Genomic DNA, 71,760 nt, shown 5'->3' with positions numbered 1-71,760 from the left:
ACATCAGTGTTCATAGCAGCACAATTCACAACTGCTAGACTGTGGAACCAACCCAGATGCCCTTCAATAGATGAATGGATAAAAAAATGTGGCATTTATACCCAATGGAGTATTATACAGCACTAAAAAATGACAAAATCATGGAATTTGCAGGGAAATGGATGGCACTAGAGCAGATTATGCTTTGTGAAGCTAGCCAATCCCTAAAAAACAAATACCAAATGTCTTCTTTGATATAATGAGAGCAACTAAGAACAAAGCAGGGAGGAAGAGCAGAAAGAAAAGATTAACATTAAACAGATACATGAGGTGGGAGGGAAAGGGTGAGAAAAGGGGAATTGCATGGTAATGGAGGGAGACCCTCATTGTTATACAAAATTACATATAAGAGGTTGTGAGGGGAATGGGAAAATAAACAAGGAGAGAAATGAATTACAGTAGATGGGGTATAGAGAGAAGATGGGAGGAGAGGGGAGGGGGGATAGTAGAGGATAGGAAAGGTAGCAGAATACAACAGTTACTAATAGGGCATTATGTAAAAATGTGGATGTGTAACCAATGTGATTCTGCAATCTGTATTTGGGGTAAAATTGGGAGTTCAAAACCCACTTGAATCTAATGTATGAAATATGATATGTCAAGAGCTTTGTAATGTTTTGAACAACCAATAAAAAAAATAAAAAAATAAAATAATCTTTGCCAGGTCTTTTCATCACAACAGTTATGGGGTTTGGATGTGAGACAATTCAAATTTAGAAGAGAGATTGATTATGAAAGACTTAGCCCAATCAGTGACTTAATTTCCTGATGGGTTAATTGAGAGGTAACTCAAGGTGGGTAGGGTGTGGGTCATTGGGGGCTTGCCTTTGAGGTATAAAATGGAGGAGGATGGGGTTGGCAGAGACAGGTTTGAGGTTGAATTGGGAATTGAGGATTCCTTTTTATCTTACAAATGGAGTCTCTCTTTACTTCCCAATCATCATAGGAGCATCTTCCTTCTTCCACAGTCTTCCACCACGTTGTTCTGACTCACCTCCAGCCCCAAAGTATGGAGCTGCCTGTACAGGACAGAGACCTCTGAAACAATGAGACCTGAAATCATTTTTTTCTCCTTAAAATTGTTCTTGTCAATTCTTTTAGTCACAATAGCAAAAAAGCTGAATTAAATAGCAGTAAAATCCTTGACTATAACGGTTTTCTTTGGATTAAAGGGGATCCTGGGGATGGGGTGTGAGTGAGAAAAATAGCAACGGTAGGTGTCTGGCAACATTAGAAGATGTAAGGTCTCTGAGATGTTGGTAAACAGGATTGAGGATGGGCTTGCTGTCCTGGACTTAAGTAGAGGCTATATACAGATTGGCTGTAAAGGGGGCAGAGACTGGGGAGAGATAGTGGGTCTTAGAGACAAGATAGACACAGGGCATTGAGGGAGCTGGAAGGGCGTGCATCGAGAGAACTAGGGAGGCCAGGAGAACCACGAATAGCAAAGACCACGTTCAAAGGCAGACTCTTCTAGAGTTCAAGGCTAAGTGTGAGGAGACTTTGCTCCACCCATGTGGCATAGCTGGAGGACAAGCAGAGACACCAGAGAAACCAAGGGTCGTGTCCTGACTGACCCCACACATATGTTGAACACAGAGCTCTGCCCCCAGGAGAAAAATGGAGGAGGATGGGGTTGGCAGATGTGGGTTTGAGGTTGAATTTGGAGGTGAGGTTTCCTGGGGTGAGTTCAGGATTAAGGAACTCTGCCCTTATTTTCTGCTGCAGTGACCTAACTTCAAGTCTCTCAACATCTCAGTGTTCAATGATGACAGTTAGAGCATTTACCCTGTCACCACCTCTCTGGTCAGCTGTTCCTTCACTGCCCTCTTTCTGGTCTGTGGCGGGTTCTGGGTCTGCCCTTCCATCTTCCTCCTTTGCCTCTATTTCTATCTTTGTCTCTATTTCTATCTTTGCCTCTATTTCTATCTTGTATATTAATGACTCAGGATATATCTACCCCTCCATTTAATACGTTGGAGTTTGAAAATTTTTTATCTTGACACAATCGGGAGGACCTGGCCAGAGGAAGGTCAGTTCCCATTCTTGATCAGCTGATTATGTACTTTTTCAAACCACATCTCTAACTACGACCTCACACACTACCTACTGGGCACCTGACCAAATTCCCCGAGGGCCAGGTCCAGACAGGGAGAGTCCCTGAATGCCAGAGCCCATGGAGTTGTTCAAATCAGTCAATGCCCAGAGCCCTGGGAGCCCTGGGATGCCCATCTTGGTTACCCGACTCAAGCCATCCCCATCTTACTGTTACCAGGTCTCTAGAAACAGCTCCTCTGTGGTCCCCCCGAACTCCTCTCCATGGCTGCAGTAAATAGAGAGGATTCGGTTATTCTTCCAGCCAGATGTCAGGGGCTTGCATCTTTCCTTCATCTTTGAATCAAATAGATGATAGGCACCTCCTCCTCTGTTCTTTAGTCCCTGGTGAACATTGGGTTTCCAGCACCTTTTCCTACCCCTGCCCATTGGTGACTTCAGCCCAAGGTCACCTTTCCCTTTTGTTCTCTGTTCCTGTGACCATTAACCTCCTTACCCCAGACCCAAATATCTCATTCACTCCATTTCTTTGCACATCCTTCTTCACTGTGCCCTCAAACACCCTGGAAATCTTAGGATAAAAATTACCTCTTAACCCCGTGTACACCACCCACCGCCATCTCTCTTTAAACCACTGTCTACACCACCTGACCCCACCGTCTGCACCTCAGGTGAGCCCATGACTTCCACTTCCTGCACTCTCCCATCTGTCACTCTCCAGGACACCACTCTCAGACATGACCCCACACTTCAAATTGCTCACCACACCCCCCACATTGATAGCAGTCATCGGTCTGGTAAATGCTGTGTATGTAAAATATTTCCCTGCTGTGGTGCCGTGGGTTGGGTGGAATATAAAGGAAGGACGTGACCACCCTTTCCCTGGCACTCACTGGCTGATATGCACACCGTTCTGCATGTGCAGAGTTACTGAGCTGCACACACACCAGCTGCCGTGGGAAATATCAACATGAGAGGGTCTGTGACACTTGTCTGCTGTTTGCTTGTGGGTTAACAGGGCTCCACTTCATGCTTTGAGTAGAACCCTGCTGCTCTTCCATTGAGGCTCATTTTATTAGTGACACCTCCCCTTCCTCTTCTCCCTGCCCCCCCCCCCAACCATGGGGGAAGCAAGGTGAACCTTGTGCACATCCTAAGAACAGTTATCTTCCCCAGCTCATGGTCACAGGAATGAGGGAATCCAGACTCTGGGGATACAGTGGAGAATTAAGCAATGGCTGTCCCTAAGGTCACAAATGACCATGACTCCTGACAGGGCACAACTGGATTGTAGCCTTTTTATCTCCACTTTAGAAGCCCAAAGTTTTCCTGGCAGTGAGACTCGCAGCCTCTGGGACAGAAGCATTCTGCATTTCTCTTTTACCTGCAAGGCATAAATTTTTTCTTGCTCTTGTCAAAACCTTGCCCTCATTATTGAATTGGCATCAGTGTTAAGGACTGAGGATAGGATCAAGGTCTTAGTATCAGTTGTGCATGAAAGTGAGATTGGGGAATGAGGGTGTGTAGGCATATAATTGAGTCCCTAGAGAATGTGAGAACATACTATGGTCTTACATATTGATCTGAGTGTGGAAATGGATTTTCTTTTGTGTTGTCATCCATATGGCTCTATTCCATGTATGTAAATGGAGTGCACACTGAAGAATTAGTCTAACGTGGTGATATTGGCAAGCCAAGGAGATAAATGTGCAATCCAGATGAAATGGAAATTAGCAAATGTGTGTAATGGACTCAAGGATAGGGTCACTGCTTTTTTAAATCTCCCTCTGCCCCTTTCTGGCTCCTCCAAGTGCTGTTCATACTCACATGAACCTTCTACTGCCTGAGTCCTGTCAGTGATGTACAAAAGGCAGATTTCCAGGCAAATATGCTCACTTAGCTGTAAGAGAGCCTTCAGGAGAGACAAGGAGGTGGACTGAAGTGGAGAATCAGCCTTACCCCAGTGAGGTCAGGCCTTTGCCTTTAAGCTACCAGGAGTGGTCTCCAGGCCCTGGAACTCTCATTCCTGAGGGGAGGGGCTGTGTTTGCTTGGTGCTTGGCCACCAGACACTCTCAGGATGTGGTCTGTGCTGAGTTTGTAGCCATGTGGTGAATGCCAGCCTCAGGAGTGGCTGAGGCTAAACACAGCCACGTGGACAGCGTGTGACAGGGCTCAGGAGCGGCTCTGGGCACCAAGGCCTGGGTGAGCTGTTCTGGTTGACAGAATCCAGAGGTGCTGGGAAGCAGAGCATCTGTGACCCACAGAGAGCAGGTCGGGAAGCTCCACAGGAGCCTCTCCTGGACTCTGCCTGTCAGCGTCTGCCCTGGGCTGGCTGAAACCTGCCTCCCTAACCTGCAATGAATGGTAATCATCGGCAAAAGAGTGTTCTGTGGATGTCATGAGTGCTTCTGGGGAGTTTTGGAGTCCAAGAGCGATTGAGGGAACCCCCCAGACTGACAGATGGGTCAGAGGTGATTGTTGTCTTTTGTTTCTTGTGTCCCTCAACGTCTCCTTCAGCATAAAACCCTCATGGACAAATGGACTGTGGACATGGTTCAACTTTTCATAAATCAAAGGATTGTTTTTGACCATGAAAATTCACAGTTCTTCCTTACTTCCTTAGTTACCTGTCAATGCTAATTTATTTAATTTGCTTGCAAAAGTATGTTTCATGATTCTGAAAAACTTGTAGTGCTGTTGGATTGAGGTGGTAGCATCTGCTTGTATGAGATTCAATATGCTGGTGAGTTTGTGACAGAGTGTCATAAACATCTATCTTCTAGTGATACTGTTCTGATTGGACTTCCTACCGCTGCTGGGGTAATATTCATAAAGTAATTTTCCTACAATATTTTATATCATAATATTCAAATTAAGTCACTCAATTATACAAATATGTCCAGGGCATTCTAAATCATGACATTATATTTTTGCTTTTCCTTTTATCTCATTAGACATCCTTCTCAGATTTCTCCCTTTATATTTATGTATATATGTATTTACTTATTTTGTCTCTTCTTTTCTTTCCTTCTTTTTTTGAGAATCAGAAACTCAACTATCTGAATATTAAGAATTAACAATAATTAGGGTGGAAGAACTCAGGCAAGTCTGGATTCCAGTGAGACACACAAATTCTTGGCACGTCCCTCATAGGTCACCCCTGAAAATGTTCTGAACCTTCCATATGAGATCCTGTGAGCCTCTAGGGATCATGGAAAAGCAGAATCCTCTCTCAAACTCCTCAACACTTATTTTGAAGTTACTAACAAGGAACTCATGATTGATTTAGTAATTAGCAAGTGAGAAAAAAGTTTTTCAACAGTGTCCCCAGGCCTGCACTGTCATTGCTTCTACAGGTGAAGTGACAATTGCAGTCCTGAGGGGAAGGGTGGTCACAGGAGCACAGACCTTTATCTCAGGACCCATCTCCCTCCCTCCCACCATACTGGCTGTGAGGACTTCACACTGAACTTACCACCTTGCACACAAGAAGCACAGTGAGTGTTTTTTGTTTCTGTCTCTGAGGCAGAGTGTGTAAGGAGGGATATTTGAGGAAGAGAATTTGGGGTAGAAATAGATTTGGAGCCTGTGTACACAGGGAGAGGAAGAGTTTTTGGGTTATGAGCCGAGTTAGTAACAGGGGCCGTGTGTCTGACCTGTGGAAACCCAGGATGGCTCCAAAGGGAATGTAATAAAGTCCTCACTGAGGTTGACTATTGTTAATAATCCCAGATGTTGATATAAAAGTCTGGTTGTGTAGATGCTGAAGCACTGTGGTAGTCAAAGCACCCTGCTGTCCACAGTACATCATGGACTAAATCATTGGTATCATTGTAGCTGTGTTTACCTTGTCTTCATGCCTACAGTAAAGATGAGGATAAAACCATGAGGATGTCCTAATCCTGAACAGAAATCCAGACCAGCATCCATTTCTGATCCACTCGGTGGAGATAGAAATTGTGTCTCCACTGTATCACCTATAGTGTGAGGCTCGTGGTGAGAATTCTTCCCGTGATGAACTTGGAACGCACCAGGTAAGGGATGTATCTTTATGAGTGTTGTCAGTGGTTGTCAGGACCAAAGGTACTTTGTGTTGTTTCCTCTGGTTTCTTAATGTTCTTACCTTAACCCAAGTCCCTGGCATGTATTGATTTGTATTTCAATCCACCCAGTGCCCAGGAGTTCCTGGTCTTCATTTTCCATATAAAACTTTCTTTTGTCTTTTAAAACTTGAATTTTTAATCAGAATTTTAATAGGTGTTGGTAAATATAAGCTTTTAACATGGAATTTCTAGGGACTTAATTTTATCCTGTTTTATCAGCTATTATTATTTCATGTGTCATGGTTTAGGAAAAAAGTATTTCTCAATAATTATTTATTTAGTATTCTACTATACTTTTGTTCTACTATAACTTTTGCTTTTATTGGTGCATTATGGTTTTGCAGTACAGTTGGTTCGTTTTGACTTAACCATACATGCATGGGGTTTAATCAGGTTTGTATCAGTCCCCAGTGCTTCCTCTTTCTCTCCCCTTCTCCTTCTTTCCATTTCTCTTTGCCAACTGTACTGGTTTTCCTTTTATTTATCAATTTTAATTGGCCCTTTAGATATGCATACAGGTGGAATTCATTGTGGCCTACGTATCATGGACATAGTGTGATATTGTCAAATTCGTTCCCCATTTCCTCCCTTCTCTGTCCCTTCTCCCTCCCCCTTAATCTGATTCTCCTGGCCCATCAGTCTTCCCTCGTAAGACCCCTTCCCCTGATCCCCTTACTTCACACTAGCTTCCACCTATGAGAGAAACCATTCACCCCTTGAGTTTCTGAGTCTCTTATTTCACTTAGCATGATGCTCTCCAGTTCCATCCACCTACTGGAAATGCCATAATTTTATTTACTTTTATGGCTGAGTAAAACTGCAGTGTGAATATACCCCACATTTTTTTAACTCCTTCATCTCCTGGTGGGAATCAGGTCTGGTCCATATCCTGGCTATGATGAATAGCTGTCCACTAAATATTGATGTGCCTGCAGCATATAGTATGGTCAGTTTTGTTCTTGTGGATAAATACCAAGGAGTGGGATAGCTGGGTCATATGGTTGTGCCATCTCTGATCTTTTGAGAAATCTCCATACTGCTTTCCAAAGTGGTTGTACTAATTTACAGTCACACTAACAGTGAGTGAACCTCCTTCCCCACTTACCTTCCAGCATTTATTATTGTGTTCTTATGATTGCCGTTCTAACTGGAGTGAGATGGAATGTTAGTGTATTTTGATTTTTATTTCCCTAATTTCCAGGTTGTTTAACAATTTTTAATTATATTTGTGGGCCATTTATATTTCGTTTTTTTGGGGGAAATGCCTCTTCATTAACCCATTCATTGATTTGATTATTTGAGTGGGTTTTTTGTTGTTTTAATAGGAATTGAACCTAGGGGCACTTAGTCTCCAACCTACAAACTCAGCCCATTTTTATTATTTATTTTAAAACAGGGTCTCTCTAAGTTGCTTAGGACCTTGTCAAATTGCAAAGTCTGGAATTGAACTCTCAATCCTATTGATTAACCTTCCAAACTGCTGGGATTATGGACTTGCATCATTGCACCCGGGGATATTTGTTTTTCTTTATTGTGTTGTTTTTACTTTTGATTTTACACATTTTGAATTCTTTATATATTCTGAATGTTACCCCTCTGTCAGAAGAGAATCTAGCAAAGGTTCTCTGTTATTCTGCAGAATCTCTCTTCATGATCTCCACTGATATTAAGAAGCTTTTTAATTTGATGTCATCTCTCTTGGTTTTATTTCTTGAGTTATGGGGTCTTGTTAAGACAGTTGGTGTCTGCACGAATATGTTGCTATGTTGAGTCTATTTCTTGTTCTAGCAGTAGCAAAGTTTTTCCAGACTTTGCAGTTTGGCAAGGTCCTAAGCAACTTAGAGAGACCCTGTTTCAAAATAAATAATAAAAATGGGCTGGGGATGTAGCTTGAAGACTAAGTGCCCCTGGTCTTAATTCCTACTAAAACAACAAAAAACTCTCCCAAATAATCTAATTACTAAGTCTTTCATCCACTTATTTGACTTTTGATCAGGTTAGGAGATGAGGATCTAATTTTATTCTTCTACACATGGTTATCCAGTTTTCCCAGTTCCATGTGTTAACTGGAAGAAAAGACTCTCTTTTCTCCAACATATATTTTTGGCAGTCTTGTCAAGTATCAGTTGGCTGTGACTCTCTGTCTTCTATTTCATTGGACTTCATATCTTTTTGATGTCAATAATCTGTTCTTTTTCTCCTATAACTCTGTGGTATAATTTGAGGTACAGTATTATGATTTCTCTAGCACTAGTCTTGCTCCTGATTGCTTTGGCTATTCTGGGTCTTTTATTATTTCAAGAGAATTTTAGGACTGTTTTCCTAGTTCCATGGAGAAAGTTATTTGGTATTTTGATGAAGATTTCAAGGAATCTGTATAGCGTTTTTAAAAATGCAAACATTTTAACAAAATTAATTCTGCCTATCCAAGTATATGGGAGGTCTTTCCATTTTTTAAGGTTCTTTTAAATTTCTTTCTTCAGAGTTCTGAACTTTTATTTATAGAAATCATTCAACTCCATGGTTAGATTTATTCCTAGTTATTTTTTTCTTGAGGTTACAGTGAATGAGATTGTTTTCCTGATTTCTTTCCCAGCAGTGTAACTGTTAATATAGGGGAAAACTATTTATTTCTGAACATTGATCTTGTATCCTCCTACTTTGGTGAATTAAGGGTCTTGATGTTTAGCATTAGATTAGCATTAGATTATTTATTGGGGATATTTCTAATTGTTTTAGTGTAGGCATTCAATGCTATGAATTTTCCTCTTAGTACTGCTTTTATACTGTCCCAAGAATTTTAATATGTTTTATCTCTGTTCTCATTTATTTCTAAAAAACTTTTTATTTTTTCTCTCATTTATTCTATTATTCATCCCTCACTTAAAAATGTATTCTTCAATTTCTATGTATTTTTATGATTTCTATATATCATGCTGTTGACTTATAGTTTCATTGCCTTCTGATTGGATTCACAGGAAAATATCATTTTTTTTTGTATTTGTAACACTTACATAGTAACATAGAATATGATCTATTTAAAAAACCAAAAGTGTCCTAGAGAGATCTGTATTGAGAACTTCTCATGGGTGTGCTGTCTTTGGGTTACTTCTCTCTGTTTCAACTACAGCAATGGATGTCCATAGGTGGGACCTGGGGGCCCATCCGTAGCTGTTTCTACTTGGGGCCTGGTCATTCTGCTTTTTGTCTCTTTTATTTTTTGTATTAAGGTATAGCTGATGATTGAGTATCATTAACTTGTGTATCATTGACTGAGTTTATTTCAGCAGCAGAGTTTCTACCCTGTGAACTCATTGGGTCATTATAGATTCCAGCACTTCACAGAAAAGGGGCACACAAACAATAAACAACAACCTATGTAAACATTATACAGCATTAAGCTAAATACTTGGCTCCTACTATGCCATTTACATTGTTAATTGCAATAAAAAACATAAATGGTAGGGTCAGCAATTTACAGCAGCAAAAAAACAATAAGTAACCATGAACTGTATCTGCAATTAAAGCAAACAAGAGGTGTCAAGAGTGGCACCCACAGCAGTAATAATGCAACAGCATTAATGGTGGGGTCAGGAGTTATATAAACAATTAGTGCTAAAAGACGATAAAAACAGAGTTAACTAAGAGAAAAGGACATGTGATAAGAAGGTAGAAAAGAGTTCATGCTTTGAAAGATTGAACAGAGAGAATGCAGAGGAGATGTAGCATGTGATGGTTTAAGGAAGTAGGGGAAGGGCTGGGGGTTTAGTCAGTGGAGGGGCACTTGCTTATCATGTGTGAGACCCTGGGTTCGAATCTCAGCATCACATACAAATAAGTAAAATAAATGTCCATCAACAACTAAAAATATTTTTTAAAAGAAGAATGGAAAGTTAAAAGTAACAAAGTAAAGGGAGAATGCAAGAGAAAATAGTAGAATTTGGCTAACACAGAAGAAAAGAGAGAAAATAAACCAAAGAAACAAAAAAAAATGAAAACAATAGAAAATAAAACCAAATTACTCATCAAAACGCTAACCCTCAATAGACAAGGCAAGGAAAAATTTTTAAAAAATGATAGACATTTGAAAATGCTACAAGTGAGGGAAAAATAAACAAATATGTGTATGTATATGTGTGTGTGAACCAGTGAGCACATCAAAGCACATAAAAGAGGAGGAAAACAAAACAAACAAACAAAAAAACGATAATGAAAAAGTAAGGACTCATTTCCACTGAGGGGATCAAATTAATTCTCTTTTTTCACAATGACTATCAAATATTAGTTTATGCTGCACATGTTGAATTATGCTTTCTCTCCACTGCTCTCATTTTCCATTGCTTCATCCAGGTTATCATCACCTGATTTGTAAAGTTGACTTCTCTAAGAAAACAATCTGGAACTCCCCCATTCATATGTACCTCTTGATATTTTCACAATGAAAGTTGTACTTGGTGTAAAATACACACCCACAGACAGGTACTGCAATATTTCCCAGGCTGAGTTTTAATGCCTAGTTCAAACCTCACTTCTGCCCCAGCCTCCTGAGGGGCTGGTGACTACAGGTATAAACCACTGGGCCTCACTACAAAATTTTTAATGAGTCATTTTGTTCACAGGAAGAACGGTTGCAATCACTTAAAGGAATATGTGCTTGGAGAGGGAATGGACTCCAGAGACGTGGCCATGGGACTGATGCTCTTATCACAGTCTGCAGTTGGAATTCTGGGAAATTTCTCTCTGCTTTATTATCATTTAGTCCTTTTCTGCAATGAGTACACATTAAGGTTCACAGATTTGATATTCAGGCACCTGGTCATAGCCAACTTTTGGTCATTCTTGGCAGAGGAATTCCCCAGACAATTGCAGCTTTTGGGTTGAGGTACTTCTTCAGTGATTTTGTATGCCAACTTATTTTGTACATGCAGCGAGTGGGCAGGAGTGTGTCCATTGTCATCACCTGCCTCTTGAGCATCTTCCAGAACATCACCATCAGCCCCATGAACTCCTGTTGGAAGGATCTCAAAGGAAGAGCTCCAAAGTACATTGGCTTCTCCATTTCCCTCTGCTGGATCCTGTACATGGTGGTGAATTCCATTTTTCCTCTCTATGTGCTTGGCAAATGGAATAGCAAAAACCTGACAGAGAAATCATATTTTAGGTATTGTCTTTACATTGGTCCTGACAAGATAACAAACTCATTATATGCAGCATTGTTTGTATTTCCTGAGGTTGTCTTTTCCGTGCTCATGATCTGGTCCAGTGGCTCCATGGTTCTCCTTCTGTACAGGCACAAGCAGAGGGTTCAGCACATTCACAGCATCAAAGGTTCCCCCAGATCCTGCCTTGAGTCCAGAGCCACTCAGAGAATCCTTGTCCTGGTGTGTACATTTGTGATATTCTATACCCTCTCTTCCTTATTAAATGTTTTTGTAACCCTTTATTTTAATCCCAGTTGGTGGCTGGTGAACACTAATGCCCTTATCTCCATGTGTTTTCCCACTCTCAGCCCCTTTCTTCTTATGAACTGGATAGAACTCCATTCTATCCAGGCTCTGCTCCTAAGGAATATAAAATTCTTAATTCTGAAATAAGTATGTGTATAGTATGTGTTGAGACAATGTGCAATTGTTTAGTCATTCGTCATGCTCAAAACACCAGTCCAGAAACTATGGAGGAGTCACTTGTCTTTCTATTGTAAACTCCAACGGACATTGGTGTACTCAGCTGCCTAAATGTGGGAGCTACATATTCATTGTGGAAGGAAGTAAAGCTGATTGTGTTTATGCTGTTCACAGTAACCTGTAGATTGTCATTTAAATTCATATAGCTGGAGACAGATCAAATAAATGAGTTCCCAGTCCTTGAAAGTTGGTTTAATCACAATGACTGAACAAGTGGTGTACTCCTGAAAACATTTGCCAGAAGAAAATACAGTGGAGAAATGAGTGGTGGATAAAGGAGTATGACAATTATCCGCATATTTATCTCAAATGTTCCTATAATATGGAGAGCATTTATTGAAGAGTGAAACCAGATCCAAAAGTTATATGGGTTAGATGTGGAATTAATAGATATGTTTCCAAAATTATATCATTAGTGTGATCAGAGGATGAAAATGAAAGATAGGCCCAGACAGGAGTAGGTTGATGGTGGTGGTCCTGCAGGTTGGAACCGAGTGCACCACACAGAGGAGCAGTGTCATGCAGGCATCCTGCCTTGTGCAGGGTAATGCAATCCAAGATCCCCAATGCATTTTGGAACCCATGTACACTACTGAACCCTATAGTAGTTTGGAGGCCCCAGTTAAAAACAATGTGGTTTGGAATCTAGAGCAGCCAATCAAGTCCACACCAGAAGGAACAAGAGGCGCCCATCATTTTATTTACCTTGATCCTATCTCCATTTCCTAAGCTCCCAGGGTGCTCTGAAAGCATCCACTGTTCAACTATAGCGTAACCGAAAATCAATACCCTAGCAGAGGCTGAAGGGATCAGATATGGTGCTAAAAACCAACAAAAAACATATCCAGAGAGAAGTTTCACTAACTTGTCTGAAACTCATTTCTCATAATTTTTCTCCGTTTGACCTGCCTCAGAATTTGATCACTGTACACACACTACAACTCTTGGGGCACATGTCAACAATAAGCAGCAGCAATTGTTTAATAGTGAAGCATTTAGAAGAGTGACAGTGCCTGACTGTGTGACAGATGAGAGTGACAGAGGACACAGAGAAATGGGATGACAGGGTTAAGACAGTGGAGCGGAGACCCTGAAGGGTGGGTTTATAAAGTGCTGGGGGAAGAGCAGAAGGTGGAGAGTGAGAAGACAGAAGGATACCACATGTTGCTCAGGGGCTCAAGTCAGTTCTGGGCTTAAGTTACAAAGACAGCGTGTGTGAGGACGTTAAGGATACTGGGTTCTGGAGAAGAGGAGGATGACAAGGTGTCCCATTAACAGAGGGTAAAATGACAATGCATGGTTCAAAGGCATAATAAGGTTATGATTTGTGGGAATGTGATGAAGTGTGTTTGGGGGAAAGGAGCTGAAGAGGGGGAGGTAGATCTTGGTGACCAATGGACTGAGACACATACAGGTGTAAATAAAGAAAGTGGAGCCAGGGGGACCTGATAGACATGGGGAGGGAGAAAAGACCTGCACAGGAAAGGTAGGGAGCCTGACAGAGGATGGGACCTCGGGCATGAGTGGGCAAAAGCACCCAGGAGCAAAGGGTAGGGCGTATGGAGTTATGGGTCGTGGGTCAAGGTCATGCATGCAGGATATGGAGGAGCTGAGGATGCCTGATATTTGATCACTGTGGGAGGCTGCCTGCCCATGGGCTAGCTTCCTGTCTCAACCTTGAGTAAAGGGGATGTTTGGTCTGGCATCACCTCACAGACACTGTGTGAAGCAAGTGGCCTCCACCTTCATTCGGCAAAGAAGTTTGTTTTAACCCTGGACTTGGTCATTACCCAATGGGTTTAGACAACCTTCTTTGGAAACCCTATCCCCTGCCTTATTTGGTGAAGAACATTCCAGCAAAGCTATTTTGTGTTTCTCCCCTATGAAATATATTCCTGTGCAGGCTGTCTTTCCAGCACTGTCCAGCATGGAAGCTGATCCTTATGGTCGCAGAGCCGTCCTACCTTCGACCTGAAAACCTCATGTCAGTGTGCGGTATGATTTTTTCCCAATGTTGCTCTTTTGAAACCAGCTCATCTCACCAACATGGGCAGGTGGCAAGAGATCACTGTGGCTTTCCACATCACACCCTGTGCATTCACAGCAAACACCAGAGCCTGTTTAAATGCTGCATGTGGACAATGCTGTCCTTTCTGTGTGTGGCAGGATGAAAGGAATGTAAAGAACACACAAGGCCACATTCTTTATGGAATTCACAGGCTTATGGATAAGCACAAACTTACATATCTGTACAAGGTACTGAGACACAGAATGAAGATGAATGTGTGAGTGATTATGTGACAGAGTGGGATATGACCATTGTGTTGGTGTCTGCATTGTGAGTGTGTGTGAGGTGAAAGCAAGAGTCTGGGAATGATGGTATGTATGTATATGCTCTAGTATGCCTGAGTATGGGTGTGTACACTCTGTGTTGAAACATACACATGAGCTGAAATATACATGTGGTGTTGATACGGGGCATAGCCGAAGATGCAGGGGAGTGGCAGTACTTTGAAATTTTCACAGCCTGGAGCAATTATCAGATAGAAGCTCACTCAATAGTACTTGCATAAAAGTGGAAGATGTAATCATCCCTTCATAGGTGTAGAAATACAAACAATATAAAAAAGCCAGGGAACAACCCCCGTTCTCCCTTAGTTTACAACACTGCAAAACCTGACCCCCATTTACAACACAGTGCAGAAAATATTAGATAAGTATTTAGAAAGTTTATACTTTAAAAAAAGGAAGGAACTAAGAGATAAAATATCAAAAATGAAAGATCATTTCAATAAATAGACAGATTCTGGGAAAAATACCCACAAAAGACTCAATAAATCAAAATAAAAATTTCATAGAAAGCATCACCAATATATGAGATCAAAAAGTAGAAAGATTTTTCTCTTCCCAAATATAATCTATACAATCTAGAAAATAAATTTGACAGTAAAGAAAGGATGCATAAAAATAATGACTAGAATATTCAAGGAATATAACATTAAGAGACCCATCTAAAAGTCATTGGCATAGATGAAGCCCAAGATGCATATGCTATTACCCAACAGGGTGGAGAGGTGACGAGTAGAGGTTCAGTGCATTAGACACAGGAGAATGAAGGAAGGGAGAGGGGATAGGAATAGAAAAGACAGTAGCATGAATCTGACAACTTTCCTATATCCATATATGAATACACTACCAATGAAACTCCACTTCAGTACAATCACAAGAATAGTATCCTAACTAGAACAAATTATACTCCATATATGTATAATATGTAAAATACACTCTACTGTCATGTATATCTAAAAAGAAAAAATTTAAAAAATACTACAAAGTTTGCACAACATCTTCAAAGAAATAGTATGAGGAAAGTTTTCAAATCTTAGGAATGATATGAAAATCCACATGTAAGAGGCATTTTAAAATCCAAATAGATAATATCCAAAATAAGGTCCTCTTTATAACACATCAAATTAAAATTCCTAACATAGAAAACATTGTTAGAATTTTCTAACCACGAAGATAAAAATGGCACATCTCATTTAGTAGCCCAAAACTTAAAAGCCAAAAGGATCTGAAAAAAATATATGAATCCTTGAAAGATAATAGGTGTCATAGTTTCTATGTCAATAGAATTCTATAGTTCAGAATTGGTGATGAACAGAAACTAAAAGAATTTATAGCCACTAAGCAAGCAGTACAAGTTACAAATAATGAAATATTACACACAGAAGAAATGAAATTAGAAATCACTAACAAGACAAAACAGAGCCCATCTAAACTGGAGATTAAATAATACACGTATGAATGAGTAACAAGTCACGAAATACATCAGAAATCAAAATGGCAGGAATAAAAATCATTTTCCTATAATAACATGAAATGCAAGTGATATAAATGATTCAGTCAAAAATGTACTGGCAGTTTGGATTTAAAAATCCTCCAACCATGTGCTGTGTACATAGACTCAAAATAAAACACCCACAGAATGAGGTGAATGCATGAGAAAGGATAGCTCATGAAAATGGAAACTGGAAACAAGCAGGGGTAGGTATTCTCATATCAAACAAAATAAACATCAAGCCAAAATCAATCAGAAGAGTTAAAGAAATTGATATACTGGGGCATAATCCAAAAATAACATATTGTAACTATTTATGCCTCAACAATGGTGCCTTTATGGACATAAAATAAACCCTTCTCAATATTAATAATCTAGTAGACCACAAGACAACAATTTTGGGTGATTTCAACACAGATTCTTCACAACTAAAAACTACTATTAATCAAACAATCATTTAGAAAATATTTCATCAATCAACAACTGAATTCCCTTTCTTCTCAGTGTTCCAAGGAACATACTCTAAAATAGATCACATTTTAGGGAACAAAGCAAATCATAACAATTACTAAAAATAGATATAATTTATGGGATCCTTAGAAAATGGAAAGAGTTCCCATGTTCTTGGGTTGGCAGAATTAATATTATAAAACTGCCCATACAACTAAAACCACTTTGAAGATCTCACACTGAGCTCACCACCCTGCTAATTAATGGCATTCTTCCTCAATGAGAGTGACAGAAAAATTTCTCTACAATAAATGACATGGACATCATCATATGGGAAATCACACAGGAGCCCAATAGATATGATCCGAAGAGAAACTTTCCACGACATATCATAATTAAAACAGAAAATAAAGAAAGAATATTAAAATCCATAAGAAAAAACATTCTAGGTCACAATGGATGTCTTAGCAAATAAAAAAAGATACAATCTCATGCATATTATCAGATCTAATAGAGGGAACCTAGGGATCGACCACAAGAAAAATGAAAAAAAAAAGATACATGAGATTGAACCATACTCCTTTAATAAACAATGGATCGTAGAATAAATGATAGGATAAAATCAAGAAATTCTTAGAAACAAGTGAGAACAGAGATACCATATATCAATCGCTGGGTCAGTATGAAAGGGATTCTAAGAGGAACATTTATAGCATTGAGTAAATACACTTAAAAAACAGAGAGTTCTCAAATATCTGAATATTATTAACAAGATTGGACGTAGAAGAACTCAGGGAATTCTGAAGTCCAGTAAGATGTACAAACACTTTGCCCCATGGTCACACCTTAGTATTTACTGAATCTTCCATGTAAGATCCTATCAGCCTGCAGGGATCAGGGAAAAGCAACCAACTCCTAAACACTCATTCTGAAGTTACTAACAAGGAATTCATAATTAACTTATTAATTAGCAAGTGTGGAGAATGTTTTTCAGCCTTGTCCTGGGCTCCCCAGGCCTGCACTGTCCTTGCCTCTCCAGGTGAAGTGATAATTGCAGCCCTGAGGGGAAGTGAGGTCACAGGAGCACAGACCTTTATCTCAGGGTGCAGCTGCCTCCCTCCCTCCGTGCTGGCTCTCAGGACCTCAAACTGAGCTCAGCACCCTGCACACAAGAAGCATGGTGAGTGTTTTCTGTTTTTGTCTCAGAGTGTAAGGAGGGAGGTTTGGGAAAGTGCTCATTTCTGGAAACAAATTTGGGATAGAAATATATCCAGTGCCTGTTTAGACAAGGGAGTGGAAAAATTATTTTGGTGTGACCTGAGTTAGTAAAGGAGTCGAGTCCCTGACCTGATGTCAATCCAGGGTGGCCTTAAGCAGCATGTAATAAAGTCCTCACTGAGGGCGACTATTGTCAATAATTCCAGATGTTGATACTGAAACATGGCTGTGTAGGTGCTGAAGCATCATCACAATTAAAGCACCCTGCTGTCCACATTACCTTACACGAATCAGAGAGTAAATCATCAGTATTGGCTGGGCGCAGTGGCATATGCCTGTACTCCCAGAAGCTTGGGAGTCTGAGACAGGAGCATCTCGAGTTCGTAGCCAGCCTCAGCAACTTAGCATGGATCTACAACTCAGGAGACCCTGTCACCAATTAGAATACAAAAAAATAAAAATAAATCTGGTGGTTACATGCCCCTGGCTTCAACCCCTAGTACCTCAAACACACAAAATTATCAGTATTATTTTAGCCACAATAAAGATGAGGATAAAATGATGAAAATCACCTCATGCTAAACAGAAACGCAGGTCAGCATCTATTTCTGATTCACTCAATGGAGACAGAATGCGGGTCTCCATTTAGTCACCTCTGGTATGATGATTGTGGTGAGAATTCTTCCCCTAATGAACTAAGAACACAGCAGTTGGGGGAAGTAACTTTATGAGTATTGGACGGTAGTCATCAGGACAAAGCTGTCTTGTGTGGTGTCTTCTGGTTTGTTAATATTCTCGCCTTAATTCCAAACCCAAGGCATGTTTTTCTTTGTGTTTCAATTCATATCAAACACAGGGATCCCTAGTGTGTAGACTCTATTTCAAAGTTTCTTATATTGTATTTCAAAACCTTGTATATTATCAATGGTTTCATAGGTGTTGGTAAGTGAGAAAGTAAGTCTCTATTCTACAATATACTAGTATCTCATTTCCATGGTTTAGGGACAAAGTAAAGTTATTCAATATTTTATGTATACATTCCACTATACTTTCGCTCTTGGAATAACAATCAGTTAATATTTCTTCTTCAAACATAAATATTGAGTGGATCTTGCATTCATTGAATCCAACAGGGCGGTTTCCTGAGGCTTAGCTTTCATTAATGCAAACCATTTTATGAGGATCTGTAAAGCTTCATTTGTAATTCATATTGGCCTACAAATTAAGACTTTAGATCAAATAAAGTTGTTACATCAAAAATATACCAAGAGAAACTAGCAAATTAGAATAAATGGTAAGTTATAAAAAAAAAAAAAAACTGAGCCCTCGTCTAAATTGGATGAGAACACAGCTAATTGTGACATTGTGCTAGTGTACTACAGAGCTTAGGTGACTCTGCACCTGGCCTAGCCACGTTCAAGTTTCTCACATCTCCACTCATTCACTAAGCACCTGTGACTTTAGGCACTCTCATAATCTGTTTGAGATCTCCTTGTTTTGACAATAAAAATAATGTCAGAGTACATACTGAGGACTTATAAAAGTTCAGGACAGGATGATATGTACAGGATTGTGACGGTGGTAACAAATTACAGGCACTATTTAGACATTTGCCTCTGAGAAGCCTCAAAACAAAACCTTAAGTATGCATTTGTCAGTGGGATTTTGGATTTCAACTGATACGGTTAAATGTGCTGGTGTGGCCTGTTCCTGTGCAAGACTCTGCTGCTCAGAATGAAAATAGCAGTTATTAGGAGAAATTGGAAGTGTCCCCTCCAGGGAAATAAAAATAAGAATGTCCCACACATCTCCGGCTGCAATTAGAATCCTGGGCATTTTCCATCTTTGTCACCGTGAACCTTTCAGAAGTGTGCTTAATGTGGTTGATTCTCAAACACCTGAGGACAGCCACTTCTCAGTCATTCTCTCCAAAGGTGTCTCTAAGAATATGGGGGCTTTATGTGGAAGCACAGATCCCAAAATTGTGATAACACATTTTGTTTGTGTCCTACAATTTCCGCAGAGTATGTTCATGGGCCGCATCTTTCTATTCAGTGTCTAATTTCTCAATAATTCCTGAGAACACTTTTATAATTCTGTACTATAAAAGTAGTCTCTTCCTGGATTTTCACAAATATATGATGTGGACTGTGGCATTCTTTTTATTGTCATCTATGTGGGCAGAACAGAAAATGAGACCCCCAATATATTGAGGTATTAAAAGTTCTCTGTCCATGTCTGTAGGCCGGTGATAGTAATTTCTCCTGTATATTTGGTTGTCAAATGCAATAGTAGAAACATCACAAAACTGTATTATTGCAGGTACTCTCAGTGATTCCTGCTTGAGTTCCCATCTAGGCCTCTGACTGAATATTTCACCCTGAGCAGACACCTGCAGCCGTCAAGTACATCCAATTAATGAATGACCTTTCCCCAGCTCACTTTTTTGGTGATTTTACTTTTGGAAGAAGTCAACATACAGGAGTCATAAGTGCAGAGCTCAGTGGAATTTCACAAATGAAACACTTCTCTGTGCAACTAGATCAAGAAACACAATATTGTTCGATTCTCAGAAGACCGTTTGTACCTCTTTAAACCAATAACCCCCAAGGAGAGGTATCCTGGGTTGTTTGTAGGAGTGGAATTGGGAAAGGGAGCTTTTAATCTGTTCTAACATTTCCAAGTTGAAGTTACTTTTACCTGTATCATACTTTAAACAAATGAATTCACACAGCTGAAGTATTTTATGTCTTGCTTTCTTTTCATTCGTTGTGATTTTTGTGACTGTGGTGTCTGCATTCAATGACATTGTGGTATGGGATTCCACTGTGTGAATGTTAGTTGATTGAGTCATTCTGCTGTTAATTGATACACCCGAGAGGCCTTCATGTTGAAGATATTATGACCATTCCTGGGACATAAATTCAGGAATTTGTACTCTATGATATAAATAGAAATTGGACTTGGGGAATACTCAGTCCAGTGGCATGGTGCCATGTTGGTTATATCAGTCTACCTTAGAAACCACCAAACACTTTTGTAAAATATCTGTACCAACTTCAGCATGCATTGCCATTGTATGAGATTCCTCGTTAACTTCCACAATGTCAAAACTTGGTATTCTTGACATTTTTATCCTAGTTTCTGTTCCTGTGTGGTGATACCAGGGAGTGGTCTTAAGAGAGGCACCAAACATATTCCACTTATGTTTATTCATTGAATAGTGTCTTTTCTTTTGTAGGTTTTGCTGGAATATGTTGCCTATTTTATTGTATTGTTTATTCTGTAAAGTCGCTGCCACTGGACTCTTCTCACGGGGTGTGTAGTATGGCAGTGATGAGAATAAGCTTGTAATTAATGTGACCTAATTTATTGTTTTAAATATATATGCTTTAAGGGTTTATGCTCTTCAATAAATATCATTATGCCTATGACCACAGAAATACTTTGAATCATGAGTACCATTTTGTTTAAAATTTATATAAAAAATACTTTGAGAACTTATTCATCCTATGATGTGGATGGGGATTGAATTTGCCTGTTCTTCAATGTGACTAGCAACCATTGGTTTATTCTGTTAATGTTGAATCATGCTTTCTGTCCACTGCTCTCACTTCTCATTGCTTCTCCCAGGTTATCACCTCGTTATTTCTCATGCTGAGTTTTCCATGAAAAATCTGGGAAATCCCCCTCTCCGTATGTGCATCTTGATATCTTTGCAATCTGACAGCTGCACACAGGGAAAGTTACTCTTGCTGTAAAATATACATAATATTCTGTGATGGGTGTCACTGTGTTTTCTAGGCCAGTCTCAAACTCTGACTGGAACAATGGTCCTGCCTCAGCCACCCGAGGAGCAGGAGGCTACAGGTACACACCAATGTTCTGGCTACAAAAAATTTTAATGAGCTCTTTTGCTCAGAGGAATGACTGTTACCATAATGTAAAGGACAATGTGCTGAATGACAGAATGGCCTCTGGGAATGTGGCCATGGGACTCTTGTTCTTATCACAGATCACTGTTGGAATTCTGGGAAATTTCTCTCAGCTTTATTACTATCTAGTCCTTTCCTGCAATGAGTGCACATTAAGGTCCACTGATCTGATCCTTAAGCACCTGAGTGTAGCCAACTGCCTCATCATTCTCTCTAATGGAGTTCCCAGTACAATCACAGCTTTTGGGTTGAAATACTTCTTCAGTGATTTTGGATGCAAACTTATTTTGTACATGCAGCGAGTGGGCAGGAGTGTGTCCATTTTCATCACCTGCCTCTTGAGCGTCTTCCAGAACATCACCATCAGCCCCATGAACTCCTGTTGGAAGGATCTCAAAGGAAGAACTCCCAAGTATATTGGCTTCTCCATTTTCCTATGCTGGATCCTGTACATGGTGGTGAATTCCATTTTTCCTCTCTATGTGCTTGGCAAATGGAGTAGTGAAAACCTGACAGAGAAAAGAGATTTTGGGTACTGTTCTTCTGCAGGTCATGACAAAACCACAGATTCATTATATGCAGCATTCTTTGTATTCCCTGAAGTTGTCTTTTCCTTGCTCATGATCTGGTCCAGTGGCTCCATGGTTCTCCTTCTGTACAGGCACAAACAGAGGGTTCAGCACATTCTCAGCATCAAACTTTCCCCCAGATCCTGCCCTGAGTCCAGAGCCACTCAGAGAATCCTTGTCCTGGTGTGTACATTTGTGATATTCTATACCCTCTCTTCCTTATTAAATGTTTTTGTAACCCTTTATTTTAATCCCAGTTGGTGGCTGGTGAACACTAATGCCCTTATCTCCATGTGTTTTCCCACTCTCAGCCCCTTTCTTCTCATGAACCATAACTCCATTCTATCCAGACTGTGCTCCTAAGGAATACAAAATTACCCAGTATAACCATAAACATATAAATTATAAATTTTTGCACAATGTGCAATTGTTTATTCATTTTTCCCTATCAAAACACTAACAGAGAAACTTATGGAAGAGTTACTTGTATTGATGTTGTCAATCCTCAAGGGAACTGGGGTCCTCAGCCAGCTGAATAGGAGACCTGCATGCAATGGAGACAAATGAAGCTGGTTAACTTCATCCTGTGCAGAGCATCCTCCATGTTGCTGGAGGCCAACCAAATGGATCATTTACTAGTCCTTCAAAGACATTTAACTACAATAATTCCTGAAAACGTTTGCTAGAACCTGATGCGGTATAGAAATGAGTGGTAGATATTGTGGGCCAACAATTCCCATGTTTGCCTCCTAAGATTTTATCTTATAGAAAGATTTTCTTTAGGTGTGAAGCCAGGCCCAGAAACTTGCTGAAATACACATGGAGTTAATAGATATTTTTCAAAAATGTACTGTTTATGTGTTTAGAGAATGGAGGTGAATAAGAGGGAGACCCAGAGAAGAGTAGGTTGAGGAGCTGCCCTGCAGGTTGGGTCTGTTGCCATAGGCAGTGGAGTGCCACAGTCTGGCTGCAGCAAAATAACCAGGGGGTGACGAACAACTTGTGTACATTGATACAGCAGGAGTGGGAGCTGTTTATTGTAGGGCAGGAGGGGTATATATACATTACACACAGCTTATCTTAATTAACATAAACTAGATACAGCAGTCAATCAATAAGGAATCTCCACACTTAATGGCTTGCTGGAGTTACTTCACAAACCACTCCCCCTGGCAAAATGCCAGGCGCCATCTTGACTTGTTTACAGACTCTAACATTTCCCCCTTTTGTTTAATTTAAATAACAACCATAGTGGTTTTTACACAAACACCATAAATAATCTGCTATAAGCAGAAGGGGAGGATACAAAATGCCACAATACCAAGCCAATTGATGGCTCCATGCAAGAAGCCCTTGGAAAAATTATACCAGCAATGACACCGTTAGCAAAGATACCGAGTTACAATTTGTTGTAGATTACAGTTTGTTGTCTCAGCCCAGGTAAAGCAGTGTCTCAATATGTTAACTCATATTCCAGGTAAATTACAGTCCAGGTAAGTTCTGCAGGCAGCTAGCTTAAATCACAGTCCAGGTAAGTTCTGCAGGCAGCTAGCTTGATACAAAGTCTTGTCCAGTTCTCAGCAACACTGGAAATTCTTCCACCATCATCCTCACCGACACTGGGATGAAGGCAGGAATTCCGGCAATGCTGCTAAAGAAAATCCTGTAGTATTCCAGCAGGCACTAAGAAAACAACCTTCTGAACAATTTGGTACATTATCTCAAGGTTTTTTTGCATTTGAAATAAGCCTTAATAGTGCTCATTATTCATCAGCCTCCAGGTGTGGGAGAACCACTGTAGCTTAGTTATTGGCATTGAAAATGACCAAACATCAGGGACACCAGTAGCATCTTCTGCCGGCTGTAGCGTCTCAGGCAGCCCCAGATGGCCCTGGGGAGTGTACCGGACTCAAACTGCTTCCGGGCACAGGGAGCAAGAGCCTGTGAGACTGTGCCTCCAGGTCAGGTTTGGATTTGGGCTCTCACAGTGGCGACCCGCCCCCCAGGCGGGGGTGGGGAAGAGCCGGCTGCCACCGCTTGGAAAGTCCTTGCTGCGCCGTGACTGGCTCGCACACGTGGCAGACGCCACGCTGATTCACGCACCCTCCGGTAATGAAAAGTATTTAGTAATAGCCTTTTGCTGTAACTTTTTTCCTGATAATCCTTCCTCCTCTGAACTCTCTTTTTCTTTCTGACTAGAGTTCCTGGGCTTCCATCAACACATGCCCTAACTATTCTTGGTCCCACTGGGGTGCCTCCTTTTTTTAACAATTTACTTAACACCCCTTCCGTATTTTCGTCACAAAGACAATACAACATTTCAAGACAAAACAAGACACAAACATACTGCATCAATCTTCTCCATTTTCACAAAATGGCCATTTTTCCTCTCGCCCTATCTGCCTAGGGACGAGCAGATTTGCCCCCATCCTATCTAGGGACAGGCAGCTTTTCTTCGTCACTTACCCCCGAGTGTCCCGGGGCTCCTGGTATGGGCCACCATCTGCCGCAGTCCAGCTGCAGCAAAATAACCTGGGGGTGATGAACAACTTGTGTACATTGATACAGCAGGAATGGGAGCCATTTATTGTAGGACAGGAGGGGTATATATACATTACACACAACTTATCTTAATTAACATAAACTAGATACTGCAGTCAACCTATAAGGAATCTCCACACTTAATGGCTCGCTGGCATTATTTCACAAACCACTCCCCCTGGCAAAATGCCAGGCGCCATCTTGACTTGTTTCAGACTCTAACAGTGGAGACTGCCATGCCCTAGTCCTTGTGTATGCAGGGGAAGCAGTTCATGATCCCCCTGCATTGCTGAATCCACATACGCTCTAAACCCTACACACTGCCTTCCTTTACATGTCCATATGCATATGATAATGTTCAGGCTCTGAAGTATGGATAGGAACTTAACAGATAAAGTAGAACAATTACAATGGCAGGTACTAGTGAAAGTGAGGGTAATGTGCTCTGGTCTCTGGGATTCTCCATTTCATCTGAGCTCTATCACAATACCTGAACCTGGGTTGAGACATAGTTTTTTTGTGCTGCCCTAGCCTAGTTTGGAGGCTCCAGCTAAAAGCAATGTGCTTCTCCATCTATAACAGCCCATATGCCCTCACCAGCAGGCACAAGAGAAGCTTCTGTCATTTTAACTTAGCTAATCCACCCCATCTCTTAATTTCCAAGACTGCTGTGAAGGCAACCTCTGTTAAGTTATAGCGCAGTGAAAATCAGCGCTCCAGCAGAGGCTGGGGGGATCAGAATCCGTCCTGCTTAGCCCTAAAAAACACATTCATGGAGAATTTGGATTCTCTAACTTGTCTGGTACCTCACTGATAAACTCATTTCTCACAGTTTTCCTCTATTTTCCTGACTCAGAACTGGATCACCATGTGACAAGTGCAATGCATGGAGCCCTTGTCAACAGCCACCAGCAGGAGCTGTTTAACTGTGTAACATGTACGGAGTGACAGTGTATGACTGTATGCCACATGACACAGAGGGCACAGGGAAAGAGGGATCACAGGTACAAAATGGTGGAACAGAGCCTGAAGTAGGGACTGAAAAAAGAAAAGCATGAGAGGCACAGAAGGTCAACAAGGGCACATGTTGTCGGGGTGAAGTCAATGCCAGGCTTAACTTTGCCAAGGGAGATGGCATGAAGGAAGCCAAGGGTGTGGACATATTGGACTATAGGAGGAGGAGTGTTTCAAGGTTCAGAGAAACCAAGGGAAACATGGCAGTGCACAGTTTAAAGGGCAAATGAAGGTGAAGTTTCCAGGAAACAATGGGATAAAAGCATGTTGTGGAGAATGGAGGACACCGAGGGAGAAGGAGACCTTGGATGTCAATGGGTCAAGGCAGATACACAGTGCAAGAGAAGGAGGTGGGGCCTGGGGAGAAGACAGACATGGGCAGGGAGGAAGAATGTGCATAGGAAGGTGAAGGAAGCAGGAAGATGTGGTGGGGTAAAGTGGTTATATAGGAACTAAGGCACCAGGAGCCAGGGCAGAGACCAGAGGGTGGTGGGTAGTGGCCAGGGGCACAAATACAGTTTGTGGAGGAACTGTGGGTGCCTGGAACTTGACAACTGTGGAGCTGGAAGATTTGGGGCAGAGGACACAGGGATGGGCTTAAATGCTGGATCTGGAGCCTACAAAGTAGAGGAATGAAGACACAGGTGACGCAGTATGCAGGATCAGATGGAGGTGAGGAGGGTTGGACTGTGGTCCCTGGAACCGGGAAAACAAGGGAGGGTAGGGAAAACAGGGCAGAGAGGAGGCTAGAAACGTGGTGGGTGAGAGGAAGGTGCATTTCCCAGTTCTCTGCAGCTCAAGACCCAAGCAGTGGGAGTACTGCTTCTCAGCAAGGTGGGTAACTAAGGAAATCCACTGAGATTCTCTAGTGGAGAGTTAGGTAATCATGGAGACACAGAAATCCAGAAACTGTGAGCACTGCACAAGAAAGGATACCTCAGAGATGCCAGCCTAGCCATGAATGCATGGCAGTGTTAGTGTCACCAGTTCACCATGAGCAAGGGGCGGGAGGGAGGCAGAAGTGCATGTGGATAAATTTGGCCCAGCAGAAGCTGTGGAGCAGGGAGGCTGGCCCAACCTGGCCAGACACAGTGCTCCAGGGGTCTCTGCTGTTGAGCATGGCTGAGAGGAGAGCCTGTGGAAGAGGTTGCATAGCAGCTGACAGGGAGGAGCCTGGGATTTCATGGGAGGTACGCTGTGCTGTCCCAGCTAACACCACTGCTGGGTCCAGAGTGAGCCTGGCTGAATTGGAACCTGCACAGACCAGTGCACCAGGGTGATCTGGGCTGGGACAAGCAATGGAGGAGGGGCTTGTTTTCCCTTTGCTTCTGGGAACTCATGCAACCAGCCAGGGAGAGGCCAGAAACTGGTCAGGAGGCACATGTGACATCACATCTGGTCCAGGGAAGTGCAAATTCATAGCTGTGGACTATGAGACCTGTAGGGGATGATCTGCCCCATCCATCCTGTGAGAGGAATTTGGGGAGCTGATGCTCAGAGGAGTGGATCTGCCTAGCAATAAGAGGCATGTGTCTAATCCTTCTGGAGTAAGTGCCACCCAACAAAGCCCCAAAGCATGGTCACAACTAAATTCCAGCTGCTGGACATTCCCAGATAGATCTCTGCATCAGCTCTAGCTCTGGGAGTGCACTGACCGAGTCCATCCAGACAAAACTCCATCTGAGGGTGCTCGCCAGTGGTCCCCACCATTTACTGGGACAAGATGGCACAGGGAAAGGCAAAGCTATGGCAAGCAGCTCTATTTCCCAGCCACAAGCCAGCAGTTCAGTGAGGCACAATGAGGTCACCTTAACAACCTCCCATCTGTGGGAAGCCATTCTCACACATGACTGGTCTACCTCCATAACTGGGTGTGATGTGCTCAGGCCAGCTGTGTCAGAGTTTTATCCCCACTTTTTCCAGGTGCGAGGGCCTGTCTGTGTGGGGTGTGACTGACCATTGACCTGGAAACCAAAAACTGACCCTGACCTTGGAATGCTGTCCCCCTTGAACTTCATTGGATGGAATTTTCCCCTGAATTTTTTGTTTCCCAATAAAAGCCCACTCTCTGGCATGCTCCTTCCTCTTTCTTGCTGGTCTCTTGTGTAAACCTTGCTACCACCAGGTGGCTCGAGGCAGGAGCCAGGAAGGGCCGTCTCTGAGCTGGGCAAGAAAAAGGTAAATTGAGTTTCTGTGTCTTTATTTTGATCTCACCAGTTAACTTCTATGTTTGGAACCTCTAGTATGAAGCTAGCATGCTGTTCGCATGGCAGACCCATCTTTGGTCGAAGGGAGGCACAGCCCAGGGAAAACTGGAAAGGACACAAGAGCATCCTCCGGGAGCTTCATCCCTGTGAACCATCTTGACCTCTGAGTGGAGAAAGCTCTTCACTCTCCAGTAAGAATTTCTTCCCATTCTTTCTCCTCCCCTGCCCCCTCCCCAGTCTGTCTGTGCTCTTGTTGCACTGATTGCATCAAGGACATACATTACATATGTAAATATGTTATATGAACATAATACATTCATATAAATTCTATGAGTCCATGTGAACATACATTCATGTATTTTTCTTTCATTGTTGTAATTTTTCCACTCATTTGTTAGGTAGCCTTGTTTGACTTTGGAGGGTGGAGTCTTCCATGATTTTTTTTCCCATGTTGTGGTTACTAGAACCCTAGATGAAGTAGCTGGTGCTGCTGTTGAACACTAGTGTTACCGTCTAGGGGTGCTGGGTTCATTGTCTCCATTCAGGAAGGAATTGAAACACAGGACACAGAGATAGCAAGCAATAAGCAGGTTTGTTGCAAAAGTGACAGGGAAACTGTGAAGAGAAGGGGCCCCAGAGCCAGGAGTCCAGTAGGGAGTTTTGGCCTCTTATTTTTATGGTCTCTGGAAATTCCCCACCCCCCCACATTAGGACCCCCAGCTCTAATCCTTGAGCCTGCCCCACAAAAGTCCTGAACCCAAGCCTGATTTGCCTCTGTCCATCTATGGAGAGATGTGCCTTTATTTGTCAGCTCTGACAAACAAATCTTCATGTGTATCTCAGCCTCATGTCCATCTTTCCATCTCCTGGTCTCTCACTTTCCTTTCAGTAATAACTCCATAGGATGGAGTCACCATTTCCTTAAGCATATCCTGACCTCTTGGTGCCCTTTCCAGGTTGGACATAGGCACAGGATCTCACTGTGGCCTGGGTCCTGCCAGTGACATACAAAAGGCAGGTTTCCAGACAAACATGCTGACTTTGCTGTAAGGGAGCCTTCAGCACAAAGATGTGGGCTCAAGTGCAGAATCAGCCTTGGACGAGTGAGGTCAGGCCTCTGTCTCTAGCTACTGGGCAGTGGTCTCCAGGCCTTTGATATTCCATGCTTGAGAAGTGGTCATGTCTGCTTGGGGCTTCGTCACCAAATGTATGAAGGGCACTGGGTTGTAGCCATGTGGTAAATGCCCAGGCTCAGAACTCATCATGGGGACAGCATGGGAGGGGGTTCAGGAGGAGCTGTAGGCACCGAGGCCCAGGTGAGCTGCCCTGGAGGACAGTATCCAGGACTGTTGTCTCCTGTGGTGGGGAAGCAGAGCATCTGTGACCCGCAGGAAGGATAACAGGAGGCTCCCCACTGGACACCTCTCCTGGACTCTGCCCATCAGCATCTGCCCTGGCTGACTGTACCCATGTACCTTCCCTGTAGTGAACCATAACCAGGGGCCTAACATGTTTCTATGAGTTTCATGAGCACCTCTAGTTAGTCACTAAAACTAAGGGTGATTTTGTTAATATCCAGACTTGCAAATGGGTCAGGAGTGATGGTGATACTGTGTGGCCTGTGACCCTCAAACCTCTCAGGTGGCATTGGGTAGAGGTCCCTGTAGGGACCAAGGACTGAGTTTTGACCATTATGTTTTCTGTTTCTTCAGCAGTTAACTTGGCCAATGAGAGTGCCTTATTTCTCTGGAGACACATTTGTAGGTTTTCCAGGAAGCATCCAGTGCTGTTGGATTGAAAGGGCAGTGTTTGCCAAGGAGGCCAGGGGCAGATGGCAGTCAGTGTAGGTGATGAATGATTCCCTTAAATCAGGAACTTGGGGCTGGTACAATAGGAAAGAATAGAATGCTAGACCTTCAGGTCACTTCCTCCTCCTCCAAACTGTTGCCAAGGTTACCTGCCCCCAGGGAACCCTGTCTCCCACCAAAGAGTTGTCATGAATGGCCCCTGGGCTGCTCCCCTGGTGGCCTCCTTTCAGGTCTCAGATCACTTCACCTTTTGGTCCTTCCAGCTGTGGGTCTTGTAGGAAGGTAAGAGGAAAAGTGGGCAAAAGACAAAGGAAATCTAAAACTTGTAAAAGGGCAGATCACCCACTTCCTTGGTCCTGACTTACAACTTGGACCACTCCTCTGCCTCTGTGGAGTCCTTGTCCCTCTCTGTTCTCTGTCCTGTAAGTAAAACTTTCTGCACTTGCCTCAGCATTTCTTGGTGTTTAATCTTCAGCACAGGGGAAATTGATTGGTTCTCAACACCTGTATCTAACAATGAACAAGGTTTCTGTTGATCTTTTTTCTTTAATTAATTAATTAATTAAACTGCCAACAATATAACTAGGAGAACAAGTGGGTAGTACAACTAGGACATTTAGAAAAAGAGTGGGGAATAGATGGTGTTTGTGGAATATAAACAAACAACAGGCCAATAAACTCATACACTGCTGGTGGGATTGCAAGTTTGTGCACCCACTATGTACAGCAGTATGGATATTTGTCACACAAAAAAACAAACAAAAAACAACTTGAAAAGGATCCACCGTTTGACTCAATTATCCCACTCCTAGGTATATAGCCAAAGGATTTATAATCAGTATACTAAGTGACATGACCACATCAATGTTTATAACAGCATATTTCACAATAGATAAGATACAGAGCCAAACTAGGGTCCCTTCCACAGAAGAATGGATGAAGAAAATATGGTCTACATACACAACAGAGTATTTTTCACCCATAAAGAAGAATGACTTTATGACATTTGCCAGTAAATAAATGGATGAATCTAGAGAATAGAATAATACACTAATGCCAAAGTGAAATACACAAATCCCAAAATCAAGTTCAAATATTTTCTCTGATATGTGGAAGCTAAGCCTCAATAAGGGGCCAGCCAAGCAGACCAGAGGAGGAAGCCCGGCGCCAGCCAAGCCAGACTGGAGGGGGAAGCCCAGCACCAGCCAAGCCAGACCAGAGGAGGAAGCCTGGCCTGGCCTCATGTGCTAGTCCAGAGGAAGCCCATCAACCCTTAAAACCAACCAAAGCGGGTGTGGCTACCATCACGGTTCTGCGGCTGATCCAGGTACCCGGTTTCCAACTCCCCTACCCTTAGCTGCGATAACTCAAAATATTTCCCACAAGCTTTTGGGGGTTGTAGCTATCAATGCAAAACAACAACTGTACAGGCACCTGGTTTCTACCTCAGAGACTAGAGTAGGGAAGATACAGGTGGAAGCTCATTTCCTTTCACACTGGCTATACCCACCACCCTGAATACAGAGGCTCAAGATAGGAATAGACAATGCCACCTACTGGAAGAAAGGAAAACAGTGTTCTGAGAGACTTTTTTTTTCTTTTCTTTCTCTCTTTTCTTCTCTCTCTTCCACAACTTCAACATATGTGAAACCAAGAACTGTGCATGAACAACCGAATTACCAACGTAATATAATATAGAGGAATTGCATATACCCCACCTTCCCCCCATTTTTTCTTTATTTCTATCTTACTTTCCTTTTCCTTCTCTCTTATTTCTCTTTTCTTTTCTTCATTTGTATTCCCCTTATCCCACTTTCAATCTCCTAACTTTTGCTATCTATACATAGGGTAACTATCTGAATCCAGATAGGAGGTTGAGTCTATACATTCTTCCATAAATTACCAGTCTATTGGTTAGAGTTCTCCAAAGGTGCTAAGTTAGTTTAACCTCATACCCTCACTCCTTTCCCTCTAAGTATAACATCCTTCATCTGAAATTAAGTTTTCTATATGCCACCAGATATGGTATGCCTTTTATGAAACTAATGACTATATTCTTAAGTAATAACTAAAACCAATACCTATAGACTTAGAATCTAACTATAAATGTATTAATAATGAACACTTGTGCTTAGATGATGTACTGTTGATATTGGGAACTGTTAACATTATCTTTCTCCACAAAAGAGGGATTTTGGAGCTATACAAGAACAATACAAATATATAAGGGGAACAACATTAACACAACAGTTTCACAAAGCTAGAAAGAATCATGATCAGTATGAAAAGACAAGGAAAGAAAGGACCACAAACAATACATGTCAATTCAACATTAGATGAAGTAATATCTGCAGCTGATGGAATGTCAGACAAAGAGTTCAGGATATACATGCTTCAGATGATCTGGAGTCTCAAGGAAGTCATTATACAGCAAATTCAGACAATGAAAGGTCACTTTGACAATGAATTACATAAACAAATCCAAGAAGCAAAAGATCAACTCTATAGGGAGATAGAGGATATAATAAAACAAACAAACAGAAATCCTGGCAATTCAGGAAACAATAAACCAAATTAAAAACTCAAATGAGAGTATTACCAGCAGAGTAGAACACCTAGAAGATAGAACTTCAGACAACGAAGACAAAGTTTTTAAGCTTGAAAAGAACATAGACAGCTCAGCGAGAATGTTAAGAAATCATGAGCAGAACATCCAAGAATTATGGGATAACATAAAGAAACCAAAAATAAGAGTTATTGGGATACAAGAGGGTATAGAGGTCCAAACCAAGGGAATGAGCAATCTATTCAATGAAATAATACTAGAAAACTTCCCAGACTTAAAGAATTAAAAAGAAATCCAAATACTAGAAGCCTACAGGACACCAAATGTACAAAATCATAAGAGATCCACACCAAGACACATAATAATGAAGATGCCCAACATTCAGAATAAGGAGAGAATCTTAAAAGCCACAAGAGAGAGGAAGCAGATTACATTTAGGGGTAAACCAATCAGGATAACCGCTGATCTTTCAACACAGACTCTGAAAGCTAGAAGATCCTGGAACAACATATTTCAAACACTGAAATAAAAAGGGTTCCAACCAAGAATCATGTATCCAGCGAAATTAAGCTTCAAGATTGAAGATGAAATAAAAATCTTCCATGATCAACAAAAGTTAAAAGAATTTGCAGCTAGAAAACCAGCTCTTCAAAACATCCTTGGCAAAACATTACAGGAAGAGGAAATGAAAAATATCAATGAAAATCCACAGCAGGAGGTAGTACAGTAAAGAAAAAACTAATCATAGAGGAAAAAAAATCATGTTAAGTAACATACATAATCAAATATGGCTGAACTACAAACCATATCTCAATAGTAACCCTGAATATTAATGGCTTAAATGCACCAATCAAAAGACATAGGCTAGTAGAATGGATCAAAAAAAAAAAGATCCAACAATATGCTGCCTACAGGAGACTCATCTGATTGGAAAAGACATACAAAGACTGAAGGTGAAAGGATTGCAAAAATCATATCACTAATATGGTCCCCAGAAGCAAACAGGGGTGTCCATACTTGTATCAAATAAAATAGACTTCAAGCAAAAGTTAGTCAAAAGGGATAAACAAGGACACTACATACTGCTCAAGGGAACCATACACCAACAAGACTTGACGATCTTTAATATATATGCCCCAAACATTGGTGCAGCTATGTTCATCAAACAAACTCTTTTCAAGTTCAAGAGTCAAATAGACCACAACACAATACACATGGGAGATTTTAACACACCTCTCTCACCACTTGACAGATCTTCCAAACAAAAGATGAATAAAGAAACGATAGAGCTCAATAATACAATTAATAACTTAGACTTAATTGATATATACAGAATATACCACCCAACATCAAGCGGATACACTTTCTTCTCAGCAGCACACGGATTCTTTTAAAAAATAGACCATATATTATGTCACAGGGCAAATCTTAGCAATTACAAAGGAGTAGAGATACTACCATGTATTTTATATGATCATAATGGAATGAAATTGGAAATCAATAATAAAATGAGAAAGGATAAATCCTACACCACATGGAGATTAAACAATATGCTAATGAATGAACAAAGGGTTACAGAAGACATCAAAGAGGAAATTAAAAAATTCTTAGAGGTAAATGAAAACTCAGACACAACATATTGAAATCTCTGGGACACTATGAAAGCAGTACTAAGAGGAAGATTCATTTCATGGAGTTCATTCCTTAAAAGAAGGAAAAGCCAACAAATAAATGACCTCACACTACACCTCAAAGCCTTAGAAAAAGAAGAACAAATCAGCAGCAAATGCAGTAGAAGGCAAGAAATAATTAAAATTAGAGCTGAAATCAATGAAATAGAAACAAAAGAAACAATCGAAAAAATTGACAAAACTAAAAGTTTGTTCTTTGAAAAAATAAATAAGATTGATAGACCACTAGCCACGCTAACAAAGAGAAGAAGAGAGAGAACCTAAATTACTAGCTTACTGGATGAAAAAGGCAACATCACAACAGACACTGCAGAAATACAGAAGATAATTAGAAATTATTTTGAAACCCTATACTCTAATAAAATAGAAGATAGTGAAGGCATCGATAAATTCCTTAAGACATATGAACTACCCAGATTGAGTCAGGATGATATAAACAACCTAAACAGACCAATATCAAGTGAGGAAATAGAAGAAGCCATCAAAAGACTACCAACCAAGAAAAGCCCAGGACCGGATGGATATACAGCAGAATTTTACAAGAGCTTTAAAGAAGAACTGATACCAATACTCTACAATCTATTTCAGGAGACAGAAAAAGAGGGAGAACTTCCAAATTCATTCTATGAGGCCAGTATCACCCTGATTCCCAAACCAGATAAAGACACCTCAAAGAAAGAAAACTACAGACCAATATCCCTGAAGAATTTAGATGCAAAAATCATCAATAAAATTCTGGCAAAAAAGATACAAAAATATATCAAAAAGATCGTGCACCATGATCAAGTAGGATTCATCCCTGGGATGCAAGGCTGGTTCAATATACGGAAATCAATAAACGTTATTCACCACATCAATAGACTTAAAGATAAGAACCATATGATCATCTTGATAGATGCAGAAAAAGCATTCCACAAAGTACAGCATCCTTTATGTTCAAAACTCTGGAAAAACTAGGGATAAAGGAACTTACCTCAACATTCTAAAAGCTATATATGCTAAGCCTCAGGCTAGCATCATTCTAAATGGAGAAAAACTGAAGGTATTCCCTCTAAAATCTGGAACAAGACAGGGATGCCCTCTCTCACCACTTCTATTCAATATAGTTCTCGAAATACTGGCCAGAACAATTAGACAGACAAAAGAAATTAAAGGCATTGAGATAGGAAAAGAAGAACTTAAATTATCACTATTTGCGGGTGATATGATCCTATACCTAGATGATCCAAAAGGGTCTACAAAGAAACTACTAGAGCTAATAAATGAATTCAGCAAAGTGTCAGGATATACAATCAACATGCATAAATCAAAGGCATTCCTGTATATCAGCTACAAATCTTCTGAAATGGAAATGAAGAAAACAACCCCATTCACAATATCCTCAAAAAAAAAAAATACTTGGGAATAAACCTAACAAAAGAGGTGAAAGATTTATACAATGAAAATTACAGAACCCTAAAGAGAGAAATAGAAGAAGATCTTAGAAAATGGAAAAATATACCCTGTTCATGGATAGGCAGAACTAACATCATCAAAATGGCAATATTACCAAAAGTTCTCTATAGGTTCACTGCAATGCCAATCAAAATCCCAATGGCATTTCTTGTAGAAATAGATAAAGCAATCATGAAATTCATATGGAAAAATAAAAGACCCAGAATAGCAAAAGCAATTCTAAGCAGGAAGTGTGAATCAGGAGGTATAGCGATTCCAGATTTCAAACTGTACTACACAGCAATAGTAACAAAAATAGCATGGTACTGGTACCAAAACAGGCGGGTGGACCAATGGTACAGAATAGAGGACACAGAAACCAATCCACAAAATTACAACTATCTTATATTCGATAAAGAGGCTAAAAGCATGCAATGGAGGAAGGATTGCATCTTCAACAAATGGTGCTGGGAAAACTGAAAATCCATATGCAACAAAATGAAACTGAATCCCTTTCTCTCACCATGCACAAAAGTTAACTCAAAATGGATCAAGGACCTTGATATCAAATCAGAGACTCTGCATCTGATAGAAGAAAAAGTTGGCTCCCATGTACATATTGAGGGGTCAGGCTCCAAATTCCTTAATAGGACACCCATAGCACAAGAGTTAAAAACAAGAATCAACAAATGGAACTTACTCAAACTAAAAAGTTTTTTTCTCAGCAAGAGAAACAATAAGAGAGGTAAATAGGAAGCCTACATCCTGGGAACAAATCTTTACTCCTCACACTTCAGATAGAGCCCTAATATCCAGAGTATACAAAGAACTCAAGAAATTAAGCAATAAGAAAACAAATAACCCAATCAACAAATGGGTCAAGGACCTGAACAGACACTTCTCAGAGGAGGACATACAATCAATCAACAAGTATTTGAAAAAATGCTCACCATCTCTAGCAGTCAGAGAAATGCAAATCAAAACCACCCTATGATACCATCTCACTCCAGTAAGATTGGCAGCCATTATGAAGTCTAACAACAAAAAGTGCTGGCGAGGATGTGGGGAAAAGGGTACACTTGTACATTGCTGGTGGGACTGCAAATTGGTGCGGCCAATTTTGAAAGCAGTATGGAGATTCCTGGGAAAGCTGGGAATGGAACCACCATTTGACCCAGCTATTGCCCTTCTCGGACTATTCCCTGAAGACCTTAAAAGAGCGTACTTTAGGGATACTGCTACATCGATGTTCATAGCAGCACAATTCACAATATCTAGACTGTGGAACCAACTTAGATGTCCTTCAATAGATGAATGGATTAAAAAATGTGGCATTTATACACAATGGAGTATTACTCAGCACTACAAAATGACAAAATCATGGAATTTGCAGGGAAATGGATGGCATTAGAGCAGATATACTAAGTGAAGCTAGCCAATCCCTAAAAAACAAATGCCAAATATCTTCTTTGATATAAGGAGTGCAATTGAAAACAGAGCAGGGAGGAAGAGCATGAGAAAAAGATTAACATTAAACAGGGACGAGAGGTGGGAGGGAAAGGGAGAGAGAAGGGAAATTGCATGGAAATGGAAGGAGACACTCATTGTTATACAAAATCACATATAAGAGGATGTGAGGGCAAAGGGAAAAAAAACAAGGGAGAGAAATGAAGTACAGTAGATGGGGTAGAGAGAGAAGATGGGAGGGGAGGGGAGGGGGATAGTAGAGGATAGGAAAGGCAGCAGAATACAACAGTCACTAGTATGGCAATATGTAAAAACGTGGATGTGTAACCGATATGATTCTGCAATCTGTATACGGGGTAAAAATGGGAGTTCATAACCCACTTGAATCAAATGTATGAAATATGATATGTCAAGAGGTTTGTACTGTTTTGAACAACCAATAAAAAAGAAAAAAAAGCCTCAATAAGGGCTGGGGGGCAGATAAAAGAATAGAAATTTTCAGGGAATTAAGGGGAGGGATGAGTATGGGAAAATGAAGGGCATGGAATAAATCTGACATGACTTTCCTGTGTACATATAGGAATATGTCACAATGAAGCTCACCATCCTGTACCTTATTGAAAAGTTACTTTAAAAAATAACTATGGGAAAATGGCAGAAAGATCAGTAGAGGAAAGAGTAGGAGTTAGGAGAGCTAAGGGGAAGGGCAGGTACTGGGAACATAATTAAAATAAGATATATTCCATGGTTTTGTAATGATGTCAAAATAAATTTTACTGTCATGAATCCCCCCCCCCCAAAAAAAAACAATGAAATATCCATCCAAAGAAATTTATAAAAATAGATAATTATAAAATATATACGGCAAATGGACATGCCACACAGGGAGTCTCTACCCAATTTCAGCAAAAGCCAGAGAGCAGCTTCTTTCTGAGCATTTGAACCCAACAGTCGAATCCCCACCTGCTGCAGTCTGGCTGGGCACAAAATAACCGAGCTGCCAGGAGGCACATGTAGGTTCAAAACAGGAAATCCTTTTCTGCCCGAACTACTCCTGTGAACGCCACCCACAGGGCCTTCCAGGAACCACCAACCAGAAATCCCTCCTCTTGAACTTCCCCAACCAAAGCAAGAACTCCAAAGTAGTGGGAGCCCAAGGCAGACAGCAGGGGTCTAATATACAATTGAATACACAGCTTAACATAACCATCATCATCTCAATGGCTCACTGGCCGTCACCTAAATGCCATGCATCGTTCCAACTCTGCTGTGGCTATCAGCACCCACCCACAACCCTGTCACCCTCATTATGAGAAAGGGAAAAGGGTTCATTTGGGAATCCTCAGCATCTAACCTGTGCACCTGCAGACCAGTGGAGCCTGCACTTTAAAGATAGCTGAACAGAGAGGTGCTTGGCTCAGTGACCAGTATTCCCCAGAGGGCCATCATCCAGGGACACTGACTGGGCTCATAGTTAACTTGTAAGGTTTTGTCTCCACACTCGCTGCTTCTTCTGGACATCAGACCCCAGAGCTGCCTGTTAGTGAGGCTTGGACTCCACAGGCAGCCTGCTCTGGTGCCCTGGGTTTGGAGGATGGGGGATTAGAGATTCCTCAGTCCATCCTGATCCTCTGAGGAAGACAAATCTCTTGAAAACACTTGGAATCAGGGACCCTAGACAGAAAAATACAATGATGGGGACTGTCCCACATAGACTGAGAATCTGAAGACAAATTAGGGGAAGAGATACTGCACAAAGAAGGAATCGGATTTTCTGTCTTGTAAAGCTGAGCAAAGGGTGTCAGGGACATTCAGTCCTAGACCTGCAGGAGGAGAGATGCTCAGGCTCAGCAGAGGCATAAAGGAGAGTGGGGGGGACTCAAGGCCCAGCTTCCTGAGGGATGGGGCTTTTCTGATGCCCCTCTCTTCCTAACAGCTGGTCCAGCTCTCCTGTATCTCCTCAACAAGTTGCAAAATATCACGCCAAGCCCTGGCTCCTGACCACGTCATCACTCAGAGGCTGGTTCTCACAGGCCATGGGGACCGGAGGCTGCCTGCCAGGGCGGCACCTGGCCACGTAATCCTCACAGTAACATTTGATCATCTGTCTGGTGTCTAGTGTGGCCAGACCTTGAGTCCACCATGTTCCTGGGAATTTTTAATCAGCTTATTGATGAGAGAGGCAAGACAGACACTCTTCACCAAGGGGTAATTGATCACAGATGGAGCACAGCCCAGGGGTCCTGATCGTCCTTTCCAGGGGTCACTGAGGCAGGCTGTTGGGAGTCCACCCACTCCAGGATCTCCTTGTAGTCCATCCTCTCTCACAGGTCTGAAGGTTGAAGTTAACCCTGAGCATTGCACATGCCTATGCTAGATGTTCTGCTTTTACTCTGACAGCTGCTGCTTACTCTGGGCTGCTGACTTCTGCACTTGGGCCACACATGTTCACTGCTGCTGTACCACAGAGCACTGGTGCTGCATGAGGTCATGGTTTGGCAGCTCATCTTTGGGAATCTTCAGGCTGCACTGGCTCCTTCAAGACTTCTGAATTATGTTGAATAAAATCTCTTTGAAAATATGTGTGGAAAGGGGTTACATCATAACCCAGGTATCATCACTGGAACCCAGGTCCTTCCAAGTGCTGGGGACAGGTTTTCTGTTCATAAGGCTTGACCCCCTCATGCCCCCAATCAGTGCCCCTCTGCAGATGCTCCAAGTGACCCATCCTGTTGGCTACTCTCCAACTGAGTCTTCCTTCCTAGTGACAAGCTCCATGGCCAAGGGATGGTTGTGATGACACCATCAGATGTCACAATCATGAGCATTTGCTCTGGGTGTGGTCAGTAATCTTTATACCCCTGCCTGCCTGGAGCTGGGGCCTCAGGATCACAGAATAGGCCCTGTTCCAGGTCCCAGGCTCCCCCCAAAAGGGAAGAGATGGAGAAGGAGAGGAAAGAAGACAGAATTAGCAATATTTAGCCTTAAAAACTGAGAGAAGCCTGGAGTCCAATGAGACATACAATTCTCTGTCGCTCATAGGTCACACCTCATTATTTCCTGAACTTTCCATATGAGACCCTCTCAGCCCCACAAGGATCATGCAAAAGACTCATCAGTTATTAAGAAGTTACTAACAAGGAACTCATAATTGCCTTATTAATTAGCAAGTGTGGAGAAAGTTTTTCAGCCTTGTCCTGGGCTCCCCAGGCCTGCACTGTCATTGCCTCTCCAGGTGAGGTGATAATTGCAGCCCAGAGGGGAAGTGAGGTCACAGGAGCACAGACCTTTATCTCAGGGCCCAGCTGCCTCCCTCCCTCCATGCTCGCTGTCATGGCCTCACACTGAGTCCAGCACCTTGCACACAAGAAGCAAGGTGAGTGTTTTCTGTTTCTGTCACAGAGGCAGTGTGTGTAAAGGGATAACTTTGAGAAAGTGCTCAGTTCTGGAAAGGATTTGGGGTTGAAACAGATTTATTGCCAATAGAGACCAGGGAGAGGAACATTTGTTTGTTGTGTGCTGTGTTAGTAAAGGAGTCATGTGGCTGAACTGTTGCCAATTGCTCTTGGCTCCCAATGTTATTTAATAAAAGAATACACTGAGGATATTTCTAGGTGAATAATACCATTCATAGTGAACTCTGATTTGGAAGGGGCTTAAGGACAACTACTTTGCTCTTCACATTACTTTAGACAGAACTTAGGATACATTTTGAACTGCTATGATGGCTGTGTGTGTAATGCTTCATGCCTATAGTAAAGATGGGACTGAAACCATTAGGGTCACCTCACTTGGGGCTGTTCTGGAATAAAAGATGTTCTTTTCCAACTCTACATTCCAATCACCTATGGGAGACAGGAATCGCATCTCCTCTGAATGCCTGTGCTGTGATGGCTGAGGTGAGACTCTCTCCCTGCTGGACACACAGAGAAGGTAACATTATAGTGATGAGAGATGGTCAATGGTTGTCAGAACCAAATGAATATGTGATTTCCCATGGCTTAATAATATCCCAACATTAATCACAAACTCATGGCATTTTCCTTTGTTTTTTATTTTATTCATCACTGAATTCACATGCTCCAGCTTCTACTGACATACCTCTTATATTAAGTGTCCTCCACAAATCCTGCTTCATTACTGACAGTTTCACTAATGTAGCTCTCAGGAAAGAGAAACTTTTAGCCTTAAATCAGTGAAGACTTCATTTCTACCATGAACTACTTTATCAGATATTAGTACATCATATTTCATAGTTTATGACCCAAGTAATATTTTTGAATATTTTATTTATAGATTTCAGTATGGTTTTATTCCAGAAATGACAATATTTCTGCTGTGGAACTGTCTGTTTAGAGGGGATATTCTTCCATTCATTTATTTTAAATAATAAAAGCACAGCATTTTGTAACATCTAATTTGATTTCTCATAATTTTTCCTCCTCATTTGTTTTTAACTTTTTATTAGTATATTATAGTTATTCATAACACTGGGGCTGACTCTGACATAACTATGCATGCTTAGCATATAATTAGCTCCATTTAAGTCCTCATTGCTTTCCTGTACCTAACCTCCTCCCTCTCCTTCTTCCCGTGTGGAATTCAACCTTGGGTCAGTCTTACATTCATTAAAAGTAGAGACAGGGCAATTTCTGTGGGATGGCATGTGCATTTGTCAGTTTGGAATTGCTGGTACAGAGTTTTATATCTGATCCAGTAAGTGTATACCAACAGTTTTGCCACCTTTGCACCAATTTTAATACCCATTGCCAGTTCATGAGATCCCGGGCCTATCTTCATCCTTCCCAATTGTGGTACTTCCTGCTATTTTATTTTAGATTCTGGTTGGCTTGTTCTTATACTGGGGAGTGGCTTCAATAAAAACACTGAACTTCCTCCCCATGTTTACTATTCATTGAATTAAGCATTTTGTCTTAAGTACCTTTTGGAAAGGTTTGCCAATTTTTAATCTATTGTGCAATTTGTAAGACTGTTAGAGTTGGATACCTCAAACTCACTCACCCTGGGTATGGCATCTAATAAAAGTTAATTCTCAATTTAATGTACCTTAACTTCTCATTTCAACAATATGTTTGATATATTTGTGCTTTTTAATAAACATTTTTTTACTTAAGACATCAGAAATATTCTTTTTGTTATTATAAAAGGTCCATTGCTTATTTTAAATTTTAGCTCAGAAATTCTCTGAGATCTGATTTGTTGTATGGAGACAATGTTGATTGAAGTTCTTTTTCCAATGTGAATAGCAAATATCAGTTCATTCTGAAACATAAAATGCTAAATTCTTTCTATGACCTTGCTCTCACTATTTATTGCTCCTCCCAGGTTAGTGTCACCTGATCATCAAGGCTCAGATTTCTAGAAAGCACACTGTCAATTCTCCCCAGTAACTTGTGCACCTTGAGGTCTTTGAAATCCTGCAGGTGTATGCAATGAAAGCTGCTCTTGGTGTCAAAAAATTATTTTAAGAAGGGAATCTCACTATGTTGCTCAGGCTGGCTTGAAATTCCTGTGCTGCCATGATCCTCCTGCCTCAGTCTTCAAGTTAGCAAGTGGTTACAGGTGCTCAAAACAGCACTGTGTACAGCTTATTGTTAATGAGTCATTTTGCTCAGAGGAATGACTGTTGCCATAATGTAAAGGATGATGTGCTGAATGACAATATGACCTTCCAGAATGTGGCAATAGGACTGATGTTCTTATCACAGGTTGCTGTCGGAATTCTGGGAAATTTCTCTCTGTTTTATTATTATTTAGTCCTTTCCTGCAATGACTGTACAGTAAGGTACACAGATATGATTCTCAAGCACCTAATTATAGCCAATTCCTTGGTCATTCTGTCTAAAGGAATTCCCCAGACAATCACAGCTTTTGGATTGAAGCATTTTCTCAACGACCTTGGATGCAAACTTATTTTGTACATTCAGCGAGTGGGCAGGAGTGTGTCCATTGTCATCACCTGCCTCTTGAGTGTCTTCCAGAACATCACCATCAGCCCCATGAACTCCTGTTGGCAGGATCTCAAAGGAAAAGCTCCCAAGTACATTGGCTTCTCCATTTTCCTCTGCTGGATCCTGTACATGGTGGTGAATTCCATTTTTCCTCTCTATATGCTCAGCAAATGGAGTAGTGAAAACCTGACAGAGAAAAGAGATTTTGGGTACTGTGCTTCTGCAGGTCGTGACAAAATAACCAACTCGTTATATGCAGCCTTATTTGTATTTCCTGAAGTTGTCTTTTCCATGCTCATGATCTGGTCCAGTGGCTCCATGGTTCTCCTTCTGTACAGGCACAAGCAGAGGGTTCAGCACATTCACAGCATCAAAGTTTCCCCCAGAACCTCCCCTGAGTCCAGAGCCACCCAGAGAATCCTTGTCCTGGTGGGCACCTTTGTGACTTTCCACACCCTCTCCTCCCTATTGAACGTTCATATTGCTCTATTTTCCATCCCCACAGGGTGGCTGGTGGACACCAATGACCTAATAGCAGTGTGTTTCCCCACTGTCAGTCCCTTTATTCTCATGAGTCGTGAGTCCACTGTATCCACTTTATCCAGGCTCTTCTTCATCCGCATAAAGAATACAAAGTCCTGCTGGGTGGTGTGGCATGTGCATGAAACCCCAGCAACTCGGGGAGCTAAGACAGTAGCATCCCAACTTAAAGGCCAGCCTCATCAAGTTAGTAAGTCCCTGTCTTAGAAATGAGAAAGAAAAAGAGATGGAGATGAAGCTCAGTGGTACTCAGTGGTAAAGCACCCAGGGTTCAGTCCCCAGTATCAGGATACAACTCAAACGTTTCCCCATTGTATCATAAGTACATGATTGCATGTTTTCGCATCACGTTCACTAGCCATCCTAGTTCCTGTTGATCAAATGGAATGGATGAGTCCTCAGTCCTTCCAGGTCATTTGAATCAAGTGCTGCTCTCCTGGAAAGTTGGCCTGGAGCAAATGCATTGGAGAAATGAGTGTGGACCTGTGGGAGGATAATTCTCCTTAGCATCGCCAGTAAGTTCATAACTCCCAGAAAAGTTTTGTCCCAAATTGTCTTTTGTTGGATTCCTCTGAAAACAGAGCTTGAGAAGACAGATTCAGGATTAGGTATTGGAATAAAGGAGAGAACTGTTTACTGCACGGTGAAATAAAGATAATATCTCTTTCCGTTGCAAGGTAGGTTTGTCTGCAGTTCTCCTTAAAAAATTTGTCTCCCTACATGCAGGGATCTTGTGATGTGATGCAAACTCCTGTCCTGTGTAGCATCCACATGGGCCACTTCACACACCCAGACTGTAGTTGGCAGGAGAAGGGAAACTGGTGGGAGCACAGTGCTCCTGCTGCTTGCAGTGCCACAAGGAAAGAAGTGCCTGGTTCTCATCTAGGTAGCGCATATCTTCTGCTGGAATCTGTTCAAGGGTTGCAGCATAATCTCACAATTTCACATTTTGTGAAAACACCCACAGCTGCCTTTCAAAACAGGAGGATAGATGGGCATGTCTTACCTATGCTTTTAAAAATAGCACTTACAACTCTCTAAATCAGAATATATTCATCTATTTGTGCTAGGTTGTAGTCTTAGGAGATTCGATTCCTCTATAAGCAGTGCAGTCGCTGGTGCAGGCAGGTTGTGAGGAGTGTCACAGCAGGTCCCACAGCTGGAGACCTGCAAAGGGGAGGGGAAGATACATGAGGCTTCCTGGGCGACAGCATCCTGGAGGGACTTTGGTAAAAAGCAATTATTATAGGAACATTTATTGATTTGCACTCCATTGCCCTGGTATCTCTGTCCCTGCCTGTCACCCATGTGATACCTTCTGAGAAGGCCACATGAGTCACTGAGGTTTTTCTGTTGAAAGTGGACTCTTTGGGGAATGTTTGAAGGAGCTTGAGTTTTAAGGCTTCGCTTATTTAAGGCAAAGTCTAATTTTATGGAAAAGGTGAGTTGGGTACAGAGGGGATTCTGATATGGCACACCCCTCAGTATTGTGGTAAGTTCTAGGGAAATGTCAACCTTTAGAGGTTGGGGAAGTGGGGTGGTAAATGCTGGGTTTCCAAGGTGTGAAACTAGCCCCAACAGCAGTGGGTTTACCTGTGGAATGAACAGACTCTTCCCAACAAGGACCTTTCATGTGATGAGAACAGAGATGAAATAAAGGGAGGCCCAGGGATGAGGAGAGGGGTGGATCTGGCCCTGCACATCCTGGGGAATGCACGCTCTGGAACCTGCCTGGAGGCTTGCTGAGAGGCCCAGGCCTCACCTTCCTCCAGTGGCTGCCTCAGCACTCCCTCACCTGTGAGCCCTGGCACTCAAGGGCATTTGCTAAAAACACCCAGGGCCACTGTTAACAGTGAAGTGTTGAGGGAGGGACAGAGCACAGCTGTGTGATGGACAAGAGTGAGCACAGGGCACAGGGAAATGGACGACAGACGTGAGATGGTGGAGCAGTGAGCCTGGAGGGTCAGGTCTAAAGATGATGGAGGGGAGAGAGGGGGAAAGGCAGAAGCATGTCACGGGTTGCTCCAAGGTTAAGGCCAATGCCAGGCTATGACTACAAAGGGAAGAGTGGGCCAGGAAGGCACAGGCATAAACCCATTGAGTTCGGGTGGGTGGATGGCAAGGTGACAGGAACAAGGGTGTGATGGCAACACAAGTCATTGGCAATGGGGGCCAATGGTCAGTGGGAAGCATGTGGAGACCTGCTGTGGGCAAAGATCAGGAGAGGAGGAGCCCACCTTGGTGGACAGTGACTGAGGCAGATTCAGAGTGTAAGCAAAGTAGGTGGAGCCTGGGGACAGACATGGGGAGGGAGAAAGGATGTGCACAGGAAGGGAGGGAGCCGAGGGAGGGGACCCTGGTTGTGAGTGCACTGAAGCACCCAGGAGCAAGGGGCAGGGCTGCAGGGTGGTGGATGGTGGTCAGGGGCAGCATGCACTTCACAGAGGAGTGGAGGGTCCTGGAGGTTGAGCACTGTGGATTTGAGAGTGCTGGGCAGAGGGCACAAGGAACAGGCTGACACTAGATTTGGGAGTAGATACAGAGAAGGGGAAGAAAGACACAGGTGACAGAGTTTGCAGGAGTCACTGAAGGCGTGGAGGATTTTGGTCAGACGGTGGTCCTTGGAACAGGGAAAAAGGTTTCTGTTTTGTCCTGGGTTTTGTTGGTGGTGTTGGTTCTTTGTTTGTTTGTTTTTCAAAAAGTTTACAGAATGTGGTTCCAGGGAATGTATATTAGAAAGAGTGGGAGGAAGTGAAGGACAATGAAGGCTTATGGATTTCTAAAGGTCACAGCAATGGAGGGTGGAGGATGTAGCCAGATGTGTAAGGGAGTGAACCTCAAGGGTCTCCTTTCCTCCTAGAGCCTGACTCTGCAGCACACACTGTTCATTGTGCTTTAGCTTGGCACCTGTTGCATACATTGTGGCCCTGCAGATGCCCAGGGCAGAGGAGAAGCTTCCAATAGCTCAGGCATCTGGACAGATACCAGAAGATGCTTTCATGATAATCCAGGCCTGACTCCTGGCTGCAAAGGTTGTTTTAAAAATGGTGCCCTACCTGGGTGTCTGCTACCTTCCTGGGCTCAGTGTAGGGCTGTCTGGATGACCTATGTTAAGCCATCTGCTGACTTCTCAGGCTAGACCTGCACATCCTCAGATGCATTCACTCAGGCTCACGGGGGAATCAAATGTCCTGTAGACAGTGGATACACCAAACCAGTCAGCACACTGCTCAAGGAAGCCCCATAGTACTGATTCCTTCAATGGATTCCTGAGCAGTGACCCCACAACCCAATTGCTGTCCCTCCTGTCTACAGAACAGCTTCCCTGGGGTTCACTGAAAATAGAACATCAGGTGCTGGAGGACATTGGCCTGCACATGATACCACTGCTTCCCAAAGTCCTCTGACCCTAGCCCTCTGGCACTCAGCTAAGTGCACCCACCCAGTCTTGCCCCAGGTCCACTATGCTGCCTCTGCTGCATGTGGACACTGTGACTGGTGTCCACTGTCCAGGGCTTAGCATGTCCTCCCAGGGCTACTAGACACCTGACCAAATTTCCCAAGGGCCAGTGTCAGATCCCGCTGACAATCTATAATTTCTGGTACAGCAGAGATGCATAAAGAAAGACACACGCACACACACACACACACACACACACACACACACACACACACACACTTCCAGTAGAGAATGAGCAGCAGCTTCATTTTTTCCCTACTTTTTTTTTTTTTGAAGCCCTTCAACTTTCCTCCTTCTTTGGAGGTTTTATTTGAAATCCCTTTCATGCCTTTTCCTAAGTCACCTAATCTCAAAGCTGTCAGCTCTAAAGTCAAAACCTTAAAATGTGTTCAATCAGAAAGTCAAACCTTAAAATGTGTTCAATCAGAAAGCCAAGCAAGGAAGCCAGGCACTTAACAGACTATTCTAATTAAGGCTCTGAAAACCCTGTCAAGTTTTCATATCTTCTGTTCTGCCTAGGGGGTGGGGTGGGGGAAGGAGACTTAAATATCAACTATTATTTAGACTCTTAAGGGAATTGCATTTTTATTTACAGTTGAGTCTCTACCCCTCCCTGTGTTCTAGTCTGCAAATGGCTTACACTTGGACTTTGTATAGGATCCTGGTGGGAGGAGGTGGAGGTAGGGAAAAACCTCTCACATAGAAAAGCATAACCCAAATCTCACTATGGTTTCATAATTTTGCTCTTGCGTCTAAAAAAGACAGTCATCTCTCATGAGGGAGGGTGTTATGTGCTTTATATCCTGACATTTTCCACTCGCTGCTTCTTGGTGTGAGGAGAGATATGCAGCATGTGGCACTGCAGAGGAAGACGGCAGAAGCCACAGAATGAAACATCCGCTTTCCGGTGATGCTGTCCCATTCCTGGGAGCCTCCAGGATGCACTCAGACTCCTTGGGATGTGATTCTGCAGCAGACAGGATGCAAGGAAGCCCACTCTGTCCTGGGCACCCAGGACAACACTGAGTTCTAAAGGCAAAGGGCATGTAGTGAGGGGCCAGGCTAGGCCACCATGTGGTGCCATAGTGAGCAGCAGCACCATTTGAGGCCAGGCAGGGGAGGCGTGCAGGGACTGGCCTCCCAGAGACGAGCAGATGAGTTAGGGCAGACCGACCCATTCCAGTGTAACCAGAAAGGTTGTGGATCATAGTTACAATGGTTGCTGATTAGGCATCAAAGATGTGACATTGTCAAAGCCACCATGGCTGAGAATGGCACCAACATGCTGCAGCCAAAGAAAGTGGGTGGCCCACATATGTGTGAAGAACGGGTGGCACTCTGTCGGTGGCTTAGCTGACAGCTCAGAGCTTCACAGGAAGACCTCTTTGCCTGGCCAGCTTCTCTTGAACAATGTCTCCCACGAAACCTCCGAAGCACTTACATAGCATATTTCTGTGTCCACTCTCTTGCTAGTCTTCTGTACTTCTCTCTGTCGGCCTTGTAGGTGTGGGCTATTTCTGGCACCAGAGGGTCATCAGGGTTGGGGTCGCAGAGCAGGGAGCAGATGGACAAGAGAACTTTGGACACAGTTAGTGCTGGAGGCCACTGTGACCGCAGGATGTCCAGGCAGATGCTGCCATTGCTGTTGATATTGGGGTGATAGATTTTTGTTGTGAAAGCGACCTTTGGGGGCTTGAAAGGGTAATCCGTAGGAAAGTGGATGGTCAGGAAGAAAACACCTCCTTGGTAAGGACTGTCATTAATCATCACCCACAGGTCCTGCGGAACACTGGGCAGGAGGATCCCTCTGCAAGTCGGTCAGTTCTGGCCATGCACTGGTGGGATGATAAAATGCTAAAAATTATGGTTACAGCTGGGCACGGTGGTGCCTGCCTGTAATTCCAGGAACTTGGGAGGCTGAGGCAAGAGGATGGCAAGTTTGAGGCCAGCCTCAGCAAATTCGTGAGGCCCTTCTGGATCCGCTTCAGTGCCATCCTCTCCGCTGCTTGGGACCGGGCGGCCCAGCGGGGCTGCCTGAGGCGGCCCGCTGCCGGCTCGCCAGCCCCTACTTCTTTTATACAGCAAAGAAGAAACACATCTTCTTGGCAGCTTAATTTTATCAAGCATGGATAAACATTCTCAGAATAACTTTGTTCATGGTCATAGTGCTCCATACTTCTTATTATTTGAGTTGAAGTTAGTTAATTTCCTGGCAATCACATATATCTATATCTAGATCTAGATCTAGATCGAGATAGATAGATGATTGATAGATAGATAGATAGATAGATAGATAGATAGAAGATAGATAGATTTTAAACTTGGCAAAACATTCTTATCTCTTATCTTCTTAAGAAAGCAACAAGGACACAGTTTAAAGAGTTCACAGTTTCTCACAGAACACCTTTTTTTGTTAAGCTCAGCAAAACTTAACTCTTTGTGTGCGTGAGCACACAGGCAACGTCCAGAAAATTATGGAGGGTCCCTTAATGCCAGATCCCATGAAATTATTCCAACCAGTCATTGTACACAGTGCCTGGGAGTCCCGGCAATCCCACCTCCTTACGCTACTCAAGCCGTCTCCACTGGCTGTTACCTGGTGTCCAACAGCAACTCCTGTGTGGCCCACCTGACCTGTGCTCTTCTTTGCAGCTGTATGTGGGAAGATTTCTGCAGTTCTTCTGTCCATGTGTCAGAGTGTTTGTCTTTCCATCCAAATAGCCTTTAAATCAAGGAAAACCTATGCATCCCCCACCCCCAGGTCCTGTCATCCCTGTGGACATTAACTGCCTTAGAATTTTTCCTACCTCTGTCTTTTGGGCACTTGAGCTCATGTTCTCCACCCCCCACTATGTCCTTTGTCCCCAGGGCTGCTGCACTCACAGGGTCTGAGACCCAAATTATCTCATCCCCTTAATTTCTGTGCACAGTTTGCCCCTTTGTGCCCTTAAAGTCACCAGTGCACTTGAGATGTACCACACCCTGTATCCCATGTGCCCTTTCCCCACTGCCATTTCTCTACTACTCTACAGTGCTCAGCCACAAGCCCCCTGCACCCCATCTAACCCCCAGGACCTTCATGTGATCACTCACTATCTGTCGTACACTCTCAGCCTACCCCCACACGTCAACTGTCACACCACACCCCCATACCAACAGCAAACACAATAGCCTGCTTAAATGCCACATGTGTGCAATTCTGTCCTGGTGGGCTGTGGGAGGCTGGGAAGGAATGCAAAGCGCAGACGTGACCCCCCTCTTCCTGGGGTTCTTTGGCCTGGATATAAGCACAGTTTTATATATATAGTACTCCCACACATTGAGAAGAATGTGTGAGTGACTATGTGACAGAGAATGGAACAGGACATTTAGTTCGGTGTCTGTATTGTGAGTGTGTGAAGATGGGAGTATGGGAATGACTATCACATACATATTTCAGTCCACATGGTATGCGTGTGTACACTGTGTGTTGAATTATGCACATGAGTGTCTAATGCACTGTGTGTGTGTGTTAGAGTGTGAATTGTTAACAGATAGTTCTTTTACATCACTTTCAAACAGTATATGCAGTGAAGAACTAGGAAACCCAAAGTGATTTTAGTAGATCAAGGAGATAAGTGGATAATCAAGATATCACGGAAATTTGCAAATGTACATATGGATGCATAGAGTGGAGGCACTGTGGGTCTGTGGCTGTGGCTCAGAGGTAGAGTGCTCTCCTAGCATGCCTGAGTCTATGGGTTCTATCCTCAGCACCACTTAAAAATAAAAAATAAATAAATAAATATATCGTTTCCACCTAAAAAATAAAAAATAAATTTTAAAAAGAGATTGGAGGCACTGTCTCATTAAATCTACGTCCGCCATTCCTGAATTCCTCCAGATACTAAACGTACATGAACCCACTGCTGCCTGGGTCCTTCAGGGCTGCAGAAGGATGCAGATTTCCAGGCAGCATGCGCACATAGGGCAGGCTTCAGCTGAGAGCAGGAGGGGGCTAAAGTGAAAATTTAGCCTTAGACAAGTGAGGTCAGGACTCTCCCTGTTATTGCTGAGTGGTGGTCTTCAGGTCCTTGAAATGCCATGCCTGAACAGTGCTTTGCTTGCCTGGGTGCTTTGTTCACCAGACAGCCTAATGACGTGACCTGTGCTGGGAAATGAGGTCCATATGGTAAATTCCCAGTCTCAGGAAGACCTGAGACTACACTCAGCCACGTGGACAGTGTGTGAGGGTCTCCAGGAGAAGCTCTGGGCCCCAAGGCCCAGGTGAGCTGCCCTGGAGGACAGCATCCAGTTGTTTGTCTCATGTGGTGGGGAAGCAGAGCATCTGTGACCCACAGGGAGGATGACAGGAGGCTCCACACTAGGCACCTCTCCTGGACTCTGCCTATCAGTGTCTACCCTGTGCTGACTGTAACCCATATCCCTTCCCTGAATTTAACTGTAACCATGTCCATAAACGTATTCTGTGAATGTCACGAGTTCCTGTAGGGAAGCTACGTGTGATTCGGCGACCTCCAGACTGACAGCTGGGTCAGAAGTAATTGTTGTCTTTTGTGATCTGTGTCCTTTAAAATTCCCAATTATCCTAAAACCCTCACAGAAGAATGAATAGTAGATACAGGTCAACTTTGAGACAATTATATTTTATATTTCCTCCTTAATCAAACTATCAATGCATACTATTTAATTTTCTGTGCAAAAATAATTACAATAATTCTGAAAAAAACAGTGCTGTTGGATTGAGAAGAGGGTATTCGCTTATTGAGTACTGATGAAAAATAGAGAATTTGCTGGCTGATCTTCTAATGCTGGTGATTTTATTTGTGAGAGACTGTTGTAAACATCTCTCTTCTAGTGACACTGTTCTGTTGAGAATTCCTCCTACTGCTGGGGTAAAATTCATGAACTAATTTTTCCTACAAACATTTAGTATCATTTCCAAATTAATTCACAATTATACAAATGAGTCCAGGGTTTTCTAATGTAAATTGTGATAGTTTTTTTTTCACTTTTACCTCATTAGACTTCTTTCTCAGATGCTTTCTTTCTGTTCTTTTTAATACCTTAGAATCATGAAGCTTCAGTATCTAAATATTAAGAATTAGCAAGATTTGGTGTGAAGCACTCAGGAAAGCCAGGAGTCCAGTGAGACAAACAAGCTCTCTGTAAGTCCAACATAGGTCACAGCTCAGTATTTCGAGAACCTTCCACATGAGACCCTGTCAGTCCCCAGGGATCATACAAAAACAACAGCTTCTCTCAAAGTTCTTGACACTTATTCTGAAGTTACTAACAAGGAACTCATAATTGCATTAGTAATTAACAAGTGTGGAGAAAGTTTTTCAGCCTTGTCCTGGGCTCCCCAGGCCTGCACTGTCATTGCCTGTCCAGGTGAAGTGATAATTGCAGCCCTGAGGGGAAGTGAGGTCACAGGAGCACAGACCTTTATCTCAGGGCCCAGCTGCCTCCCTCCCTCCATGCTGGCTGTCAGGACCTCACACTGAGCCCAGCACCTTGCACACACAAAGCACCCGGTGAGTGTTTTCTACTTCTGTCTCAGAGGCAGAGTGTGTAAGGAGGGAAGTTTGAGGAAGTGCTCATTTCTGGAAAAGGATTTGGGGTAGAAACACATTCTCTTCCACTGTAGACAAGAGAGAGAAACAATTTTTTTTCCAGGTTGTTGGACATGTTTTCATATACTTGTGTGCCATTTATTTCTTCTTTTGGGAAATGCCTGTTTGGTTCATTAACCCATTTATTGATTGGATTATTTGGGTGGATTTTTTGTTGTTGTTGCTGTTGTTTTTTCTTGTTTTACTAGGAATTAAAATCAGGGGCACTTAAACTTAGCCACACCCTCAGCCTTTTTATTTATTATTTTGAAACAGGGTCTCTCTAAGTTGCTTAGAGAAGTTCCCTAAGCTGCTGGAGTTACACACTTCTTTCACTGCACCCAGGTGTGTGTGTGTGTGTGTGTGTGTGTGTGTGTGTGTGTGTGTGTGTTGTTTTTGCTTTTTTGATGGTACACTTCTTGAATTCTTTATATATTCTGAATATTAACTCTGTCAGAAGAGTAGCTAGCTAAGATTCTCTCCCATTCTGTATGATCTCTCTTCATGCTCTTAGTGATATCCACTGATGTTAAGAAGTTTTTTAATTTGATGTTATCTTTCTCATTCTTGGTTTTATTTCTTGAGTTTTAAGGATTTTAAGAAAGTTGGTATCTGCACCAATATGCTGCAGTGTTAAGTCTGTGTCTTATTCTAGCAGTTGCAAAGTTTTCAGTCTAATTCCTGTATCTTTGGTCCAATTTGATTAACTTTTGTTCAGGTTGAGAGATAAGGATCTCATTTAATTCTTCTGCACATGGTTATCCAGTGTTCCCAGGGACGTGTTATAAAGGCCATCTTCTCCAACATATATTGTTGGCACTTTGTCACATATTGGAGGGCTGTAACTGTGCGAGTTTGTCTCTGTGTCTTCTATTTCATTGGTCTTCATGTCCTTTTGATGAAAATGCCCTGCTCTTTTTGTTACTATAGCTCTGTAGTCTGGTTTGAGGTACAGAATTGTGATCCCACTACATCACTCTTCTTGCTCAGGATCGCTTTGGCAATTCTTTGACTTTTACTCTTCCACACATTTTTAGAACTCTTTTTCTAGTTCAGTGAAGAAAGTCATTTGGTATTTTGATGGAGATTTAAAGGAATCTATGTAATGCTTTTAGAAATACAGCCATTTTGACAAAATTATCTCTCCCTACCAAGGATATGGGAAATATTTCCATCTTCTAAGATCTTTTTCATTTATTTTCTTCAGGGTTCTGTAGTTTTAATTATAAAGATCATTCACCTCCTTGGTTAGATTTATCCCCAACTATTTTTTCTTGAGGTTATTGTGAGTGGGATTGTTTCCTGATTTCTTTCCCAGCAGATTCATGGTTGGAATACAGGAAAGCTATTGATTTCTGAACATTGCTATTGTATCTGCTACTTTGCTGAAATTTGGGGGGGATTTTCTAAAAACAATTACAGGATCATGTCATTTCCAAATAGATAATTTGACGTTTTCTGTTCCTATATGGAGGCCTTTAATTTTTTTTTTCTTGCCTGACTGCTATAGACAGAGTTTATAGAATTATATTGAATGGGAGTGGTCATAGGGACATCCTTTTCTTGTTCCAGGTTTTAGAGGACATGCTTTCGTTTTTTCCTCAATTCAAGATGGTGCTGGGTTTCACCTTGTCATATACAGACTTTATGAAGTTCAGTCAACTTCCTTCTATCCCTAGTTTCTCCAGTCTTTTTAACTTGAATGGTTTAGGATTTTATTAAAGGCTTTTTCTGCTCCTACTGAGATGATCATGTGATTGTTGTTCTTAATTTCCTTTTGTTTGGGGAGTTACATTTATTGAATTGCATATGGTAAACCATCCTTCATTCCCTGGAATAAAACCCACTTGTTCGTGGTGTATTACCTTCTTGAAATATTTTTTAAAGGATTTTGCTAATATATTACTAAATATTTTTTGCATCTATGTTTATCAAGATTTTTGGTTTATAGGTTTTTTCCGTGTTGTTTCTTTGTATGGTTTTGCTATCAGCATTATAAATCCTACACAGAATGTAAAATTCCCTTTCTTTCTACTTCATGAAATAATTTGAGGAAGTTTGGTGTTAGTTCCTTTTAAAGGTACCATAGGATGTAGCTGAGAATCTATCTGGTCTTGGGCTTCTTATTATTAAAAAAGACATTAATAGCTGATTTAATTTCCTTACTTGATATTGCTGTGTTTATGTTTTCTCTATCTTCCTGGCTCGATTTGAGCTAGTCATATATGTATAGATATTTGTCAAGGTTGTAGATTTTCCAGTTTAATAGAATTTAACAGCTGGGTGCAGTGGTGCATGCCTGTAATCCCAGTGACTCAGAGACTGAGTCATAAGAATGGCAAGTTCAGGGTCAGCCCCAGAATTTAGCAAGTCCCTAGGCCACTTAGTGAAACTCTGTCTCTAAATAGAAAAATGAAAAGGGCTAGGGATTGCTGGGGATGTATTTAAGTGGTAAGGTGCTTCTGTGTTAAATCCCTACTGTGGGAGAAAAGAATAGAGGGAGGGAGAGAGAAGGGGAGGGAGACAGACAGGTGGGAGGAGAGGGAGTAAATGTTCAAAATGTGTTCAAATATTTTATAACCTCTGGAGTCCAGAAGGGTCTGTGGTGAGGTGATATTTTCTTTGATATTTTGTTGATTTGGAGTTTCTCTATCTTTTTTTAGATGGCCATAGGTTTATAAATTTTATTTATCTTTTCAAATAATCATGTTTGTTCTATTGATCCTTTGTATTGCTTTTTTAAAAAAATTCTCAGTTTCATTACCCTTGGCTCTGATCTCAGTCATTTCATGTGTTCTACTGATTTTATATTAGTTCTTCCTTTTGTAGGTCCTTGATATTTAGCATTACAGTATTTATTTGCGGTCTTCCTGGTATTTTTTAAGTAGGCATTCACTTTTATGGAATTTTATTTTAGAAATCCCTTCATACTGTCCCAATAATTTTAACACATTATATCTCTGCTCTCATTTATTTCTAAAAAATTCTTGATCTCTTCTTTCATTTATTCTATGATCCATCTCTCACTTAAAATATATTTTTTCGATATCCATGTACTTGTATGATTTCTATGCACCATGCTGTTGATTTCTAGTTTCATTACATTCTGATCTGATAGGATTCACAGGATAACATCACATTTTTTTTCTTTTGTATTTGATAAGACTTACATTGTACCTTAGAATATATTTTAGTGAAAAGTGTCCTAGAGTGATCTGTGTTGAGATCCTCTCATAGGTTTGGTATCCAGAGCCTTTGGTTACTTCTCTCTGTTGTTGCTATAGATATGGATGTGTGTAGGTGGGGCCTGGGGCCCATATTTAGTCATTTCTACTTGGGGACTCGTCATTAGTCAGGGCTTTTGTCTCTTCTGATGTTTATGTTAAGGGACAGCTGAAGAGTTTCAGTACTTAGTGTGTGAAACAAGTGTTTATGTTGAGGCATAGCTGAAGAGTTTCAGTACTTAGTGTGTGAAACAAGGTGTGCTGTCTGTTGGCTGAGTTTAGTTCAGCAGCAGAGTTTTTACCCTGTGAATTGTAGTGTTCCTACAGGTTCCAGCACCTCCCAGAATAGGGAACACAAATAATTAGCAACAACTCTGCAAACAATACACAACTTTCAGTGAAATGGTTTCTACTATGTCTTCTACAATGTGAATTTGAAACAAACAAAAAAAAAAACCCAGAAATGGTAGAGTCACTGATTGGTACCAGCAAAACCCATAAGTAACCATGAACTATATCTGGGAGGAAAGCAAACAACAGGTGTCAACTATCACACCCACAGCAGTGACAACTGCAACAGCATTAATGTGGGGTTGGGAACCAGATAAACCAATTAGTGCTAAAAATTGTAAGAATACAGTTAATTAAGAAAAAAAATGTGCGATTGGAAGATAGAAAAGAGTTCATAATTTCAAAAATTGAACAGAGAGAATGCAGAAGAGATGTAGCATGTGTTGGTTATAAAGGAGCAGAAAAAAAAGAAGTCAAACAGTAAATGGAGGGTGGAAGAGAACAATAGAATTTGGCTTTCAGAAGAAAGAAAAAGAAGAGAAACAGACAAAGAAACAATAAAATACAAAACCAAATATACTAATAAAAATCCCTAAACCTCTGAAGACAAGGGGAAGAAAAAACTTTTAAAAATGCTAAACATTTTCAAAAATGCTAAAAATGAGAAAAAAAACACTTATGTGCATGTATGTTTCCTTGAAATCATCAGAATAGTAAAAGAAAGCAAGGTGGGGGGAAAAACATTCTTAATGAGAAATTAAAGAATCATTTCCACCGAGATGTTCAGAATATTCAGTGAGACTAGACAGTCAATGCCTGGGATCGTCTTTCCATTTCTTCTTGAGCTACGTAGTGAGTAAGAGAACGAGGGCTGAGGGTTGTTAAAGCCTTCCAAACGGGTCCTTTTAGGTGTTGTCCACCTGAGGCTCTATATGCTGCTCACTTTGGATGTCCATCTCCTTTCTTAGGTTGGAAAATTTCTCTGCTATTTTGCTGAAGAGCTTCTTGATGGTTTATTCTGTGTCTGCATGTTCTCTCCTATCCCAGTGACTCTCTGGCTTTGTCTTTTGATGTTGTTGTGAATTCTTGTGTATTCTCATCCTGTTTTATTGGTTTCTTTTTTGACTTATTGCATACTGAATATTCAGGTTCTATGATACCTGTCATCAAGTCTAAAGTTCTGCCTTCAAGGACTGAAGTTCATTCTCTGTGCAATCTAATCTTTGGCCATACTTTGAAGTGAATGTTTAATTTGATTCATTAGGCATTTTATTTCCAGGAGCTCTGATTTGTTTCTTCTCACTATCTCTAGTGTTTTTAATTGAAATGGGTTTTCATCTCCTGTATTTGTTCTCTTAATTCATTCCTTAGATCTTTCTTACTTAGTACATTTTAATAATCAGGTTTTTATGGTTTTTCTCTGGAATTTTATCCATGTCCCTACCTGAGGTTTCCTTTCTTGGGGTATTGTGAATTCATGGGGAATCTTGTTTGCATATTTTCTCATGTTTTTGGAGGTCTCAAACTCACACTTCTGTTGTGAATAATTACTCTCCTTCATTCCTACAAATGTTATTTGGTGAGTAGTAATCATTTTTGTTCTTGGGACTTCTGTTTTTGCTATATGAGATGCCCAGGAGATATGACCTGAGTTTCCCTCTAGTTGTTCCTGCCTGATGCCTGGTTCTTGGTCTACGGTTTTTGGTTCCTCTCTCCTTTGTGTTGAAGTATTGTTGGTGCTCAAGTGGGGCTAGTGCATGTGTGAACAGAGATTCACTGTTACTTGACTGAGTTGTGAGTGTAGCTCAGCAGCAGGATCTCTACTCTCTTCCTCTTCAGTGTCTATCCAGCTTAATAAGCCCAGGGACTCTATGTGGATAGAACAGATAATAAAGGTCAAAAATATATTGGGATTTTTGTTCCTCCATATATGCCTGCATATACCAGTAAATATCATTTCCTTTCCATATATGGGCATCAAATTGAGTGGCTAAAACAAATTTTTAAATGAAAATATTTAGACACTGTCCTTTTGAATGTTATGATCAGAATATATATTACTATGGTTGTTCTTCAATGATGCATGTTCAGGATCCTAGTAAGGACACTCACTGTTATATTTCATACTGTGCAGACACCTGAAGCAGGTCAACACATCCAAGAGATGACCTTTCCCCAGCTCACTTTTTTGATGACATGTACATTTTTTTAATTAACGAAGCATGCAGAAGTCATAAGTGCACAGCTCAGTGGAATTTTACAAATAAAACACACTTCTCTGTGCACATACAGATCAAGAAACAGAATACTGTAAAAGTTACATTCATTTTCTTTAAAATTTAAGCCAGATATTTATTCAAAACTGATATGTTGTGTGTTGGGAGTGGTGACAGAATTCTCCTCTTCTTCAAAATGACTATAAAATATCAATTTAATCTGGAAGTGGCAAATTCTGTTTTCTTTTCCCTCCACTCCATTTTGATGCTTCCTCCAGGTTATCATCAACTGATTTTTCAAGTTGGCTTTTCTATGAAAAAAATCTGGGAACTCCCCTCATTCACATGTGCACCTTGATATATTTTACTCCAATATGTGCATACAGTAAAACTTATACTTGGTGTAAAAAATTATTATATTTTGAGAAGGATTTGCAATGCTTCCCAGGCTCAGTTTTAATACTTGGGCTAAAACCTAACTTTTGTCTCAGCCTCCAGAGGAGCTGGGATCTACAGGTGTACATGAATGGGCTTCCCTTCAAAATTTTTAACTTGTCTTTTTGCTCATAGGAAGGACTATTGCTGTAATTCAAAGGAAAATATGAGAATGAGAAAATGGACTCCAGAGACGTGGCCATGGGACTGATGTTCTTATCGCAGACTGCAGTAGGAGTTCTGGGAAATTTCTCTCTGCTTTATTACTATTTAGTCCTTTTCTGCAATGAGTGCACATTAAGGTCCACTGACTTGATTCTCAGGCACCTGATTATAGCCAACACCTTGATCATTCTCTCTAAAGGAATTCCCCAGACAATGACAACTCTTGGGCTGAAACATTACTTCAATGACTATGTGTGCAAATTTCTTTTGTACATGGAGCGAGTGGGCAGGAGTGTGTCCATTTTCATTACCTGCCTCTTGAGCGTGTTCCAGAACATCACCATCAGCCCCATGAACTCCTGTTGGAAGGATTTCAAAGGAAAAACTCCAAAGTACATTGGCTTCTCCATTTCCCTCTGCTGGATCCTGTACATGGTGATGAATTCCATTTTTCCTCTCTATATGTATAGCAAATGGAGTAGCGAAAATCTGACAAGGAAAACAAATTATGGGTACTGTTTTTCTGAAGCTGGTGACAAAATCACAGAATCAGTATATGCAGCCTTATTTGTATTTCCTGAGGTTGTCTTTTCTGTGCTCATGATCTGGTCCAGTGGCTCCATGGTTCTCCTTCTGTACAGGCACAAGCAGAGGGTTCAGCACATTCACAGCATCAAAGGTTCCCCCAGATCCTGCCCTGAGTCCAGAGCCACCCAGAGAATCCTTGTCCTGGTGGGCACCTTTGTGAGTTTCTACACCCTCTCCTCCCTATTAAATGTTTGTGTTTCCCTTGATTTTAATCCCAGTTTGTTGTTGGTGAACACCAATTCACTCATCTCCATGTGTTTTCCCACTGTCAGCCCCTTTCTTCTCATGAGCCCTGACTCCATTCTATCCAGGCTCTACTTCTGAGGCATAAACCAATTTTAAATTTGATCTCAAGTATATGAATTATATGTTTTTGCACAATATGCAGTTGTTTAGTCTTATTCTTGCTCAAAACACCAATAAAAAACTTATGAATAGTCACTTGTCTTTCTATTATAAACCCCAAAGGACATTGGGATTCGCAGCTCTCTGAATGTGGTTTCAACATGGCCATGGTGCTGGGAATACAGCTGATTGTCCTCATGATGATGCATAGTGTCCCGTAGATTGTCATTGGAATTTTATAGCTGAAGACAAATCAAATTAATGAGTTCTATGTCCTTGGAAGTCCTTTAAATCACAATAACTGAAGAAGTGTTATACTCCTGAAAACATTTGCCAGAAGAAAATACAGTAGAGTAATGAGTTGTGGATATTGTAAGCTAACAATTCTCTATATATTTATCTCACATATCCTTATCTTCTGTAGAGCTTTTGTTGAAGGGTACGTGGGATGTAAGTGGGATTAATACATAGTTTTCCAGAAATGTACCATTAGTTTGATTAGAGAATGAAGATGAAATAAACAGAGACCCAGACAAAAGTAGGTAGATGGTAATGGCCCTGAGATTGAAATTTGGTTCACCGGAAGGTAGAGCATTATAATGTGGCCATCCTGCCTTACGCAGGGTAATTAAGATCTCTGATGTTTTTTTTGAATCCATGCATACTACTGAGGCCTGCCGTAATTTGGAGGCCCCAATTAAAAGTAAAGTTACCTAGAACAGCCAAATAAGTCCATATGGGAAGGCACAGGAGAGACTCCTGTCCTTTTAACCAGGCTTAATCCTATTTCCAACTCTTCAGCTCCAAGGTTGCCCTGAAAGCAACCACTGTGAAACTACAGTATGCTGAAAATCATCACTTTTGTAGAGGCTGGCGAAAACAGATATGACTCTGAAAATCAACCAAAAAAAATCCACAATTTTTCACTCATTAACTTGTTTGATACCTTCTGATAAACTAATTTCTCATAATTTTTCTCCATTTGACCTGAATCAGAATTTGATCACTGTACACACACTCCAACTCTTGGGGCACATGTCAACAATAACCAGCAGCAATTGTTTAATAGTGAAGCACTTAGAAGAGGGAGACTGTCTGGCTGTGTGACAGATGAGAGTGACAGAGGACACAGGGAAATGGGATGACAGACTTAAGATGGTGGAGCAGAGAGCCTGGAGGGTGGGCTTACAAAGTGCTGGGGAAGAACAGAAGGTGGAGAGTGAGAAGACAGAAGGATACCACATGTTGCTCAGGGGCTCAAGTCAGTGCTGGGCTTAAGTTACAAAGACAGCGTGTGTGTGAGGACGTTAAGGATACTGGGTTCTGGAGGGGAGGAGGATGACCCCATTAACAGAGGGTACAATGACAAAGCATGGTTCAAAGGCAAAAGGGGATCAAGGTTCCATGGAAATGTGATAAAAAATGCTGTGGGTAAAGATCATTAGAGGAGGATGCAGGTCTTGGTGAGCAGTGGACTAAGGCCCATACAGAGTGTAAATAAAGGAAGTGAAGCTTGGGGGACCTGATAGACATGGGGAGGGAGAAAAGACCTGCACAGGAAAGGTAGGGAGCCTGAAGGAGGAGGGGATCTTGGCATAAGTGGGCAAAAGCACCCAGGAGCAAAGGGAAGGGGCTTTCAGTTTATGAGCAGTGGGTCAAGCTCATGCCTGTAGTTCATGGAAGAGCTGAGGATGCCTGAAATTTGATCTCTGTGGCTTTTCACATCACACCTGTGCATTCACAGCAAACACCCGAGCCTGTTTAAATGCTGCATGTGGACATGCTGTCCTGGCTGTGTGTGGGAGGTTGGAAGGAATGTAAAGAGCAGGCATGGCCACCTCTTCATGGCTTTCACAGGCATGTGATGAGCACAAATTCACACACACACACACACACACACATACACACACACACAAGTTCCTTAGGCACACATGAAGATGAATGTGTGATTATGTGACAGAGAGTGGAACATGACAGTTGTGTTGGTGTCTGCATCGTGACTGTGTTTAAGGTGAAAGTGAGAGTCTGGGAATGACTGTGTGTATGTATATGATTCAGTATGCCTGAGTACGGGGGTGCACACTGTGTGTGGTCATATACACATGAGCTGAAATGTGCACATGATGTTGATACCGGGCAAAGCAGATGATTCACGGGAGTGTCAATACTTAGATATTGCCCAGCGGGAAGCAAATGAGAGAAAGAAGCTCACTAAATAGTGCCTTGCAAAACTTAGAGGATGTAGTCGTCCCTTCACATGTTAGAAATACAAAAAATATGAAAAAGCTAGGGTACAAGCTTCCTTATTAGCCCACAACACTGAAAAACCTGATTCTGTTTACATCACATTGGAGGAAATATCAGAAAAAGAATTTAGAAAGTTCATACTTTAAAAAGTAAGGAAAGAATTAAGAAATAAAACACCAAAAATGAAAGATCATTTCAATACACAGAGATTCTGAAAAGGAACCAAAGGAAAGACCCAATAAATCAAAGTTAAAATTTTATTTAAAGCATCACCAATATGAGATCAAAAAGAGAAAATTTTCCTTTCCCTAAAGATAAATTATATTAATTCTGCATATCCAGGAGCAATGGGGATCTTTCCATCTTCTGAGGTTTTCTTCAACTTCTTTCTTAGTGTTCTGTAGTTTTCATTATAGAGGTTTTTCACCTCTTGCATTACGGGTACCTCTTTACATCTGTCTGTTCATAAGCCAAAATCTTTAATGACATCTCTGAATGAATGATGTTTGCCTCAAGTGTAGGGTCCAGCATGAAGCCATTAATCCAAGTTCATCACTGCTTAAAACATCAGTGAAGCTTCTCAGTTGCCACAGAGCATATCTATATGGTGAGAATAACGGAATTAGAAGGTACAGATACTCAAGCAAAGTACTGATTTTCCCCTCATGTTCAATGCAGGGAGTTTATATCACTAAGAGTTTCCTCCTCGAACCTCACTGAGATAAGAATAAGGTAATTCAGGAGATGAAATTAATTCTTTGGTTATTCTTAACAGACAAATTCACTATCCATTCTAGGTCACCTCACTATTTGTTCCAGTAACATCAAATATTCATGTCAGGGTTTTATGGTTTGAATATGAGGCATCCTACAATTCTGTTAGCAGTGTTTGGCTGCAGGAGTATGCACAGGTGAAATGATTGGATTACGAGTGCTGTAACCTAATAGGTCTATACACATTTGAGCAAACTAAGTGGATGGTAATTTTAGGCACTTGGGGCATGGGCTGGAGGAACAAAGTCACTAGGAGTTTATATTTATTCCTGAAACTTTGATTGCTCTCTTGTTGCTTCCTCATTTCTGTGAAGTGAGAAGTATCCCTTTGCCATGCCCTTCTACAATGATCCTCTGCCTCACTTCAGACACAGAGCAATGGAGTTGGCCAATCACAATCTGAATCTCTGAAACCATGAGCCAACATAAAATTTCCTTCATCCTGATTATTTTTCTTCAGGATTTTGGTCAGATAAATTAAAAGTGAACAGAGAAATTGGTACTGAGAAATCAGATCCTTGCTGTGACTAGTAAAACCATGTAATTCTGAGCTATTGAAACTGGTTTGTGTGAAGAGCTTGGAAAAGTTTGGAGATGCAGGATGGAGATTGACTGAGATGGTTTTAAGTGGAGTTTAATGGAAGATTCTGGTGCAAACTCAGAAGACCAGTTGCTGCTAGGAATGCAGACAGTACGGACTGTGCTTATGAAGACTCAGAGGGGAAAGGTAATGAATCGGGAATTGGGCTAGAGGTTATGAGTGTTACGTTTTGACAAAGAAGAATCTACATTTTGCTTATGTCCTGAGACTTTGGGTGTGGGGGGGAATTTTATGGTGGTGTTTTATTTAATTTGAGGGAGGAAGTTTCCAGGCACCACAACATTGCCATTGGCAAGGGTATAGATGACTGCAAGAAGCAGCAGAAGAAAGCAGAGTAGAAGAATTTTTAAAACTTGCAGTTTGGTAAGAAAAAAAAAACATGTAAAACTGGGACCAAGGAAGGCAATGCCATTGAGAGATTACTGCCAATCAAGAGAAGTTAAGTTCTTTGCAAAGGGATAATGGGAAAATTCCTTGAGGGCAATACAATGATTAGCAGGACCAACCCATCCCTTAAGGTTGTTCAAAAGAAAACTCTTTTGAGAAAAGACCATCAGGACAATGTTCCCACACAGGGATCACCAGGAATCTGTTTTCACAGGACTTATTCACCATGATCACCTGCCCAGGCATTCAGAGGCTGTTGCAGCCACAGTCCAATGGGGCCCAGATATACTGCTTGACCTGTTGGGAAAGTTTGGTGTCATCCCTGTGAAAATTGCATGGCAGGAATGCAGGATGATGGAATTAAGGCCACACAGAGGCTTCCATTGAGATTTAAAGGGAAAATATGGGAGGACAGGCAACATGTAGCAGGGTTGGAATCCCTTGAGGTAGCCCCTGAGAGGGCAATGCATGAAGCAGTAAATGTAAATCTGAAGCTGGATGAAGATCCCTGGTTAAGAGAGAACAGTAATGTGCAACGTCTGCTGAGAAAAGCTGCTGGCTGTGGACAGAGCCAGGCAGAGAGAGAGGCCCATGGTTTGCAAATGGCAAGTCCCTAAATACAGAGATTCCCAAGCCCTTTGGAGGTATCATCTCTCTCTCACATGCCCCAGATACACAGGAATTATTTGCCAGCTATGTTTTGGTCCCATTTTTCTTTTATTCCCTGATTCCTCCCTTTTTGAATAGAAAAATTGGTATTTATATTTTTGTCCCTGGCATGTTCATATTTATATTCATAATATGACTCATATTCATAACACCCCTAATGATACACACGGCCACACTTTTATAACTTAGGTAGTCACCATGCATACATCTTGATGACATGTCCACATACACAACAGTTATATATCTACACCTCTGGGTGCCAGAAAAGAGGGCCACCTTCCATCATTTTTAATCCTACCCATATAATTGCCCACCAAGACAATGTGGCATACAGCTCTGTTAACTTTCCCTCACTGTGATGAAGTACCAGAGATAATCAACTCATAAAGGGAAAATGGTCATTTTCAATAGCTCTGGAGGGTCCATTCCATGCCCCATTGGTGTCATTACTTTGACACTGACTAGGTTGCACATGATGGTGAGAGTTTGTGGCAGAGCAAAACCATTCACCTCAGTAGGCAGGAAAAGGAAGTTACAGAATCCCACAGTCTTCCTCATGGGCAGCAGCCAGGGATTGAGGACCTCCCACTGGGCCCCACCTCTTAAAGACTCTACCCTGGAAACCAGGCCTTTAACACACTGATCTGTGGGGACATTCAACATCCAAACATCAGGCATAGGTTAAAAACTGGTATGAGTGTGAGCACCTAACATCAAGAAATCTGGTGAAAGGCTGCAGTGTTTGTAGGAGAGACACTGCTTGGGTGGAGGACAGTGGGATCCAGAAGGGTAAAGGGACAGGGTGTTGATAGTAAGAGGGTGAGGCAGACTGTAGCGCCCCCTTGCCCGCAAGGAAGACGCAACACTCAGGAATCTTCTTTCAGCAGTTTATTCAGGCCCCTGACAGTTCTTCTCCTCAGTTCTCTTTCTCTTCAGTTCTCTCTCTCGGATGCCCCTCCCAGCCTTAATAAAGCATCTCAAGCCCCAATGCAAAGCAGCCACGTGGAGCTTTCTCATAGAGTGATGAAAAGTCATGTGCCAACTCTCCCAAACAAGGAGTTGTTTATCACAGACCACAGCAGAGCCAGCGCCATCTTGTAATGGCGACCATAATTTGCATAAACGGCAGAAACGGCTCACCACAGCAGACAGTCTGTGGCTTGGCAGCATAGAGACCAGGAGAGGATCTGAAAGGGAAAGAGATGGTGTTACATGAAGCTGAGGGGTCAATGTGCATTACAGGGATTGAGGACATGGGGCAAAGTGCAGGGAGGGGACTTAAGGGCAAGGAGCACTGCAGATGCCAAGGAGGGGAAGACAGGATTTTGTGAGAGTGAAGGAGGAAGTGGGGATGGGGAGATATTGGGCAAAAGGTGGGAAGTCGGTGGTTTGTAGAAGTCACAGCAGAAGTTCCATGAGGGGTTTAGGGAACGAGGTGTTGTAGGGGTGAGTAGCATGTTTGGGGCAGGAAGATCGTGGAAGTAGGCAGTGGTCCAAGGAGGTTAAGATGGTGGGAGGGGGAGATTGAGACAGAGAGATATAAGAGACCTGGGCAAGGGGCAACAGGGCAGAGGACAGAGAAGGCTCTAGGGGGACAGTGGGCAGGAGTCAACAAAGAAACCAAGAAGGGACTAGGATCACAGAGGTGGTGAGTAACAGGTGCTCCACTACTCACCTGTGTCCCTGTCCTGGGAAAATAATGGTTAAAGAAAACAACAAAGACATAAGAATCAAGGTAAATATTTCAAGTGATATAGTTTGAAATTAAGAGATTTTTCCTATGAAATATGTACATGAATTTTAGAAAATTGATTGGAAGTATTTTGTAAAATGAGGAGAAATCAACGTGTGTATACGTGCAAGCTGGAGACCCAACTCTTCCTACACTTACACCCAACACAAAGCCCTGCTGTGTCTCCAACATGAGGTAGAACTTTCATGGAAAGACTATCCACAAGGCCCCAAACCGAAGCCCCACCTGGGCATCAAGGGAGGGATGATTCATTGCTGGAGACCCCCACAGTGGAATCCTGTCACTAACTGTGAAAATGAAGAGAAGGTAACAGGCATGTGGAACTTTAAAAGTCAAACACTAAAGTAGTCATGCTGTGTGGATCCATTTATACAGAATACAAAGGGAAGAAAGTGACCGTGTAGTTAGCTGTCACATAGTGGTCACCCAGGGACAGTGAGTGGAGAGGAATGAGGGGGCACCAGTGACGGGGACCTTGCTTCTTTTTGACACTGGAGCTGCCAGCAGAGCTGTGGTCAGCTAGTGAAATCTCACTGAGCAGACCAACCATGACCCCTGCATAAAATTATTTTAAAGACACAGGAGCAATTAAAAGTACATTGAAAGAAGATAAACAGATTAATTTACAACAGTCTTATATTGTAAAGGAAGAGGCCAAATATTCTAAACATCTTTACTGTGTGACTATCCACATGTGGACTATTATATCTAGGTTGATCTAAGATATAGTAAATACACATCATGAAAGAAAAAGGGTTAAGTATGGAATTATGAGAATAAATTGCAGAAAAGGAATCAATACAGACATTCAAAACACAGAAAAAGTGTCATGAAGTACACATAGTTTATTGGTAAACCCTAAACCAAGAATGTCCATGATTGCATTCACATGAAGACTAACTGTAATTTTACAGTCAAATTCTATTGAATATATTCATTTGGACATTTTTTTCCAAGAGAAAAGACTGAGATATGAATGCCCCAGGCACAGCAGTAGCACATCTGACTCCAGAAATAGCTAAGACCTAAGAAATTAAGTAGGTAAGTAAAGATATATTCATGGCATTTTAACCACTTAATCAACTAGAATGGCAAGACAAACATGCAATAAATAAATATTATATAAAAGCAGTTTGTTATTAGTAAATGAGAATTATTTTAAAATCTCAAATTTGCACAACTTACATAAATTTTTCTAATATTGCTTCATGCATAATACATAATGATGATCAGACACATTCAGGCACGTGCAGAGACACACATTATAACACACTATGCAAACGTGTGTGCGTGTGTTGTACACTTACATTGTGACTGCTTTATCACTAAGAGTCTGTGGAGATGAGATTGTACAAAACTAAATGATTTATATTTTTCTCACATGATTGGCATTCTTCCTACTCTGCTCCCAGGCAGAGTGGATCCTGGATGCAGTAGAGCCTCTGCTCATGAGCAGAAAGGGGCTGACAGCTGGGAAACACCCAGTCAATATTGCAGCCGTGTTCAACAGGAACCAGTTAGGATTATAAATAACACCTAAACTAACTTGGAACATGCAGGAAAGTGTGTAAAAAGAGACAAAGGTGCTCACCAGGAGGAGGATGGTTTTGGTGGCTCTGGACTCAGGGGAGGACCTGAGGGAGCTGGACTTATGAACATGCCGCATTCTCTGCTTGTGCCTGTGCAGGATGAGCACCAAGGAGCTGCTGGCCCAAAGCATGAGCCCCACACACAGGGCATCAGGGAATGTGAGAAATGCTGCCTGCAGTGAATTTAAGGTTCTGTCATGTCGAGCAGCAGAACAGTATCCAAAATCTTTCAGGTTTGTGATGTTTTTGTTGCTCTTTTGTCCAGTTATGTACATAAGAAAAATAACATTTACAAGGAGATACAGGATCCAGTTCAGGTTTCTGGAGAAGCCAATGTACTTGGAAATATTTACTTTAAGCTCTGAGTAGCTGGAGTCTGCAGGACTGATCTTAATGGCCTGAAAGACACTCAGGAGGCAGGTGCTGCCAATGGACACACCCCTGCCCACCCTGTGAAGATAGAAAAGCAGCTTGCATCCAGCATCACTGAGGAAAATTTTCACTCCAAAAGCTGCCACTGTCTGGGGAACTCCTCTGCACAGGAGAGTTAACAAGTTGGCCACAATTAAGTGCTGAAGAATCAAGTCTGTGTGTCTTACTCTGCACCCAGTGAAGTAAAGGACCAGGTAATGGAGGAGAAGAGAGGAATTGCCCAGAGCTCCAGCCACAGTCTGTGCCAGGAAGATGATGCCTACAGCCACATCACTGGCTGCCATCCTGCCAGTTCCCTGCTGTCCCAGCCAGAGGGTCCTGCAGGGGAACAGGACGCCTGGACTGCATGTGTCCTGTCAACCAAAATCCAGCATTGCTCACTCTCCAGAATTCCCACTGTGAAAGCTTACTTAATGTTTTATTTTAACTACCAGGTTGTAATGAGCCTGGTGTGACTAGTTAAGGCATGAAGTGTGTATAAATCCTGGCTGTGAAGGCAGCACATGGTGATTCTGGAATCTTTACAACATGAGGCAGGTGCTGAGATGATTTTGCTGATGACCAGGAGAACTTGGGCATAAAGGTTAATTCTCTGCCCAAATTTTTACTCTGATCAAGTGCTGAGAGGGGCCTTGAAACTGCCTGACTGGTTACAGAGAGGGTGGATGAACCACCAACCATTCCTAAAGTTAGTGATTGGAGTTTTTCTATCCAGCGCATATTTACTTCTGCTTTTCTATATTCCTATTATCTTCTAAACTAGTAGCATTTTATAACTTCTTATTTGGAAATGTTTTCATTTTGCTTGAAAAGATTTATTCTACATGCAATATTAATTACAAATAAACATTTAGATAGTTTAGTAATGGCAGATACACTGAGGGAACTATAGCACTGCAGGCACCTGTCCCATGGTGTGCCCCCTGGTGAGTCCCATTCAATGAGGCAGGACTGACTCCACATCAGAACAGCTACCCCCATGACTCACTTGGTTGTGTGTGACAAACACAAGAAAAATAACAATTATCACAGGTATTGTGCCACATTCCTGGGCCATGTCCTAAGTCTTGGGACATAAAGCATCAATATAAGTTAAAATAATATTGAGTAGATAATTTTAATGGTTTTAGAAGTTATAAATATATATTAGTTAATTAATACCAAGTTATCAAAAAATCTCTCAAGGAAACAAGATTAATAAATGATATCAAAATAGGAGGCACCCATCCTAACTGGCACATAGGGACCTGAAAACATGTCCATTTAAAAATTTAAATGCCAGAATTTCTGAGGTCCTTTGACTGTATAAATTTAACAGAATATAAAATTTGGATACATGTTAGATTCACAGAAACTTGATAGTGAAGAAATTTTCTATACCCCTTGTAAACTTATTCCCTGCTCCACTATCAGATTTAGAACAGATGGTGCATTGGCTACTATCAGAATATGTTTGACATGAAAAAAATGATACATATTTGACAGGTGGTTTTGGGAACCTGTAATAATCATGTCCATTTTTTTCATACATGTACTTTTCCACATTAGAGAGAAGTGGCCTCATTATCCTTTAAATCTGATTCTTTCAGAATTGGTACAATTACTGTCCCCATTGGCTGCACCGTGCTCAGAGTCAGAGAAAACCTTTGGCTCAAGCATTACCATCAGCTCATTTTTCACAGGACTAAAGGATTCCTGTGACCTCTTCCTTTCTACATAACAGGCAGGGAAAAATATAGGTCTGGCTATAGAAATCCTGGCAATTTAATGTAAATTTCCTGTAATATAAACTGAGCAACTGAGTGAATTTCAGACAACCTCCTCATACACCTTGAAAAATACATTTCATTTTCACGTGGATTAGACCATAGCAATTGCTGTTATCAAGAATCACACGAAGTTAAATTAGGTCCATTACAGTTTGGCATTGAGGCTGGACCCCCATTTATTTACTACCCAGAGCCCATTCTTCAATGTTTTGGCTTCCTGTGTGGCTCTGGCTTCTCTGGGATTCAATCCAGCCTCTCCTGTCCTGATGTGATCACTTACCCAGACTCCTGATGGGTCTTCCCTCACAGATGCTGCTCTCAGACTGACATTGCCTTACTCACCAGGCTTTTTCTCTTTACCAGGATGGTGATCTCAGTGCAGAGGCCTCTGTGACCAGAAGATGTGCTGCATGGAGGTGGCCACATCCTGAGATATGGGTCTGTGACTCTGTGACCTCACCTCCCCTGAGACCTGCAATTATCATTTTGCCTGTAGCAGCAATGGGCATACAGGCTGGGGACCTGAGGACACTGCTGAACACTTTTTCCCCAGGTGACACATAGCAAAAACAAGTATAGGTTTCTTCATAACATGTCTTAAGAGGACCCTGGAGTGTTTGGTCCCTGGAGGCAGAGTCTCTCACTTGGAGGGAGCGGGAAATACTGAGGCCTGTCATGTGAAGGACTGCAGTGAGCTAGGCATGCCTCATTGCATTCCTTGCTTCCCTGAGAACTTTCTACCACAAATCTAGTTGGTTCCTGTTCTTCATTTCAACAAGTGGCAGCATCATTGAAGGTATCATCAGAGAAATGGAGACAGAGAAACCTATAGGAAGGATATTAACACAGGTACCAGGAAAAGGAAGAATGTGGTACTAGTTGTTCACCTTGAAAGTCACTGGTTTCATCTGCACAAATGAGAGTCAGTTAAATGGACTCACTTCCTCAATCCAATTGTAACTGGTATCCTCTTGTGTGGATACATGCATTCTCCCAATACTGATCTCCAATCCCGACAGGAGGGAGAAACAGATCAACATCCACAGAAGGACTGGAGCATGTTCTTAATGGGTTCCTCCCCCAAAACAGCCACAGATAGAGATAGTCTCTCAGGCCAGATCTAGCATTTCTGTAAATGTCTGGATATTCCTTTTTAGAATATAGAATCCCGATGGCTGCACAAGAGTCTACTCAAAGTGGATTAAAACATCCAGAAATTAGACCAGAAATTCTGCAACTGCTATAAGAAAATGTAGAGTCAACACTCCAACAATTGAGTACAGACACTAACATCCCTAAAGATTCCTAAAAATGAATCTGACATAATTTTTCTATGTACATATATAAATACAACACAGTGAATCTCACCATCACGTGCAAACACAAGAATAGGATTCCTCATTAGAATAAAATATATTACAGGTTGTGTAATTATATCAAAATGGATTTTACTGTCATTTATAACTGAAATGAACCAATATAAATAAACCAAAATATTAAAACATTTAAAATACTTCCAAAATGCTACAAATAAGACCAAGAACCAATAAGTGGAACATAATCAAAGTAATAAGTTTATCTACAGCAAAGGAAAACAATTAAGAGCAAGAAGAGAGAGCCCACACAATGGGAGATCTTTGCCAGCTACTCCTCAGTTAGGATATTAATATCCAGAATATATAAACACTCAAAAAACTTAACACAAATAAAACAGATAACACAATTAATAAATGGGCAAAAGAACTATGCAGACACTTCCCAAAAAAGATATGATATGTATATATATATATATATATATATATATATATATATATATATATCTCCAACATCTCTAGCAATAAGGGAAATGCAAATTAAAACTACACTAAGATTTTATTTCACTTCAGCCCAAATGTCAATTTTCAAGATACAAACAATAATAAATGCTAATGAGCATGTGGGATAAAAGGTACACATGTACATTGTCAATGAGTTTACAAATTAATGCAACCACTGTAGAAATAAGGATGGAGATTCCTCAAAATATATATATATATATATATATATATATATATATATATATATA

The 71,760-nt window shown here is 41.6% G+C and overlaps 4 protein-coding genes and 2 pseudogenes across 4 annotated transcripts; 4 read left to right on the top strand and 2 right to left on the bottom strand.

The window, feature by feature from the left end:
* The first annotated feature begins 10,861 nt into the window (after positions 1–10,861).
* Positions 10,862–11,763, top strand: LOC107160749 (annotated as a pseudogene).
* Positions 11,764–21,346: 9,583 nt separating this feature from the next.
* On the top strand, positions 21,347–38,704 carry LOC107160748 (vomeronasal type-1 receptor 4-like). The gene is made up of 3 exons (XM_015507381.2): positions 21,347–22,248; positions 22,850–22,867; positions 38,560–38,704. The coding sequence occupies exons 1-3, from the start codon at positions 21,362–21,364 to the stop codon at positions 38,702–38,704; spliced, it is 1,050 nt and encodes a 349-aa protein (XP_015362867.1). The 5' UTR covers positions 21,347–21,361.
* A 3,588-nt stretch (positions 38,705–42,292) lies between these two features.
* LOC107160747 (vomeronasal type-1 receptor 4-like) lies at positions 42,293–43,662 on the top strand. Its single transcript, XM_015507380.2, has one exon. It carries the CDS (start codon positions 42,308–42,310, stop codon positions 43,340–43,342), a length of 1,035 nt encoding a protein of 344 aa, XP_015362866.1. The 5' UTR covers positions 42,293–42,307; the 3' UTR covers positions 43,343–43,662.
* Positions 43,663–47,375: 3,713 nt separating this feature from the next.
* LOC107160769 lies at positions 47,376–48,604 on the bottom strand (annotated as a pseudogene).
* Positions 48,605–52,030: 3,426 nt separating this feature from the next.
* On the top strand, positions 52,031–59,566 carry LOC107160766 (vomeronasal type-1 receptor 4-like). Its single transcript, XM_015507405.2, has 2 exons — positions 52,031–52,132; positions 58,512–59,566. Exon 2 carries the CDS (start codon positions 58,557–58,559, stop codon positions 59,451–59,453), a length of 897 nt encoding a protein of 298 aa, XP_015362891.1. The 5' UTR covers positions 52,031–52,132; positions 58,512–58,556; the 3' UTR covers positions 59,454–59,566.
* Positions 59,567–67,271: 7,705 nt separating this feature from the next.
* On the bottom strand, positions 67,272–68,309 carry LOC107160746 (vomeronasal type-1 receptor 4-like). Its single transcript, XM_015507379.2, has one exon. It carries the CDS (start codon positions 68,208–68,210, stop codon positions 67,272–67,274), a length of 939 nt encoding a protein of 312 aa, XP_015362865.1. The 5' UTR covers positions 68,211–68,309.
* Positions 68,310–71,760: the final 3,451 nt, after the last annotated feature.

The sequence above is a fragment of the Marmota marmota genome, unplaced genomic scaffold, assembly GCF_001458135.2.
Source record: "Marmota marmota marmota unplaced genomic scaffold, marMar, whole genome shotgun sequence".
Lineage (NCBI taxonomy): Eukaryota > Metazoa > Chordata > Mammalia > Rodentia > Sciuridae > Marmota > Marmota marmota.
The sequence above is the reverse complement of the archived record's forward strand: the minus strand, read 5'-3'. Positions and strand labels throughout refer to the sequence as shown.

Excerpts from the sequence above, each read along its gene's own strand:
- LOC107160748 (XM_015507381.2), top strand. The coding sequence starts at position 21,362 with ATGGCCTCTGGGAATGTGGCCATGGGACTCTTGTTCTTATCACAGATC.
- LOC107160747 (XM_015507380.2), top strand. The coding sequence starts at position 42,308 with ATGACCTTCCAGAATGTGGCAATAGGACTGATGTTCTTATCACAGGTT.
- LOC107160766 (XM_015507405.2), top strand. The coding sequence starts at position 58,557 with ATGGACTCCAGAGACGTGGCCATGGGACTGATGTTCTTATCGCAGACT.
- LOC107160746 (XM_015507379.2), bottom strand. The coding sequence starts at position 68,210 with ATGGCAGCCAGTGATGTGGCTGTAGGCATCATCTTCCTGGCACAGACT.